This window comes from Panthera onca, chromosome C1 (genome assembly GCF_046562875.1).
Source record: "Panthera onca isolate mPanOnc1 chromosome C1, mPanOnc1 haplotype 2, whole genome shotgun sequence".
In the NCBI taxonomy this organism is placed as follows: domain Eukaryota; kingdom Metazoa; phylum Chordata; class Mammalia; order Carnivora; family Felidae; genus Panthera; species Panthera onca.
In genome coordinates, this window is record NC_138346.1 from 176,694,604 (window position 1) to 176,749,584 (window position 54,981).

General features: G+C 45.6%; 1 long non-coding RNA gene across 1 annotated transcript; it reads right to left on the reverse strand.

Moving 5' to 3' along the window:
• Positions 1–20,842: 20,842 nt before the first annotated feature.
• LOC132673226 (uncharacterized) lies at positions 20,843–24,910 on the reverse strand. The gene is made up of 2 exons (XR_009607921.2): positions 24,561–24,910; positions 20,843–21,755 (listed from the first exon to the last, which is right to left on the reverse strand). It is a non-coding gene; the product is annotated as an uncharacterized LOC132673226 (long non-coding RNA).
• Between the last annotated feature and the right edge of the window lie 30,071 nt (positions 24,911–54,981).

Below are 54,981 nucleotides of genomic sequence, written 5' to 3' on the forward strand. Positions count from 1 at the left end.
CCACCCTCTGTGAAATGGACATTTGGGTAAGATAGACTTCAAAATGAGAATGAACAGATTCGTGCATGTAAAGCTCACCCCAGTGGCTGGTGCGTGTTCCCTGAGGGTTTACTCGGGCCACGCCAGCCTGGGAGAAAGCCAAGAAAAGGGTCTCGGGAACAACTCCAGCCCCATGTGGAAGTCCCATTCCAGTCCTTGCTCTGCAGATAGGGTCCACGTGGTGGTGACCCTCGTGGTCCCAAAAGACCGTGACAGCCTTCCTTTTCATCTACTCTGGGCAGCTGCTCTCTGCCAAACCGCCCCTCCCCAGACTTACCCTGTGCATCTCAAATGACCATCAAACTTGAGTTCTGATGCCCCAGACCCCCCAGCGGATAGCCTTCCATCCCATCCCACAACCTCAGCGAGAGACCTCCTAATCAGAGCTCTCTGGTTGCAAGAACAATAGGCCAACTGTATGCACCCATTCGCTCCCCTTAAAGTGAGCTCCTTTTCTGTCCAGGATTTACACTTCCCTGCAGAATATGAGGTTGTCCATATTCCATGACTTCTCACTAAAAGGGATCCTGGTCCTGGGATCAGCCAGCAGACAGAATAGCTCCGGTCATGGTGTCTCCTAAAAAGCACCCTGGTTGACCCTGGTTAGTGTACCTTCCCATTTGTCCAACACGTACACCTGGCCTCTCCCTGGCCCCATTTTCTGCATCTTTTTTTTTTTCTCAATATATAATAAGTATATTCATTTCTTTTTAATTCAAGTGTAATAAATACATAGTGTCTTCTACATTTCTGCATCTTACGCAGTATCTGGGCTCCCTTCAACTCCTCTTTGACCGATTAGTTTATTATACGAATATTTACCCAGGACCTGCTCTGTGCCAGGTACTCGGACACATTGACAGCATTCTTTCTTTAGTTTCTGACATCTTATACTCTCCTGGGAAGATAAGACCTCTAAGTCAGAAATTACAATAAAATGTGATCCAAGTGCTTAGGCGATGGGACAAAAGGACACGGGAAGAATAAAGAAGAGTGGAACTGATCCCAGGCCGGGGGTCATGGAAGGCTTCCAGGAGGAGGAGACACAGAATTCTGAAGAGTCCTATTGAACTGACTACCTGAATACTATGGAAGGAGTGGAGGCAGGGAGAAAGCATTCCAGAAGAACAGTATGCTCGAAATAGGGGACTGGAAATGGGGTGCTGTGTTTGAACAAATGCATGGCACTGCCCACAAAGGCATAATCTTGAGAGGTGAGGTTAGAGAAAACAAGCAGGATTGGGGCCCTGAGGGGAAATGATAATAACTGGAGAGTTTTATGGAGTTATGTTTTGATTTTCAGTGGGAGAATGAGGAGATCATTTACACGTTGAGGAAGCTTTAACAGAGGACAGAGGTGTGGTCCTGGCTCTGGAATGCCACACTGGGAGACCACCCCTTTCACCCACCCTCCTCTTCGGTGGGGCCTCCAGAGAGATGTGCCAAAGGAGGGTGGGGTGGGTAGTCAAGGACATGCCTGGGGGCTGGGAAAGGAGTAGCCTGACTTCGCAATGACTTTGCAGGCTCTGCTTTCCTGAGCACAGCAAAGAAAAATAAATCACCCCTCAAATGGCAGGGGCCAGGACTTGCTGCCTGATTGTCTAATTAGGTGTAAGATTACACCACAGGTCTGGTTACTGGACCCACGGGGATCAGATCCAACAGCATCAGACCAGACAAGAACAAGTGAGACCTTGCCCAGAATGAAACCCGGGAGAGATTTAAAAGCCTGCCACTCCCCCCTCCCGAGTCCCCAGCTACCAAACTGAAGAGCCAGATAATGAGGGATTTAAAAGAAGAAAGATAAATGGTCTGCTAAGATTTTACACTCTGTTTCATTGCTGACGTGCATCTCTGATTACATCCAGATAAGCTAAGAAAGAATCAGGGAAGTGGGAGATGACCACAAACACAGCTTATTCTTCTAATAAACAGCCCTGGAAAATAATTGCCTGCTCTGTGTAGGACATGGGCCTATCGACGACTGGGACGTGGCCCCTTCGTAAGGCGCTCGTGGCCTAGTCGGGAAGAGTGGCTCAAAAGCACAGCAGAAACTTCTGTTAGGATTTATTTTTGTCCTTACCGATAGCCTGGGTTTTACGTATACAGAGCATTCAGAAAGTTGTCACAGGAGACGTTTGGTTTGAACGGTCTTAAAAACAGGAAAAGGAGAGTTTACCAGGCAATCAAGGAAGAGCAGAAACTGCTCCTCAGAAGTATGCTTATGAGAAGTGAGACGTTGTCATAGATAACAAGGACCCCGTTTCCTTGATTCCAAAAACTCATTGGTTTTCAGGCACACCACTAACTATAGTTTCTTGAGGGGCAATGAAAACAAAAGACATAGGACGTTAAAGAAATACATATACAATCTATCCATCCACAATAGCCTATATGCGTCCCCACCTCTCTAAGCCATTTTCTGATTTCGTATCACAGTAGGTTTCCCTATGTCTTCTATACATTCCTCATTCATTCTTCTGAATTACTTTTAGACATTTGGGGCTATATACAGCACAGTGACTCACAACTTTTTGTGACATGTGTTCTACATCCTGACCTCAGTTGTACCTTTATGATTGACAGTATAATGTTTAGAAACAGAATAGAATTTTATTTGCATTACCTACTTGATAATACTCCGAGAGCTCCTCCCCTTAATTGAACGATACAATACTAAATGAACCTTCCCTTAGTTTCATTATATTATTAGGTTTCTTAGGGATTCATTTTGTCTGACTCTAAATGGAATAAAAAGCCTAAATACTACCATAGCCATTAGAGAAATTGATGACTGGTTTTAAATCTTCCCACAAAGAAAATTTCAGGCTCAGGTGGATGGTTTTACAAGTGAATTCTACCAACCTCTCAAAAAACAGATAATTCCAGTGTTATACAGATGCTGTCAGAGAGGAGAAAAAGGAATACTCCCCAACTAGTATTATGAGGTCAGTATAATCTTGATGCCAAATCCAGACAAAGGTGGTTTAAAAAAATTAAAATTACAGGCTGTTGTCACTCAGGCACAGGGATTCAAATATTCTCAACTCCCTATTTTCAAACTGGTTTCATCAATGAATAAAAAATATAATGCAATTGGACACTGTTTTATTAATCCCAGGAATGCAAGTTTGGTCTAGCATTTTAAAAAATTGATGGCATAAATCACTCTGTTAATAATAAAGAAAAAACTCATCTCCTTCTTGTTAGATTTTTTAAATGTACAATAAACTTTGAAATTCTATAATTTACAATTTTTATAAAACCAGGAGTAGAATGGAACGTTTTACTGCTCAAGGGCCTCTATCAAAAATCTACAGTAAAAATCTGGGGCGCCTGGGTGGATCAATCGGTAAAGCCTCCAACTTCAGCTCAGGTCATGATCTCATGGTCCGTGGGTTCGAGCCCTGCGTCAGGCTCTGTGCTGACAGCTCAGAGCCTGGAGCCTGCTTCGGATTCTGTGTCTCCCTCTCTCTCTGCCCCTCCCCTGCTCATACTCTGTCTCTCTGTCTCAAAAAAATAATAATAAATAAATAAAAACACTAAAAAAAAACTTTGCTTCAAAAATCTACAGTAAAATAGACTTAAGGGTAAACTGTTGGAAACATTTCCCTTGACAGAGGAACAAGAAACAAGATCTCTTCTTCAATATTAGTCTTAGCCAACATAATAAGTCAGGATAAAGAAATAAAAAGGATAAGAATGGGAAAGGCTCATAGATGTTGTATTGTCTATACCAAAACCTGAAAAAATGCAAATTATTATCATTAATTATCAAGCAAGATGACTGGATAAAACATAAATATGCGAAAGCCAATTGCCTGTTTAGATTGAAGAAACACTTAGAATAAAAAACTTTCTAAAAGATAGTGTTTATCCAGTCACAAAATGCATACACAAACATTTTGGATGTCCTGTCTATGATAGCTATGACTATATACTTGAGAAATACAGTATAACAAAAGCTGTACCAAACCTCCACGGAGAACATTTTAAAACCATTCAAAAGGATATCAAAAAAAGAAACGACAAAATTTTATTGTGTCCGTGGATGAGAAGACTCACTATCATAATGATGTCATTTTCCCAAAAGTAGTCTATAGAGTTAAATTATTTCAATCCACACCCCAACAAGAACTTTCTTGAAAATTTTGAAAAGATCTGCACCTATCTTGAATGAACTCTTGCTCTACCAGAATGCTTATAAAACTGTTAGACATTAACATAATGGCCCAAGGATAGACCAATTGATCAATAGGACAGAACTGAGAGCCAAGCAGCTTTCCTGAAGGTATGGAAATTTGGCTCATGGCAGAAGCAACATTGCAGATATGGGGGGAAGATGAGCTATTTAGAAAATGGTGCCGGGAATATGGGGGATACAGTCTGGGGGAAAATAGGAAATTTGTACTACCTCATACCATACATAACAATCGATTCAGGTGGATTCACCACTTCAGTATAAAAAGTATAACTTGGGGCACCTGGGTGGCTCAGTCGGTTAAGTGTCCGACTCTTGGTTTCAGCTCAGGGCATGGTCTCATGGTTTCGTGAGTTTGAGCCCCACATTGGGCTCTGTGCTGACAGTGCAGAGCCTGCCTGGGATTCTTTCTGTCTCCCTCTCTCTCTGCCCTTCCCTTGCTCACACTGTCTCTGTCGCTCTCAGAAATAAATAAATAAAGCTTCGATAAATAAATAAAATAAAAACTTTAGAAATTTAAAGGAGACCATAGAAGAAGGTCTTTATAAACTTGATATAGGGAAAGATTCCATAAAAAGCCAGGAAGCAGTAATCACACACACACACACACAATTGATAATGTGACTACATTAAAATTAAAAGCCTCTATCAAAAGTGCTTGTAAAAAAGTGGAAGACCAAAGCATGAACTACCAGAAATATTTGCCATATAAATAACTTATAGAGCATTATTATCCAAATACATTAAGGAATTCTCTCTTAATAAATAAGTAATCTAATAAATAAAAAGCAAAAGGCATGAACAGACATTTCACATAAATCAGAGAAACACAAATGGCCTATCAACATATAAAAATGTTCATCCCCATTAGCAAACAGAAAAATACTAACTAAAGCCACAGTAATTATTTTCGACTCACAGATGGGCAAAACTTGCAAGTAGGACAACTGAAAGCTGGCTAGTGGGGAGTGATGGGAATTTTCATATGCTGGTGATAGCTCCCTGTACGTTAGCATAAGCACACAGGGCAACAATCCAGCATGATCTTTGTATGGTGAAGATACATGTACACAGGGACCTGGCAATTTCTTTCCCAAGGCACAGCATAGAGCTCTTGAATTTTTGCAGCAGGAGACGCTCTCAAGTCTCATGACGACATTGTTGGGAAGAGAAAAGCAACTTGAAACAGCCCCCGTGTTTGTTAGTAGAAAACACAGAAAACTGAGTAGGCATTCCTCCTATAGAACACTGTAGGGCAGCTTTATGTATACATTTCAAAAATGTAACACTGAAAAAAGCAAGTTGAGGAATAATATACGTAGTATGACACCTTTATTATAAAGTCCCAAATACATAAGTGTTCACAGTATATCGTTTGGGGGTGCGTACATATAATAAGCTACCATGAAAAACAAAGTTACGAGGAATGCAAATTCTGGCTGGAAAGAGGGCCACAACTGAAAAGGAGCACCCTGGCGGGGGGGAGGGGGGGCTTCAAAAGCATCGAGAGCCTTTTATTTCTTCACCTGAGGCTTGGGCACACAAACATTTGTTTTGTTATTCCTTACACTGATATGCACATGATGTGTTCTTCTATGGGAATGAAACGTGTCATAATCAAAAGTGCTATCTGAGCGTTACACAAATTCTGAATGTAGGAATGTATAAAGAAAACCTCACTTCCAATTCTATCTATAGATGACTATTGTTGATTATTTTATATCCCACCGCATTAAGAAGGTTTTTAAATCGTACAAAAAGTGGCTGGAAGCCTTTGACAGATAGGAATTGGTTCTTGGATGATAGCTTTTTCAAAAAAAGGAGAGATTGGTATAATAGATTTGGAGACTGCGCTCTCTCTCTCTCATGCACACACACACACACACACACACACACAGGGGCAGGGACCACTTTATAACAATTTGCTTCCCTAACTGGCCGCTGGCAAATTTATTTTAACTATAAAATACATCTCAGAAATGTTAGAATGTGAAAAAAAACTACATCTTCAAATCTAGAAAATATGCTAGCTTCGTATAGCTGGAGCAGAGAGTTCCAGTGGAGGGAGAAAGGAGTGGAGAACAACCAGACACGAATCTGGAAAGTGAAGCTGGTTCTAGATGGCATATAGGACTTTGCCTGGAAAGCCAAGGAGCACGCAAATCCTGGTCCATGTTATGTGGCCAAACATTTTGATTGTACCCCCTTCTTTGTAAAGAAAAGAGAAATGAGCCTATGTCTATAACATGTTATAAACTATATATGTTTATTCCTCTACTAATAAACTATACACGAGAAGTAATACTTTCTTCCTACACTCCAAAGCATTGTCTTGAGTGCTTTCTGAGAAACTCACACCCACCTACTGCAGAGCCTCTGCTCTACACAAAGTCTATGGAAGGGTTTTATTTTATTACTTTTTAAAATTTTTTAATGTTTGTTTATTTTTGAGAGAGAGAGAGAGAGAGGAGGAGGAGCAGAAAGACAGGGAGACATAGAATCTGAAGCAGGCTCTGGGCTCTGAGCTGTCAGCACAGAGCCAGATGAGGGGCTCGAACCCACGAACCGTGAGATCATGACCTGAGCTGAAGTCAGACGCTTAACCAACTGAGCCACTCAGGCACCCTTATGGATGGATTTTAAACAGGGGGGTAATATGCTCAGACGTGCTGTCTGTTCAATCCATGTTAAATAAGAACACAAATGAATTCTTCAATAATTAAGTGAAAAATCCAAGGGATAAGCTCTGGAAACACTGCAAAAGACAGAATGGAAAGGGAAAGACAGAGGAGGGGTAGCAGGTATCTAAGTTGCCCAGGGTATGGGTTTGGATTAAACTGCACACTTACCTCCCAAGTCAACACCAGAGGAGGATGGAGTGAAAGGGAGTGTTTTGAGGTTTAGTTCACAAGTAAATCTGATATAACTAAAGATCGCATTAGATGTGACAGTTAAGAAAGTGACAGTTGTTGAGGGTCACCATGACGGGAATGGATCATGATACCCTACCTGGGACAAAGAACCCCAGAAAGAAGAGCAGGGCTGCAAAGGAATGGGGAGGGTCCATCTTGAACCTGAGAACCTGAGAAGTCTATAAGACAGCGTCTGGACCAGAGCACAAGGGGCTGCAGTTTGGGGCGGCTGGGGGTGGGGGGGTGCGGATAGAGAACTCTTGACTGTAGCCATGATAAAAATACCATTATCAGGCCAATTACCAGGCCAGCCAGGCCACACCTTATTAGGCACAATACGTGTACGTATGTAGAACAGAAACGAAAGTTTTGCAAGACAATGCTTGTCCTTACTGTGTGGAATGCACTGTCCTATTTTTATTCTATTGTTTATCTAATGCCAATAGCAGTTCATAAAATCGATTTCATGCCTCCAGAGTTTGGAAAACGATAAACTACAGAAAATGGTTTAAATGGAATAATCTATTCTAATCATGCAAGCAGCAAGTTGTGAGAAGACATTGGACTATGGAATTGGACAGGCTTCAGTTTGAATTCCAGAATTACATCTATGAACTGGGTGACCTTTGTCAAGTCTGAGTCTCAGACTCCTCAGCTGTAACAATTGAAAATAATAGTATTTTACTCCCAGGTTTGTGGGGATCATAAAATAAAGGAGCATAAACATGGCAGCAGACATAGGGCTGAGCCCCTCCTTATCCCTTTCCAACTGTGATGGAGAACACAAACTATTGAGGCATTTTTTTCCCTAGGAAGCCCACCAATTTCCTGACAGTGGATATCAAAGCTTAACTACTCAACCCAAAAATTAGAGACAAAATTAAGACTGAGTTGACCTTGTTTTACCCAGAGATTTCAGGAGATTTATGCAGATATATGGATGCCTTGAAATCCTGCATAATCTGGGTGTCCTGTGACCCAGTAAGGTAATTCTGGGCCAGAGGAAATTGCCCCATACCAAGAAACACTTGAGACGTGCTGTAGTATTGAAGTCATGGCTCAAAGAAAGGTCAGCATGGCCCCGGAGGGCAGAACTGAAAAAGAATACTTGTTGTTGATGGATGTTTTGAAAACATGATGATTAAACATATAATCCCCAAAATAATAGTTTGATATCTCCAAAACCTGAACAAGGTTTAAAACTATATACTCTGGAAATGAAAACTAAAGAGAAGCAAAGAAGGACTGCTGTTGTTAATAAAGTGAGCTTTGGAGTCAAACAGACCTCGTCAAATTTCTATGGAACTTAGTGATCACACAGCCTCGAACAAGTATTCAACCTCTGTGCCTCAGTTTCCTCATCCGGAAAACAAGGATACATAACACTCGGCTTGCCAGTGTCAGAAACTCTTATCGTTGTGCTGGACACACAGTTCAGGGACCGAGGGCAAGGATTTGTGGCTTCAAACCAAAAGGAAATGGGCAGACAGTGTTAAACACGTAATGCGCAGTCTCTAATAGGTACTGATACAATTTATACCATCGGACAGCTAGAGATGGGTCCCATTCCTTTGTGTCTATGTAATCCTTGTAGCCATTCTTAATTGTATTTTTGCGACTATAGGCATCTATTTTTTAGAAACCATCTCCACTGTGATTAACTTCAGGTTTCAGAGAAGTGGACCTATAGGGAACCTACTGTCTAAGCCCCACAACTGAGAACACTCAGACATTTTGAAGAGAAAAAAAAAAAAGTTTTGTTTTTACAACCTTGGGAAGGCTATCTTTGCAACCTTTGGAAATGTTAATAAAAGTTATGTTTAGGGACGCCTGGGTGGCTCAGTCGGTTAAGCGTCCGACTTTGGCTCAGGTCATGATCTCACGGTCCGTGAGTTCGAGCCCCGTGTCGGGCTCTGTGCTGACAGCTCAGGGCCCGGAGCCTGTTTCTGATTCTGTGTCTCCCTCTCTCTCTGACCCTCCCCCATTCATGCTCTGTCTCTCTCTGTCTCAAAAATAAATAAACATTAAAAAAGATTTTAAAAAAAGTTATGTTTACCTTTCAAACATATACATTGCTTTTTTACCACATCGTGTTTCCCACATATAAAAATGTAAACTCAAATTGAAATAACTAAACAACAGTTTAGGACTATGCCATTTGCTTTCATTTCTTCATGATTATAGGGACTTAGCATACACACACACACACACACACACACACACACACCCCACAAAATAGGCGCTTTCATACCCCTGGGCTTTTATTCAAGTTGTGGCTTCAAATCCTGTTGGCCTTTCTCCTTTTCTTCCCCAGAGTGAATCCTTGATCCTTGTCCATTCCCCTTCAGCTCCAGTATCTTCTCCTTCGTCCTACCTTTCCCAACTTGACCCACCCCCTGTTGAAAGCATGGAACATTCCTCTTCTCTGCTCCCGGAGCTTTTTCCCACGTGGTTAAAACCCAGCTGGGGCGCCTGGGTGGCTCAGTCAGTTGAGCATCCAACTCCTGATCTCAGCTCAGGTCTTGATCCTAGGCTGTGAGCTCAAGACCCGTGTGGGGCTCCCTGCTGGGCGTGAAGCCTGCTTAAAAATCAAAACAAACAAACAAAAAAACCCCACATAGCAATCAGTAGCATAAATGAATAGAAGAATGTTATTTAGTTTTTAAGAAACGCTACCTCAGTACTCCATAAATGAGCGTTAAACTGCTATAGCAAAACAAGATAGACCCAAAATAGAAGGGCACTTGCAAGATGGAAGTTTCTTTCTTCCGGGGCACCTGGGTAGCTCTGTCGGTTCAGCGCCAGACTCTGGCTCAGGTCGAGACCTCACGGTTCGTGAGTTCGAGCCCCACATCGGGACCTCCGCTGCTAGCACGGAGCCCACTTTGGATACTCTGTCTCCCCTTCTCTCTTTCTTTCTTTCTCACTCACCAGTCCTGAGTGGGGATTCCAGGTCAGTGGGCAGCTCGCCTCAAGGACTCAGGCTGACCTTGGCTCTGGCAACTGCAACACCTGCCTGCACTCCAAGGTGGCTCTGGTATTTGTCATTCTAGTGCAGGGGAAGGCACGGAGGAAGAGCACCCACAGGGGGCACTACCGGGTGTGACTCTTGCCACCTCTCCTCAGGCTCCCCGGGGTACATCTGGGTGGGAGTCCACAGCGCCTGCCGCATTCCCATGAGAGCAGTGGTTGTGCCTTGTTCATTCATCTGTGTTTCTACAATGCCCAGCAGAGTGCTGGGGACAGCTCAACCCTCTCACCGACGCCAAGGCCATCCCCAAGTGCCCACAATGCCAATCCCCACAATTTACAGCCTTCACTTTTCCCTTAATACTTGCTACTACTCAACACATGCATTTCACGTATTTATTTTGTCTCTTTTCCACCTGCTCCCCCACTCTAGGATGCCCTCCGTGAGGGCAAGAATTTCTGTCTGTTCCCCCTTTTCTCTTTAGCACCTATAACAATGCCTGGCATGTAATAGTTGCTCAATAAATATTTGCCAAATGAAAGACTACAGGGAGAAAAGCTTCTCCTCTGAGGGCTCCAGGTCCAGGGCTCTGAGAGCTTCTTGTGCTAAGCTCTCTGGTTGCCTGTGAAAACAAGACGGGAAAAGGCTGTAGAGCATTCAGCGTTCCAGCTGACTTCAATTAACTCCTCAATCCGAATCTGGTGAGTGAATTTGCAAGCTCCCTTTTTTGAAGACCAGATCTTTTAACACAAAACTGTACTCCAGGACTAAGTACGCATTTAGCAACTGCAGACCAATAAATCTGCTTAGAAAGGGGACGAACGATGGGAAGGGACTTTTAAAAACATGAAGCCATACACAAAACGAAGAGTGGTGCTTAAAACCAGTCCTTGCTTTTGTACGGAAAATGGGCTTTACTCTCAAAGCCTCGTGACAGGCTGAACTGTGGGTGGTGGAAGAGAGCTCTGGCAGAGAATCTACAACAGAGTGGGTTCTGTCTCAACCGTCCTGAGATGGGTCAGGGAAATGGTCGGGAGGGGGGGTGTCCCGCTGAGATCACAAGGGCCTGGGCCCACAAGAAAGTGCAGCTGCTAATGTGTAAGTCACTGAGAGGCAGTGCCACTGGTAAGTCAGTGGGAACCTCCAAGGGGTTCCCTAAAGGGTCATCGGGGGCACCGGAGAACTGAGGAGAAATGCAAATTCACACTTGGTTGTAGGACTGTGAGCCAGGGATGGGATGTGCAGACGTCGACTGCTGTGGCAACGGAGACTCCAGAGAAAAGACAAGGGGTCCTATGAGAGGGGAGGATAGACAGATGCAAGCCAATATTAAGCACCTACTATATACCAAATACCATGCTGGGTGAATGTATATACCTCATGCCTTTTACTCCTTTCTCCTATAACCATCATCATCATCATTGTATTAATATCGACTTCAAAACACTCCGTTTACTGAAGGCCTACTAAGAGCCCTAACTAGTACTGAGGTTTGGTATAGCATGATCTCAAAAATTAATTAGTTTTCAAAAATCCTATGGAGTAGATACATTTTCCTTATTTTATGGACTCCCTTAAAGCTCAGAGAGGTCAAGAACTTACCAAGGGTCACTGAAGCCAGGACACAAAAAAGAATCTGAAAGTCTAAACCTGGGTTCGTTCAACCACGCCAAGCTACTAAATAATGTAAACAAACAGCAGGCTTCCTTCTATTTTCCAGTCCCTAAGGCACCAGACCATTGTCGTTTGATATCAATATCCTCTGGGACTGAGGCCAGGCAGGCAATGCCAGGAACTTCTTTTTCATCTCTCTGTTGATCCTTAGGAGGACGTGGTCAGTAGTTGGCTGTACCTGGGATGATGGATCTTGTCAGTCAGAGCCTCACGCCTCGGTGTCCCCTGCAGCCCCCTGCTCTCGGTTCTGGGGCCCCTGAGCACGGGCATAGCAGGCTGGCAGCTGATCATCCGAAAGCATCCTCTGACCACATCACTCCCTGGCTGAGCACACCGCTTCCATCACTCTGGGCACGTCCTAAACCTAGACTTCCAGAAGCCATACCATCTGCCCACACCCCGCCGTGGAGCGAACACCCTCGAAGCATTTCCCATGTGTCTACGCACTTTTCACGCATAAAACCAAGTCAACCGTATGGTGAAGTGACTGTTCCTCTTCTCCCATTTTCCAGCAAGAGAAGCAGGCACAGAGAAGTTAAACAGCTTTCTCCAGGTCACATAGACAGCAGTGCCAGAATTCTGACCCAGGTGCTCTGGCTGTAGGATCAGCCCCTGGCCATTTTTCTCACTTCTGGTCCCATGAGCTTCTCTGCTGCCTTGTCACGGGGAGCCTGTGGAAAGCCATGGACACTGTCATATGTGCAACAAAGAAAGCAGGGGTTGGAGGCTGGAGCCCACAGGGCTGCCATTGATCCAGTGTTTAAATGTGTTAGACGTGCAATCTAGAAGGCCCCTCAGATGTTTTGTGGGGTCACGTGCTAGTGGTCCAAAGCAGTGGTGAACTCCGTGGAGCACCCTTGCGTTGGCGTCCCTCCTCGGTCACTCCAAGTGCTCCCTAGGATCACTTCCCAAAGAACTACCGGCGCTCAAGTCTATCTTAAGTTCTGCTTCACTGGATATGAGAGTGAAGGGCCCGTACTATAGGAAGGACACTGAGCAAAGAACCCAGAAAATACCGTCCCCAAACCAGCGCTGGTACCTACCAGGCCGTCAACTCACTTCAAGTCTCTGAACCTCAGGCTCCCCCTTCATGAAGTGGGTTAAATGAGAGCTGCCCTGTGCACACTCTCCCCCAACAGAGTTGCTGAGAAGATGAGAGCTTGCTGAGACTCTCAAGTACAGAAAATGTAAAAATGCAAGGTATCATTTAGGAACGCACCCAAGCTTCGCAGTGGTCTCAGAATCTGGCCCAAATACTTCTTTCAGCTTCAGCCGGACCTTGGGTTTTGACCCTTTTGGTCTCATTTCTGGCAGGCGCTGGTGTGTGACCGGTGATCGCATGCCTGCACAGGTCAACATGGTATCTGATAACATCAATAATTCCAACAGGGCAAGTCTTCCAGATGAATTTTTAATATCTGGTTAACTATTTTCAGACACGTATAATCATTCTAGAAGTAACTCAGTACAAAAGAAATCTCCTGTGCTTTGTATGATAGTCAATCTGTAGTTCAGTAATGTCTGTTATCAAAAGACTAACATGCTGCCATATTCAATGTTTTTTTGTTTTGTTTTAATTTTTTTTTAACGTTTTTTATTTATTTTTTTTTGAGACAGAGAGAGACAGAGCATGAACAGGGGAGGGTCAGAGAGAGGGAGACACAGAATCCAAAACAGGCTCGAGGCTCTGAGCTGTCAGCACAGAGCCCGACGCGGGGCTCGAACTCACGGACCGCGAGATCGTGACCTGAGCCGAAGTCGGCCGCTTAACCGACTGAGCCACCCAGGCGCCCCTCAATGTTTTTTTTTAAAGGCGGTTAATATTTTTTTCAAAATTTTCAATAGTTATAAAGGGAAATAGATTGATGTTTCTATAAGAGTATTTCTTAAGAGAGCGATCTTTAGCTAAATGGCTTTAGGAAAGCAGGTTATATTTTTTGAACCTAAAACTTTTTTAGAAGCTTAAGCAAAAATAGGACACCTACCAGTGCTGAGACATTATCGTTTCTACCCTTTCTTATCAAACTTTTGAAGTTTGATGCTAGAAATTTTGATAATAAGTGGATAATAATTTATAATCATATTCAAAATTTTCTCTCAGAAATTCTCCTTCTGTGATGGTAATACCATGCTTTAAGCAGATTTTAACGCTTAGCCATTTGATGTTTGGTCAAAATATATTTTGTGAACCTCTAGTATCTTCTTTTTCTTATGTCCTTTCCTCCAACATCTGCGGAGAGTGTGGGCTCCTTTAGGTAAAAGCTATTTAGCTGCTCATTCACCCATTCATTCATTTGTATTAATATAGCAAATATTTATTAAGCACCTGCTATGTGTTGGTAGGCACCGTTTATATGCCTAATTCCTGAAACAGAGTCCAATAGAGCTATTTTAAATTTCTTGAGCACCAGAACTTTTTTTCTGATAAAACCTTATTTAGCAGAAGATGAAAAGTAAGGGACTCATTCATTCATACGAAATATTGCACCTACAAATGCCAGGCACCGTGCTAGGCACTGAGGATACAGTATACTAGGCCAAGTCTCTGCCCTAATGGAGATTACACTGTAGTCTGGGAGAAAGAGATGACAACGAAACTCACAAATCACATGTCGTATCGCAGATGACCACAGAGAAATGTAAGGCACAGTTAAGAGGGTAAAGAGTCCTGGAGCCAGAGGGGTTACTAATTTTATACAAAGGTAAGGCAACCTTTGAGCAGAGATATAGCCATCTGGGTTCATCAGAGCCACTGCGACTATTACTGGAATAAGAAAATTATCATAGGAATTAGACCTTACACAGATAAGGGAGGAGCCGGGGAAGGTCTGACTTATAGTTGGGCGAGAGTCATTCATTGGTCCTCCTGAAGCATCAGCATGTGGTGACAAATTGCAGCTTACAGGGACTCTGGGAAGCCAAGGTGTGCAGCCATGGAAGGGGACCATGAAGAAAGCTCAGGAGAAGGTCGATGGAGAACTGTTGCTTCTATAGCTACCACCCGTACAGGCCATAGCCAAAGAGTTGGTGCAGGTGGGACTTGCCAGGCACTTCTGGATCCATCCATTACCGCATCTGCCCATAACAACTGTCCTAAAGGCAGGGCCGCTACTCTACTTCGTTTGTCCAAATCTCATGCATATTCTTCTTCTGTCAACTCTAACCTAGAAGGGTATAGGAGCAGGGATTCTGGAAAAGGCGGGTTCCATCTTAGCCGAGTTGGCATAGCTTAATTCAGCAGAAAAGGGAAGGAAGTGAGGAGTTAGCCATGAACCCTCTGGGAGAAGAGACCTTTCCAATAGAGGGAGCAGCAGATGCGAAGGCCCAGAGGTGGCACTACACTTGCCATGATAAAAGTAACGATGAACTACACATTTGAACGGCTCGTTGTTTATAGAACTCTTTGAAGCACCTGTGCATAATACTCTGTTCACCCATATTAGTAGACTAAAAACCACAGCCTGGCATAGAACAGAGAGAATACTCAACCAATGATTATTTAATGAGTGAAAAACGTCACAGTGGTCCTACTCTTGGCTTGGTTTTGTTTACCCTGCCCAGCGTTCAAGCCCTCTTCCTATTTGTGAGTAGTCCTCCACAGTGTGGTGTATTGGTAAGATCCAGCATCTTGCCCTCCCCAGAGGCTGAATAGCAGAAACCCTTCCCCCCAACCCGCACTCCCTGGAAAGGCAAATGAAATGGACACATCCAGGCAGATGATTGCACCTGACCTGGAACCTCAAAGAAATAACCCAAAGACATGAGATGGTGTTAATTGTCCTCAGTCCAGATGACGGCAGCAAGAGTCCAGCACCAGCACATGCCAAGTGGCCATCATGGGGGAGTGGTGAGAACAGTGGTGGTGCCATTGAAGTATCTTAACCAGTCTGTGCCCAGGACATGAGCGTGGCTGTGTTCCCTACTCCCCTGCCTCCTTTATTCATACCGAATTTCCCCCGAATTCTGTTACCTAATACCCTTCCGGTGCATTATTTTTCCATAGTCGACCAGAGTGAGTTGTTACTTGCAACTGAGTGTCCAGGAATGAGCTGCAATCCAGAAAGCTTGAGAGGATGAGGGATGGACATCTAGAGGGACAGGAATTTTGGATCATCTATCTAATCTAAGGGAGCTAAAGGCAGAGAAATTGCCATTCATCGCTAGGAATAGACACTGAGAAATTTATGGCATGCGGTAACAAACGATAATCACAACAATGACTAAACTATTGGCTGAGGGCACACTAAGAGCAAAGTTTGGAGGACCATCATACTAGCCCATGACCCATAACACTAGGACCATAAAACATGCATGTGGGATTCAAGGACCACATTGGAAAGCCACCAATAGCTCAAAGAAAGATAATTACAAACTCAAATCCCTAAATTCTCTGCTCAAGGTACAGACTAAGATCTGGGAAGCTTTCATGCCTTGGGCAAGAAAAGAGTTCTTTATAATGTACATCTACAAAGCTGAGGCAGAGAGAGAGCAAATTCAGCCCAAGCCTTGGGCTAACAAAGCGGCATATAAAATGAATTCCCAGCCTCACCATACCCGTTGTCTCTTGTGTAAAAGTGAGGGTACAGATGAAAAAAGAAGGCTTCCCTAGAGATTGCAAAGGAATGCAAGGAATGCTTTCAAGGGTACCTTGGAAGTCCAGAAGCACCAATCAAGGTAACTACCTTTCTCCCACCATTGTCTTCAGATTCATAATTAGAATCAAATAAATACATGAGTGCTTTAGAGAATGAAAAAGAGGGAGTTTCAAAGTCAAACCTGAGGTGAGAAGCACAAAAAGCTGGAGAACAAGTGTAGAGATGAACTTTGAGAGTGCCTCAGCCAAAGGGAGAAAAACGTTAACATATCTTGCTGACGTTATCGGTAGCCTATCCTTCCAGGGACTCTGGATTCAAAGTCTTTGGGGGCCGGGAATGCTAGAGTGGATTCATCAGGGGTGACTGCCCACTCCCTACCAGCGATTGCGTTGTTGATCTGAACACACTCTCTTAGCAAGACCTAAGATCTGCGTTGATGAAGAGAGTGCCAGCATCACTGAAGAGTGGTTTCATGGTGTTTTTCTCTAGGCCGGGGATACTGATGGGTCAAGTTCCGGGTAAAATGGAGTCACGAATTTCACTGGGAAGAGGAAACACCAGTGGGGACGATTAGAAGCATTTCACCTGCATTAGTAAAGTAGGCATGGTTACCATAATAAGCAGCAAGTGGCTGACTTGCAGGGACAAGAGTGGAAGGTGCCATGACCTTGGGATTCCTTAAGCCCCAAAGAGACTGGTATCTCAATAAGGACCTACTTGATTCGCATAATTCTAGGTTTTATGACACCGAGGTATTATGCTACTAACATTGTTGCCATCCCCAATGCAATTTGGGTATCTGAACAAACCCAGGGCTCCTTGCATGGACGTATGGCCAAGTAGCCTTCAAAAGGGAAGCATGAATCATGTAAAAATATTGAAAGTAGGCCCTGTAACTCTTTCTCCTAGCCTTCCCCAAAGAGACCTGTGTCTTTTCAACAGGGTGTATGTACCTCTGAGGAATGACTAGGCAGTGGCCTTAATTAAACACTAAGTCCTAGGACCGAGAACCTCCTGCAGCCTAGCAGGTAGAATGAGAACTATTAAATCTATTTAGAGGCCAAGTGATAAATGGAATGTTGACTCAATTTTGTTTCATGGTAAGTTCAGTGGAAACTCCGAATCTGTCCTGGAATTTCTAAATACAGTGTTCGAAACATAGTCTCAGGAACTCACAGATCCACATGTTGGCCTCCTAATCCATGGAGAAGGAGCCAAAAAGGAAAGGCCAAGGGGAAGCCCCTAAAGGTCCCCTGTCCCTAGCAAAGGGGGCAGCAGTCACTGAGATTAGTGTCTTGATCAAAGAACTGGGAGATACCATAATGATGATTATGATCCCCACCACATCCTCAGTCCCTGCCAATTTGCACAACTCTGGGGTACCATTTAGATAAATAATATACTGTGATCGACTCTCCAAGAATTATTTGATGAGGCGGAGGCCCTTGAATTATTCAGTTAGGCTCATATAGAAGATACAGGACTGGGGCGCCTGAGTGGCTCAGTCAAGTTAAGCAACTGACTTCAGCTCGGGTCATGATCTCACAGTTTGTGGGTTTGAGCCCCACGTCGGGCTCTGTGCTGACAGCTTTGGATTCTGTGTCTCCCTCTATCTCTGCCCCTCCCTCACTCCCTCTCTCTCTCTCTCTGAAAAATAAACATTAAAAAAAATTTTTTTTTAAAAAGATACAGGACTTTTGGAACCATACTCTGCTGCTAAAATTGCCCGTGTCATCTAGAATATAGATGATGAGAATCACTGGTCTCTGGAAGAAAGCAGTCTCCTTCCCATCAGAATGTGGAGAGTTCATGATTTGGAATTTCCACCTTCACTGTGTATTTGGAGAAAATGCAAACAGAGAGCAAAGTGACCCATCCAGGTTCACACAGCCCTCAAGAAACAGCACCAAGTCTAACCCCCTCCCCGTCTCCTACCCTGTGTGAAAGCGCCTGGAGTTCCCCAAGTTCATGCGTAGGTGCAAAGTGCAGGCTTTGAGCCCCGGCAAGAAGAGAATATGTTTTCTGGGAAAGGCAAGAGAGAGACAAAAATAAAAATCAAGATTTGACTGCCAGCCATGAGTGATGCTCAGGATGCAATTTCTTCCCAAATCTGACATCATTTGGGAGCTTACTTTCAATCGAATGTTGTTTAGAGTCAGTAGGGCTAATACCAAGGGAGCCCAGCCCGACAGATGCCTTTTCCTCTTTAGTTTCCAAGAAAGAAGATGGCGGCAGCCAACTCCCCAGGTGCCCGAGTGTGCAGTCGAAACTTCTCTGGGCTTGGGAACGGGCCCAATCCCACAGACTCATCATCGGGGTAGGGAGATGATTCAATCCAATGACACTGGCCATAACCATTTGAGAGTCTTTTATGATGTGGTCCAACTGTACATCAGGGACTTGGCCAAGATGTAAAGGGATTTTTTGAAGACTAGCCCCCCTCACTTCTAAATAAGTAGAACATTGGAAACATTCTTTAAACCACCTGGGCCCTGGGATCGAATTTCATCATGAACTTTATAACATAAAAGTCTTAGAAATAACATACCACATTAGCAGCTAAGGATGTGTTCAGGTCCTGTGACAAATGCACTCTCAGAGTAGAAAGGGGGGCCAGTGAGAAGGAAGGGAGTACAGAGGGTTCTCTGAGGTTACACCTGGATGAAGAGAGGAAGTTAGCAAGGGTCTCCATGGAGCTTTGAGAAGACTAAAAAGATCCCCAGAGTGTGCTCTGAAGCCAGGGGGCTCTGGCTGTTTCATACTTCTGGCGGGGCCAAGAGAGGGGGACACCAATATTGGGACCAGTAGTCACAACGCCCCAGAGAGATGATGGCCCTCTCTACAATAAGTTGCTCCCTGGGGAGGTGCTTGCGTCAGGTCGTGGGGACCATAGGGTGACAAAGAGTAGCTCCCAAATAGATTGTCTTCACCTTCGCTAGTCTTGACTGGTACTTTGCTGCTCCTCTCCTGGCCAGCTCATGTCCCACCTTCCATTACAAAATATTTGTATCCGTGGGTAACCCACATAAAGCCAAAAGGTCTCATGGTCCTGTGTATATAAGATGCCACATCAAAGAAACCTTGGTCTCGCTCTGAAAACTTTGAATAGTTATGGACAGTTGCATTGCTAATTTTGTCAAAGACACACACTGGAAAATTTGCACAGCATCCCAAGCAGAAATCCTTCTGAAAAATCACCTTTAGATGTATCCCCTTCTCTTCAAAATTTCCTCCTCAAAGAAAATACTGAAATTCCACCTCCTTCTCTCTCTCTGTCTCTCTCTCTCCCTCTCTCTCTGCACCCAAGTGCTTCTCTGGTTTGCTGTTGGCCCAGTTCCATACCACTCCTGCCCCCTTAACCTGTCATCTTGCCACCACAGGAAGTCCCCTGGGAGACGTGGTCTGGATCCCTGCTCTGCTCTGTCTCTCCTGGAAGCAGCCATCTTTTTATTCATGACGTGTATCTCTCTGCTTGCTTGGAAACTCCATGGGGTCAGGGCTGCCTCTAACTGTTCTCTCTGTCCCCTCTTGTTGCCTGATGGCAATTAGTACATAGTAAAGCACCATGAATGTCTGTTTCTGCAGCAAAGTCATGGAGTGATAGAGGACGGGGGCCTTTTCTGCTTACCTCTCTTGAAACTCTGACCTTTAGCACCTGCCACCCCTCACCCACAGTATACCAGTGGGTATTAATTTCCTAGGCCTGTTGTAACAAATTACCACAAATGTGGCTGCGGTTTAAAACAACAGGAATACATTCTTTCACAGTGCTGGAGGCAAGAAGTATACAATCAGGGCATTCGGCAGAGCCATGCTCCCTCCCCAGGCTCTAGGGGAGAATCCCTCTTCCCTCTTTGAGCTTCCAGCATACCTGGAAGGTAGGCTTGTTCCAGCATACCTCCAATCTCTGCCTCAGTCCCCACCGGCCCCTTCCCTCTGTGTCTCTCTTCTGTTCACGTAGCCATCGTCTTATGAAATCACCAGATTTAGGACCCACCCTCATCCAGCATAACCTCATTTTAACCTAACCGATTATGTCTACAGAGACTCTATTTCTAAATGGGGTCACCTTCAGAGATTCCACGTGGACATGAATTTAAGCGGGACAACCCAGCTGACCAGGAAAAAATGAAAACAATGTTTTGAGGCAGACAGATAAAAGGATGCTTTTTTTTTTTTTTTTTTCATGAGCTATTCTGCCCTATAGTGAACCTTGCTTCCGTTGCAAGGTGTAACTAAGTGTTTCAACAAGTAAAAACTTTGTGTAGTACATTACACAGGACATTCCTACCCCTTCAGTCTCCTGGTCCTGCTACAAGAGGCTTGCGTCCCATGCGTTTCCATCTGAGGGCCACAGATTAACTCACGTTTGGTGTGGCCTAAAGCTCCCATGGTTTGCCTTTGTGAAGGCCCAGTTAGGAAAAAAGAACACAAAATTTTGAACACAAAATTAGTCTCGAGAGTGGATATTTATTTAGCATGAGAAAATAAATCACAAGCGACACATTTTTAAAAGCTGGCAAAGACCCTAATATCCTCAATTTTTGTTTTTCTTAATCAGCTTTTTACCTATACTTTTGGCTACATCATCTTTTATGACCTCTCCGTAGAGTAGTAATTTTGTAATATCTTCTGCAGAGGGAACAGGAAGATAGTTAAGTCTGTCTTCCTCCGGCATGGACTCTTCAAATTTGTTTTTATTATGGATAAGTTAGAGAAAGTCTCCGCTTCACACCTCGTTATTGAGCGTGTCCTATAAATTATCAGGGTTATCATCAAATTTGGGTAAGTCTCTACAAAGTTTCTTTCATATATGAGCTGTGGGATTTCAGAACATTTCAAGTTTTATGCTGTATGACTCATCTTCAACATTTTTTGAATTGATGACATTAATTAACCAGTTTGACGTTGATGTCCTTGTACGTCATATAAAGAGTTTTGTGTTACTAAAAACGGGCCTTTCACCAAATCAAGCTGAATGAAATTACTGCTCATGTCAACAGAGCCCAATGAAAGGGCACAGTGAATCCATAAATATGAAGCCACACTTGACCTTTGACCTTTGCGCATTCCCTTGAGAGTACAAATTATCTTATTCTCCACCATTTTTATCTTTTCTCCTCCAATTTCTGTTCAAGGGTATCCTGAACCTCGTGATCTTCTCTTTGGCTATGTTGTCAACTTCACTCTCTATATTTCCCCAGCTATCAATGATTCTTTACCCATCGCCCAGTATGACCAGAAGAGATTTTAATTAGCCCTCGACTTAAAGTTTCAGCCGGTATCCTTTTCAGTTCATATTTCTGGCTTCCACCGAGATAGCTCCTTCTCGTAAGATTTGAATTCAGGTATACTCAGTAATTCTGAAAAAAAAAAAAAAAAAACATGTACAAAATCAATCCCAAATCAGGGCATGCCAAGAGAAATTCCAGTGCACTTTAAAAATTGCCTCTGTGTTTCATTGAGCTACATAATTACATCATCAACTTATTCTCAAACTACATACAGCGACTTGTTGATACGTGCAGGGGTGGTGTCCCCGAGATACTTGTCCATACAGCCTATTTTGTGGCCTGGGTGATAATTTTAAGTACAATTTCTTCCGGAACTGACACACACTTTGTGCGAACCAGATGGGTCAGACCCCATTTAGATCAGATACACTAAGATGGGATCCGAGACCCTGGGATGCCAAAGATAGGAGACGTGGCACTGACATACCCACTTTCAGTACCGGTACATAGAGGTCGTGCCCTGTGACTGCAGGAATGCCCATAAATTCTACTGATGCAGTTCGTGCAAGGGGCATTTATCATTGCACGTGCGGCCTCGTTGAGTATATGCCTAACAGGGAAGAACTTCCATGTTGACTAGGTGCCGAGGAGAACCAAATCCACTACTTAACAATTTTGAACATCTGATGTCTTCAATATTTTCCACGGACTAGCTTCTGGCCCCACAGATTGCAAATAGCGTTTCTCCTCCACTGTCCGTACGTTTCTGCTGCTGCAGAATAGCACCTGTGTTCACGTCGGGATCCCACCCCTGGCCCCGCCAGAGCAGAGTGAGTGGCAGAACTAGTCCCAGAAGTCTTTCCTACACCAGGATGGCGATCATAACTTCGCTACACGTGGAGGGGACAGTGGCTCACAGCAGTTATTCTCACTAACCCCAAGCCAAAGGCGCTGCCAACCCAATGTCCCCTCAGCCAACTCCCAGCGATGCCCGAGGCCTTCTCACACCAGGGGATGTGTGACATATTGGAAGGTGTAGCGCAGAGGCAGGGGCATGAACTGATTTAAGTGAAATGGCTTCCTTTAGAACATTGTGCAGATTTATATGATGATGCACATTGCTGGAGCCCTTCTCAGAGCCTTGGAAGGCACTTGGACGAACGAGGAGCCCTAAAGCTTAAGGGTAATCTCAAGGTAAATTCGTATCTGCTTGGCAGTTATAAATCCTCTTAACTCAAATTCCAGGAGAAAATGAAATACCCGGGACCACTCCTTTCCCAGACTTGTGTCAGTCTACAAAGATACCTTCTATGTTAGACCCCTGGGACTCAGGAGGCAGGAAATCTCCTCTTCATATGCTGGTAGATAAATGTCCTGGCCCCTTGATGTGTGACTGAGCCCTGTGATCACACCCAGTCCATTTGGTCTACATTGCTCAATTACTACTACCCCAACCATCTTCTCCAAGAAAAGGTGGCACTAAGGACCTTTTGGAATCAAGACTACCTCCCAGGGTGCAGAGACGAAGGCTTTTGTAAGCTTTTAAAAAATTGAATTCAAAACACTTATTCATTGTCTGCTAGGTGCCGGATGCCATTTCACATACTGGAAACAGAAAAGCAAGCAAGAGTGAGTTTCTGCTCTCACGAAGTTTACATTTTAGTGTGTGGAGATGGGTGGACACTAAGAAAGGACAGACAGTAACCAAGTAGGTAAACAGATATCGCACAAGTATATGAGAAAAAATAGTTTTAGGTAGTAAGAGCAATGGAGGAAAATAGAACATGGAAATCAGTGGAAGGGAGGTTGCTATGTTATATAGCACGATTGGGGAAGGTCTCATTGAAGAGATGACATTTGAGATTAAAAAAAAGAAGTCAGCCATAAATCATAAAATACAAGGGTATTGATGAGAGAGAAAGCAAGTGAAAAGGACCTGAGGCAGGAATAAGCTTAGTAGAGCCAAAGAACAGAACGGGAGACAGTGGGGCTAGAGGAGGTGAGAAGGGTAGAAGACATGGTCTGAAAGGTGGCAAGCGACTGAGCCTGGAGAGTGGCGTCAGCCACAGTATGGAATCAGGTTTATTCTAGGTGTGCTGAGGGGCCGTTGGGAGGGAGGGCTTTGAACGGGAGAGTGGCACGGTCTGGTTTATGTTTTCAAAGCTCGCTTCGGTTCACGGTGCGAACACTTCATTAACAGAGCAGCAAGAAGAAAAGCAGGGAGATCACTTGGGTGGTTGTTTCACGAGTCCAGTAAGAGATCATGTTCTTTTCTTTGTCTGTTCTTTGTTTTAAGGAGGAAGGAAACCAAACATTTTAAATGGGACAACTTGATTCCATGAGGGAATCTGATTCATTCCTGAAAGTTTTCAAACTCTATTCACTTTTTTTTTCCATCTTTCCAAGTATTATTCTATTCTATTCTATTCTATTTTTTTAATTTTTGAGCAGGGAGAGATGTGATTAGCGGCTCAGCCCTGAAGAAGATGTATCTTGCAGTACGTACACATTAATTAGTGAGGGGAGAGCCAGAGGCAAGGAGATTTAGTTAGAAGGCTAATGCACAGTACAGACAAGTAGCCTGCTGTAGGTCAACGGGCTGTCACCACCAAACACTGTTGCAAATCTTTTGTAACTTATCCTAAGGAAAACCCCTGGATGACCTCCAGCCAGTGACCTGGCTTGCAGTCCTGTGTGGCTTTGGCGAGCCACTACCCCTCTCTGCGTCCCCCCCCCCCCCCACTTTCCTTATCTATATAATGAGGAGCTTGGATCAAACGATCCCTTTCAGCTCTACATTTCCATGGGCTCTTCACAAATTCATTTCTACATTTGTAAACACTCAGGAGAGACTGATAAGGCACTTTGATTGAAACCAGAAAGCCAAGGTGTCCAAGGAGATCGCACCAGGCTTCTCCAGATGTGGGCCATTACCATCCAGCACGAAGGACCGCCAGGCAGCTCCAACAACATTCAGGAAAATGACTCCGTAACTGGCCATTTTTCCTTGTAAGGTTAAATCAAAGCACGACGGGAACAAACTGTTCTCACAAGGAGATAATATTGTTTCTCCTGGCCTGGCGGTGCAGTGGACACAGTGCTTCTGCGGCTCCTGTTCCAGTTTGCCGATCTCCGAGGCAGCCAGCCAGCTGTCTGCTAAGGAGAGAGAAGTGGAAGAGAAAAATAATATGGGAGCCCGATACTTCCCTCCAGCTGAGTGTCTCCTTGCCTCCCTGATGGAACCAGCAGCCGGGAAGACAAAAGCAGAAAGAAAACAAACAAACCAAAATGAATCAAAAATGGGGGGGGGGGGGGGGCGCGGATAAGGAAATAGGAAAGATGTTAAAAGCAGAAGGCAGGGGCACCTGGGTGGCTCAGTCAGTTGAGCCACAGACTGTGATTGGCACAGGTTGTGATCTTGCGGTCGATGGGTTCCAGCCCCGCATCAAGGCTCATCAGGCTCACGGCTGTCGGCGCGGCTTCTGATCCCCTGCCCACTCTTTCTCTGCCCCTCCCCCGCTTGCACGCTGCCCCTTCTCTCACAACAACAAATACACCTTTCGAGAAAACAAAAAGCAGGTCTTGAGGAAGGGGTAGCCTCGTGCCTGGCACAGGGTGGGGTGGAGAACCCAGGTAAGATCCGCCCCGCCCCCCACCCCGCTCCCATGCCCACGACCAGCTTCTACCAGCTTGTCTCCTGGGAGCTTTGTCCGCTGCACATTCTGGGGTTGGACCTCCTCCGGGTGGGTCAGATGATTTCCAGGGGAAAAAATGAACACGTTTTGGTATCCGTAACCAGCAGATGCCATGGTGATCACCAACCACGGTGATGTACCTGCACCTGCGTAGGATCTCAGGCAGCTTGTTTGGTCTCCTGGACCCTCAGTTTTCTCATCCGGAAAACGTGGAGAGTGGCATCTACTGTATCCTATCAAATCGAACACACACCGTAAATTGTCAGAGCCACCATTTTTTATGTGCATTTAAGAAAACCCATGGGCCATCAAACCACAAGATAAAGCTCTCTTATCACAGAGATTGTAAGATACAGGTTCATCCTAGAGAATCTATGAAATATGAATCTATTGAAAAATGACACTTAGAAGGCCGGCGTGAGCTCTAAAAGTGAGACCGTCTGTGGGACAATGTCCACCCAGTGTGGTGCTAGACACATTTAATGATTATCATTATCATTCTCATCATTAAAAAATCGAGCCCTCGGGGCGCCTGGGTGGCTCACTCGGTTGAGCGTCTGACTTCAGCCCAGGTCACGATCTCACGGTTCATGAGTTCGAGCCCCCGTGTCAGGGTCTGTGCTGACAGCACAGAGGCTGCTTGGGATTCTCTCTCTGCCTTTCTCTCAGACCCTCCCCCCACTTGTTCTCTCTCTCTCTGTCTCAAAATAAATAAATAAACCTTAAAAAAAATACAGTTTCCTGGGAAGTGGAGTTTGACAATGTCGCTGTGCCCCATCCCCTTTGGCTTCCCTCCACCGGCCTCCCGACCCTCTAGAGCACTTAGCAAATACCCACTAGGGCATCAGGATGCTAAGGGCGTCTCGAGCGTGGACTTCATCAGTAGACTTGGTGAGTCACCCTACGCGCCTGGGAAGGAAGCAGAGACCAGGATGCTCCGGTTTTCCCACCAACTGCCTCTGGGCTGCTGGAAGTCTGGCAGGGTTGAGTCCATCATCTGAACTCTGGACCATCAGAGTTTCTGCTGCTCAAACACCAGACCAGGAGATGCCCAGCCTCTCCAATGATTTTGGTTTAAGATTCGTATGCTTTGCTTTCATTCCTCTCTCTTCTCGCTCATATTTTTTTTATTTTCTTTTAAAGATATTTTCTTAATCATTTAACAACGCATACATATGTGTGTGTGTTTATGTATTTACTTTTTACCTTCCTGTTTTTAGCTTTTTCATTCTTATTTTTACTTTAAAAAATCCTCTTTTTAACATTTTATTTTGAGAGAGAGAGAGACAGAGCACATGCAGGTGTGTGAAGGAGAGAAGAAGGGGAGAGGGGTAGAGAACGAGAGAGAGGGAGAATCTGAATCAGGCTTCACGCTCAGCTTGGAGCCCCACACGGGGCTTGATCCCAGCCACAACCCTGGGATCATGACCTAAGCTGATATCAAGAGTCAAATGCTCAACTGACTGAGCCACCCAGGTGCCCCCTCTTTTTAACTTTTTAACTCATAGGTATGGCCTATAATCATCATCCTTTATGTCTTTTATTTTCATGTTTTTATTCATTGGGGATTTTTTTGGCCTTTTACCTTATCTTAACTCCTGTCCACACTAGCTCATTATTATATTTCAGCTCTTATCCTTTCATTTTACTGGATTTTTGTTATTTTTTTTAGTTCTCACGGGTGTGCTTTTACTTAAAAATAAGATCATTGAAATGTAAAATTACCTTCTTTCCTACTTCATTTTTTTTTTTCTTCATCTATCTCTCCCTTAACATTTTTCTTTATCTTGTTAGTGTGTTCTTATGATGACATTCAAGAAACATAATCCCTGGGTCACATCAGACATAAAAGATGTACATATGTACACACCCATAGGTATAAATATAAACATATTTATATATATCCACACTACATAATTCCAACGAAACAGGCAAAACAATATATGGTGTTAGAAGTCAAGATGATAATTACTCTGATTGGGGGAGAGGGACAATCCACATCATAGATGGGTCACTGGATGCCTTTGAGATGCAGCTATAGGAGAAACTGTGGGACAGGTGGAGGGAGAAGGCCTTAACTCTTCCTGTGCTAATAAGGATGATTTACTCCCCTTGCCCTGAAACCTTTGAATACTCTAGAATCTATAGGTTAACCTGGGGGTTAACCCAGGGCCCCTGTTCTGTCTGAACAAACACTACACCTGACTTACTTGCAATCTCACCCATTCGTCCATCCCACCATATAATTGGCTGTGTGCAGTACCATGAACAACATCTGGCGGGAATTAAATAGCAAATGTGAACAAGATGTCATGCGTGCTTTCATGGCCTGTTTTCTTTTCTCTCTCCCTGCCGGACCCTAAGCTCTGTAAGGAAAGGGGAGTTAGATGGAAGCGGGAGTGCAATGGAAGCACGTGACAGGGGTGGGACCCAACAAGGTGAGGTGTGTGAGGGTGGGGAGAGCATGAGGAAAGCTGTCCAGGGGGGAGTTTGTTCTTAAGTTCCGATCTCTAGGATCTGGGCAGATGGAATGGGCAAGCACAGGGGGAATGATCCGAACTAAGATGCCCGCATGGGAAAGGCCCATAAGTGAGAAGCCTGGAAGTCTTGAGGAACTGAACAAGACTCAATTTGGAAGGTTTGCAACATTTTGCACACCAGCACTTTAAACTCTGTTGAGTTTTGTCAAATTGTGTCAACACAGGCCACATACTAGGTTGGGCAGATGGCCGGAGGCCTCACCTGAGATGCAAATCCCCTTTTAAGCAACGAGGTAGCTGTGAACATCCACATGGGAGGAGTCCAGGAACAGGTCTGAGCCAGGCTTCTGGCACCCTGTCTGCTGTTATCCTTGTATTTCCAGGTTGCTCCTTCGACCCTCCTGGTTGCCTCTTGGTGTGGTTTTCCCCACAACCTCCCCTTGCGTGGTGGTCAAAGAGAAATGGGGTTAAACTGCCCCCCTGAGTACAAAACTTAGGCTGAGTATCCCATACCCACCCACAGTATTGGAACCCAAGGTACCCCTGGGCTTTGGACCCACTGGAAAAGGGCATGGGGAAGGGCACCTGGGGGGCTCAGTCAGTTGGGCGTCTGACTCTTGATTTTGGCTCAGGTCATGGTCCCAGGGTCATAGAACTGAGCCTTGCATTGCATTGGGCTCCACATTGACTATGGAGTCTGCTTGAGAGTCAGTCTGTCTCTCTCTCTCTCTCTCTCTCTCTCTCTCTTTTTCCCTGTGCCCCTCCCCCACTCACACACTAGCACTCTACCTCTCTCTCTCTCTCTTAAAAAAAATCAAAAAAAAAAAAAAAAGATCTGGGTGTCTAGGGAAGAAATTAAGACTGTTCTTCACTCCTTTTCCAAGCTCCCCAAGGGAGCTGTTCTGTATACTATAAACTCTAAAGCAACCGTTAAAATGACAAAACAAAGAACAAAAAGATATAACTAATAAGCCAAAAAGGAGATAAAATAGAATCATAAAAAAATATTCAATCCAAAAAAAAAAAAGGCAGAAAATAAGGGAAGAGGGAATGAGGAACAGATGGGACACATATAAAACACAAAGCAAGATGACAGACTTAAACTTAAGTGTATTAATAATCACATTAAATGTGCATGTCTGCATAAACATACCGGCACACTTATGAACAGAATTTTAGCAGCTTAAATTTAAAAACATATTTAAAAAGTCAATGTATCATGACCAAATGGGTTAATCCCAGAAATGCAAGGTTGTTTCAGCATTCAAAAAAATCAATCAATGTAATTCACTGTATGAATAAACTAAAATAGGGGCGCCTGGGTGGCGCAGTCGGTTAAGCGTCCGACTTCAGCCAGGTCACGATCTCGCGGTCCGTGAGTTCGAGCCCCGCGTCGGGCTCTGGGCTGATGGCTCGGAGCCTGGAGCCTGTTTCCGATTCTGTGTCTCCCTCTCTCTCTGCCCCTCCCCCATTCATGCTCTGTCTCTCTCTGTCCTAAAAATAAATAAAAAACGTTGAAAAAAAAAAAATTAAAAAAAAAAAAAAAACTAAAATATACATACCTATCTCAATAGATACAAAAAAATCGTCTGACCAAATCCAGCATCCATTTCTGATGTAAACTCTTAGCAAACCACAAAAATGATGGAACTTCTTCAGTCTTATTAAAGGGCATCTATGATAAATCTGCAGCCAAAATCACCCTTAATGGTAAAAGACCAAACACTTTCCCCCCTAAGTTCAGGCACAAGGCAGTGATGTCTACTCTTACGTTACTCTTAACATTGAACTGGAGCTTCATGGAAGTATAATTAAACAAGAAAATCAAATAGAAGGCATCCAGCCTGGAAAAGATTAAGTAAAACTGCCTTTATTCACAGATAACATAACCATCTCTGTAGGAAATTGTAAATACCCTACAGAAACACTATTAAAACTACTGCATTTAGCAAGCTGGAAGAATTATCTGTATTCAAAAATCAATGAACAGTTAGAAAAAAGTTGTAATGTAATTTATCATAGCATCAAAATGTATATTTATGAAATACTTAAGGATAAGTATAACAAAAGCTGTGAAGAACCTCTACACTTAAAACTACAAAATACTGTGGAAGTTAAACAAGACCTAAATCAGTGGTGAGATACACCCTGTTCATAGTTCAAAAGACTCGATATTGTTTAGATGTCGATTCTCCCCATTTGTCTTATTGACTCAACACATCCCAACCAAAATTCCAGCAGGTTTTAGTTTGTTTTATTGTTGTTGTTTTTTGCAGAAATTGACAGGCTGTTTCTAAAATTCATAGAGAAATGTAAAGGACCTAGAATAGCCAAAACAACTTTGATGAAGGACAAAGATTCAGGGTTATCACCATCTAATTTCAAGAGTTATTATAAAGGTACAGTAATCAAAGCAGTGTGATATTGGCATAAATAAACAAATAGATCAATGGAATCAACCAGAGTCCAGAAATAGACCTGCATATACACAGACAACTGATTTTCTTACAAAGAAGCAATGGCAAATCACTGGAGAAAGGATAGCCTTTTCAAAAAATGGTGCTGCAGCATTCACATGCAAAAAAGTGAACTTTTATCTATACCTCGTACCATATAGAAAGATGAACTCGGATATGAAAACCTAATGTAAAGCCTAAACCGTCTACTCACAAAAATTAACTTGAAATGAATTTAAGACTTAAATATAAAGACTAACTCCTAGAGGAAAACGTTGGCAATAAGCTCCTTGACATTGGTCTTGGCAATAATTTTTTGGATATGATACCAAAGCGGGAGCAACAAAACCGAAAATAAGTAAGTGGGACTTCGTCACACTATAAAGCTTCCGCACAACAAAAGAGTCAACAAAATGAAATGGTTACCTCTAGCATGGGAGAAAATGTTTACAAACCATATACTGATAAGCAGCTAATATATAAAATGTATAAGAAATTTATGCAACTCAATAGAAAAATACAAATAATCTGATTTTAAAATGGGCAATGAGACTAGACAGACATTTTTCCAAAGGGAAAAAAAGTAGTTATATGGAAAGGTACTCCACATCACTAATCATCAGGGAGATGCAAATCACTATGAGATATTCCCTCATACCTGTTAGAATGGCCATTATCAAAAAGATAAGAAATAACAAGTATTAGGGCAAGGATATGGGGCAAAGGGCACACTTGTACACTGTTGATGGGAGTGTAAATTCATACAACCACCGTGCAAAACAATATGGAGTTTCCTCCAAAAAATAAAAATAGAACTATATGATCCAGCAATCCCACTTCAGAAATCCCACATAAAGAAAATGTGAATCAATAGTTGTGAAATTAAAAAAAAAAAAAAAAACTAAACTATAAAACTTTTAGAAGATAATATAGGGGAAAGTCTTCGTAGTGTTGGGTCAGGCAAAGATTTCCTAGATATAACAGCACAACCATGACCCATAAAAGAACAAATGATAAGTTGATAGACCCGATTTTTAAAAAAATGAGAAGTCACAGAGAGAAAACATTCTCAAAGACAAATCTGATAAAGAACTTGTATCTGAAATACAAAAAGAACTCTCAAAACTCAATAGTAATAAAACAAAAGCTCTATTAAAAAATCAGCAGGGACACCTGGGTGACTCAGTCAGTTGAGCATCTGACTTCAGCTCAGGTCATGATCTTGTGTTCTGTGAGTTCGTGCCCTGCTTTTGGCTCTGTGATGGCAGCTCAGAGCCTGGAAGCTGCTTGGGATTCTGTGTCTCCCTCTCTCTGCCCCCACCCCCACTCATGCTCTGTCTGTCTCTCTCTCCCAAAAATAAATAAATATTAAAAAAAATTTTTTTTAATCGAGAGAAGGTTTAAACATGCACTGCACATAAGAAAATGGATGTATGTCAAATAAGCACATGAAGAGATTCTCGACATCACAGCCATGGGGAAATGCAAATGAAAAAAAAAAAAAAAACCAGTAAGATACGACTACACATTGATTAGAACGGGTAAAATTAAAAAGACTGGCTGTACCAAATGTTGACCAAGATTTGAAAAACTGAAACTTTAACACACTGATGGTGGAAATGTAAATGCTATAACCACTTTGGAAAACAATTTGGTAGCTTCTTAAAATGCTGAGCGTACAGCTACCATATGATTCAGCCAAGCTACTCCTAGGTATTTACACAAGAGAGAGAAAAACAAAACTTAATCCATACAAAGACTTGTACATGAATGTTCCTAGCAGTTTTCTTTGCAATAACCGAGAATTGGAAAAATCCCAAATGTTTATCAGCAAAGATGTCATTGAATATAAAAGCTGTGGTCTATCCAGACAACGGAATACTACTCAGTGATAAAAGGGAACAAAAAGTGATAAAACATGGATGAATCCCAGAACAATAATGCCGGGTAAAATGAGCTAGATTTTTAAAAAGAGTACACTATACAATTGCCCTTATGTAGAATTCCTATAAAAGTAAACAAATTTACAGTGACAGAAAGCAGATCAGTGGAAGTCTAGGATTGTAGAGATTTAAGGAAAGGTGAGCCAAAAGGAAGGGATTACAAAAGAGGATGAGGAAACTTTTGGTGGTAATGGATGCATCTGCTATCTTGATTGTGAAAAGGTCCTATAGATACACACATATGTCGAAACTTACAAAAGTGTACTCTTTACATACATGCAGTTTATTGTTATGGCAGTTATATCTCAATTTTTTTTTTTAAAAAAAGGAAAGAAAAGTCCCCCAGTGGTTTCATCTCCTCACACTGCCATTTGAATTTTATTCAAACGCCTAATTGTGGTCCACAGACTCTACCTATCCTGGCCCATGGGTAACCTTTCTCACCTTATCTCATACATTCTCTCAGTCACAATGGCCTCCCTCTTCCTCCCGTCAAGCCCTTTCACACTCCAAAGACTTTCACTTGTTTTTCACTTTTCCCCAAGACATTCCCTTGACTGGCTCTCATCTTCAGTGCTCAGCACACCCATCACTCCTGAGTGAGGTCTTCTGCAAGACTCAGATCAAATAGGTCCCATAGCACCATTCCCCTCTGCCATGAAGGTCTCCCTTCCTTCAAAACATTTATCACTATCTGAAAGTAGCTTATTTATTACTACACATTTACTATCTAGCTCTCCTTCCCCACCCCCCCAAAAAAAAATCCATTCTTGAAGCGTTCTTTTCTACTTTGTTCAATGCTTTATCCCCAGTGCCTAAATTATTCCTGGGCACATGGTAGAGGCTTAGAAAATATTTTTGAACAAATGACTAATTTCAGAACACCACTGAAGTCTTGAAAATAAAAGCCAACAAAGTGTTCACTTTTCATTAAATATTAACACTTTAGACATGTAAGAGAGCTTGGTTTTAGAGCATTTATCTTCCTAATTCATATTCTTAATCCATCCATCTTTCTGACTTTCAGGAATGCTTACTTTTCTCTGTTGACAAGCCAAGATCAGCTTCCTTGACATATATAAACTCCAGGCTGCTTTCTGACTGGGTCCCCATGATGCCCCCTATGATATTGTAATTTATCAAAAACTCAAGTTTAAAATAAAGAATTCAGGAGAGATTTCTTGTCTAAAAATGGAGGGCCCATGGAGGCAAACGCAAGTATTCCGACATGGATGAAGTGTTGGGTTGGAGGGAAGAAATGATATAATATTTTATGTTGATCTATGAGCGAAGCAGAACCACTGTGTATGATGAATGGTGTTTGTCTCCTCTCTCTAAACGTGAAAGCTGAGGAAATCTTCTAATGTCAAAATCCATGTTCTTTCCAGTGAGGGGGGAGTAGCTACAGGTAAAGCTAGAACAGGAGAAAGACTTCTGTTATCAGCCACAATAAATTAAGTTATGCTACCATATTCAGCCCCAAATCTCAGTGATCAAGCACAAAGTTTAGTTCACGTCAAGTTCCCTTGTCAACCCAAGCACCTACGTAGGACAGCTTTCTTCTGGGTCCGTTCACATTCAAGGATTCTTCAATTTTACGGCACCTCCATTTTGATGCATTCTTTCGTAAGACGAACCACGGAGAACGGATCTCTAGTTCTGAAACATTTTCACCTAGAAATCACTTAGGTCAGTTCTACTCATGTTTTATCGGCCAAATCAAACTTCATGGCCTTGGCTAATGTCAAGGGGCTGAAAGGACAACAGTCACTCCACGTACCTGAAAGGAGGAGAACAGAAATACTAGTGAAGGTTTTCTCAGGTTTCAATCGTGGAAGACCTTTCACTTCACCTGAAGTGAGGGGACCTTAAACAGCCAGTGTACAACCATGGAAGGTTTGGAGCATTGAGTGGCATTGTCAAGAATTAAGGCTCCATGAAGCCCTGAAACAGTGATCTCTAATCCCACGAGGCCGGATATCAACCTAGGAACACCTAGAAATATTGATGGCGTTGATGCCTGTGAACTCATACGCCTCTGTATCTAAGCATTTGAATGTAAGGCAAAGATCCATCTCATCTTGATGTAAGTAAAGGTTGGCACAGGTCTATCTGCCCAACTCTGCAGGTGGGAACCCTCTAGTCACATCCCCACCTCCAGCCAGTTATTACTGCCCATACCCCCAGCACTGCCAAAACATCTTCCAAACAGCTGGGGGTTCTCCTTGCTGACTTTGCAAAAGCCCCTCTTAAATTCCTCTTCTCTCAGAAAGTGACTCTGGCCAAGTGCTGAGAAGTTCACACCAGATGGGATGCATTTACACAGAACCAGGGCCAAAGAACACCCATCTCTTTGTGCGTGGCCACAGGCTGGGCAGAAAACATCGTCTGAGGCTTTGCTTTTCACACCTGTCAGATGTACAGCCCCGTGTGTGCATGCACTTTGGTGAAAGAGACTTCCCTGATTAAGAAAATATTTCCAAACAAATATGCAGTTAGATATTTTTTCTACTACAATACCATCCCCTTCATCTTCATGATCTTGAATCAAAGCCAAAAAGATGTTCTCTAGGCATGTGGCTTTGAAAGTTAGAGCTTGGATCTGTCCATTCTGTGTTTAATTTATGAGAGAAACATGTCCTGACTACAATCACGTGCTAGTTACAGTCATTTCTTTTTTCCAGGGCCTTTCTCTGTGGGGTTGGAATATTTGGCTTCAAGTTCAGGTCTCTCCTATTTGGAAGATACAATGCTGCAGGTGGGGTTTCCTGGGAGGCGGGCTCTGAGATGGAAAGATGCACGCAGGAGGTTTACTAGGGCACTCTCCATCTATAGCTGTCGAAGGGAGGAAACGATGCAGGATGGGACAAAGGGGTGAAGGAAAAGCCAGGCCGCAGAAAAGGCTCCAGCTGACCCCAAAGTCATTCATTGCTGAAGGGGGATCTAGGTGGCACATGACAGCATCCACTACATATTTTATATCCACAGCTAGAGTTCAAGTTAGGCAATGTGATGTCATGGGGTGGCCCTGGACCAAATGAGCACTAGACAAAAAGATGGGTGATCCGTGGTCAAGCAGAACTGAGTAACTCAGGCAATCATAAGGACGCTGTACCCCAATAAAGATTAGGACTCCAGTGACGCCCTCAATGTTTGTGATCCTTCCCTAAACTCCATAACACACAGTCCCTCCCTGGCCAGTGCCCAGCTTGCACCGGCCTGTAAGTGCAAGCTGGGAATAGGTTTGTCTTGGCCTGACACTTGTGATCCCTTTCCTGGAAAGCTGATGTCAGCTAATAAAAAGCCTGCTGCTGTAGACCACCCTGTGCCTTTAAATCAGACTAACTCACCCAGTCAACTCACTAACACCAACATGGACAATCGTAAGTACTCCAACCCCTTTCACTTTGCTCAGGATCTTACTCTGGCTCCCAGATCCAAGCATTCGCCTGGCTTGGAGATTTCCTTCACCCTGCTGGCCTCTGGGAAGATCTAGAGGAATGTGAATTTCCCAGTCGGGGTCCTCATTTTCTATGCTTCCTGCTCAACATCACTCTCTTAGTCCTTCATCCCCTAGACATGTCAGGGAACCTCTGCGTGCAAGCTCAGACGTACCTGGTACTGTGGCTTGAATTATGTCCCCCACAAATGATATGTTGACGTCCTAACCTCCAGTAACTAAAATGTGATCTTATTTGGAAGTAGGGTCTTTACGGAAGTAATTAGGTTAAAATGGGGTCATCTGGGCAGGCCTAATCCAATATGACTGGTGTCTTTATAAAAAGGGGCAATTTGGACACAGTCCCCCACGTAGGGAAAATGCCATGTGAACATGAAAGTAGAGAGCAGGATAATGTGTCTATAAGCCAAGGAATGCCAAAGATTGCCAGCAAACCTTCAAAAAGTAGGGGAGAGGCATGGAAGAGATTCTCCGTCACACAAACCCTACCAACACTCTGATCTTAGACTTCCAGCCTCCAAAACCATGAGACAATACATGCCTGTTGTTTAAGCCACCCAGTTTGTGGTACTTTGTTATGACAGCCCAAGCTGACACACTTGGGAACCTTGCCCACTCACAGCCTGCATCCTGGCCATCGTTCCAGAAGGTCCTACCACAAGCCCCCCGGGGACAGGGAAACTAGACATTACACCAGGGTCACTGGGCCATCAAGTCACAGAGCTGGCAAGAGCACTGCAGAAGCTAAGTCATCTGCAGATCAAAACTGCAATGAGCCTATCACCTGACACCCATCGGAATGGCCACTACCGAACCCCAGAAAATAACAAAGTGTTGACAAGGATGCGGAGAAATCGGAATCCTTGGGAACTGCTGGTGGGAATGTAAAAATGGCATGCTGCGGAAGACAGTATGAAGTATATGAAGTATAACGAACTGAACCAGAATTACTATATGATCCAACAATTCCACTTCTGGCTATAGATCCAAAGGAACTGAGAGCAGGATCTTGAAGAGATACCGGCATACCCACATTCACTGCAGTATTATTCACAATAGCCACGAGGTAGACGTAGCACAAGTACCCATCCGCAGACGAATGGATACACTGTGGTAGATACACAGTCACCCAGAAAATTAAGGAGATCCTGTCACGTGCTCCAACATGGTTGACCCTTGAGGACCCTAGGCTGGGCGAAATGAGCCGGTCGCTAAAAGACAAATACTGTATGATCCTACTTACATGGGGAATCTGCAGTAGTCAAAATCATGGAAACAGAAGGCAGAGGAATGTTTGCCAGGGGCCGGGGGGAGGGGAGCACGGGGAGCTATTCAACGGGTATTGAGTTTCAGTTTCACAAGGTGAAAAGTTCTGGAGATCTGTTACACAATAATGTGGATACAGTTAACACTACTAAACTGCACACCTAAAAATTAAGAGAATAAACTTTACGTTATGTGGTTTTTTAACCACAATTAAAAAGAAAAAGAAAGAGAGGCTGGAGGCCAGGTCATCTGGCTCCTGGCCCAGCACTCTTTTGCATGGTACTCCACCTCTCCATGCCTGCAGCAGCCACTCAGGGAAAATGCCGTGGGGACATGAGAGCAGAGATCTGGGTGGTGGTGGATCTAGAAGCCAAGGAATGCCCAAGACTGTCAACAAAGGCCTTCCATGTCCATACTTTGCAAAAGGACAAGGGACCAATTGGTCCCTCAACAAAAGCACTGCCCATCCATTGAAGCCAGTAAAGTAGGAAAGGGGGCATTCATTGAACCCCAACCGGGGGGCTCAAAGTAGACTTCATCTGACCTCAGCAACACTGTTGACAGTCCTCATTTCCCCATCTTGTGGATGTGTGAAGGAGGAGGTGAAGGGACCTGTTCCAAGCCCTCCCCCCCGACCAGCCGACGGGATGCTGACCTGGAACCTCCTCCCACCACCCCGGTTGCCCATTTGATGACTACTTAGCAAAATCACTTGGCTTACGGAGCTTTTAGGAGTCTTTCAAAGGGGTAACTGGAACTCTCTCTCCGCCACACACGCTCATCTGTGTGCTCATCTGGTTGATTTTTTTTTCTTCTTCTTTTTTTTCTGGAAGAGAAAACTGATCAGCTAGCGAAAAATATTTTCCTTAGAGATCATTCAAGGTATTTGGCAATTGGGATTGCCAAACATCGCAAGAGAGAAAGAAGTACGATGTGGGGCTGAGGGTAAAAGTAAACATTCAGCTGGTCCTGAGAGGCTTGGGAAAAGCTTCAGGGACGGCTCCCTTGCCACCGCCCCAGACGTTCACACAGCCTTTCGAGTTGGCAGACCCTGGGGAGGCTGCACCAGGGTGGCCAAGGCCGCCTCTTGCCAATCTCGGTTACCCTCTCAGATCCTGCCCACTGAAAACAAACCCACTGCTCCCACCCCCAAACCTTGGTGTGTTAAGATTTCTTTCCCTCTTGCCAAAACCTGATTTCCTGTTTCTAAGAAAAAAAACTTTTAAAATGCCCCTTTAAAAAAATCTCCTTAAGGCAGCTTACACATCAAAGAGCTCTTAGAAAGTAGGGTTCTGTTTGGTTAAGTGCACATGAATCAGAAAACATTCCGATTAAATTTCCCCTTTTAAGTGCTAGGGATTTTTACTGGGCTCGGGCAAAAGGTTTCGGGACAAACCATAGACTCTTGGGTGGAGGGTGGCTAGGAACTTCTGCTCATGGCAGAGATGAGGAACCAGAGGCCCAGAGAGGGAAAGTGATTTTCTAAGGCCTCCTGGCAAGGAAGCATGAGAACCAAACCCTAGCCTGGGCTCTTCACTCCTGGCCTGGTGGTATTTCCACACTTCTGTCAATTTCTCTTTAAATTGGAAATTTTAAGATGTTTTTCAAGGTCAAAGGTGATTTAAAGTGTGACACATTCAGCAGAAAGCTAGTTACTGATCTCACTTAAAAAAAAGTTTTTTTTAATGTTTACTTATTTTGGGGAGAGAAACCGAGTGCAAGTGGGGGAGGGGCAGAGCAAGAGGGAGACACAGAATCCAAAGCAGGCTCCGGGCTCTGAGCTGTCAGCACAGAGCCCGACGCTCGAACTCATAAACTGTGAGATCATGACCTGAGCCGAAGTCGGACGGGCGCTTAACTTACTGAGCCACCCAGGTGCCCTGATTTTATTTTTTCAACAAAGTATCAGAGTCGAAAGAGAATGGCCATAACTACCTTTACTGAGCACTTATTATATACACACATTGTTCACTCAATCACCACAATTCTACATTATATTTACTGTATTCTATTTTATAAAATAGAAAGAAGGAAAAAAAAATTTTAAAGGCGGGGGGCGGGGGGGGAGGGAGAGGGAGAACAGGATTCAAATTCTGGTTTCAGCTTTTGCTCTATTTTTTGAGGGACTGAAATGTGCCAGGCTCTTTCTCACGCCAGAAATCAGTTAATCCTCCGTTAAGAGGTAGGTATCATCATCTCCATCGCACAAAGGAGAAAAATCAGATCTTAAAGACATTTGGCAGCTCTCCCAAGTTCTCACCACTGGCGAGTGGGAGCCCTGGATTTAGAACCTACCTGGACATTGAAGCCCCACCCCCCTTCCTGTTACTCGCTTCACCGGGTTGTTTTGAGCATCAAATCAAATCATGGACGCCAAAGCCTCCTGTAGAAACTGTAAAGGAGGTAACATAGTTGAGGGTGGATCGTTTCAATCCTAAACTGTTGTATTTTTCTAAATTTCCACTCTGGCTTTTAGCAACAGGATCCCAGAGCCAGCCAATGTCCAGGGGCCCAAGTCTGTCAGCTGAAAAACATTTTCCAAATAAAAGATTTGATTGAACGCACTCTTGTTTTCCTTGGGCGGGTCCCAACCACCCAAATGTTTAATTGGGTTGGAAAGTTTTGATCGCAATGGCCATTGTTGCAGGCAAACGAGAAACGTGGAGCCTTGCTCTCTGACCCTGAGAGGAGAAGGGGGCCCAAGAAAACCACCAAGCGCAGTCACCCTGCTAGCAGTGAAGCTATCCAAATAGCAGCATTGTTAGATCAAGTGCTAGTTCATTCGTTTTCCTGTTCATTTGTTTATTCTAGGCCGTCGTATGAGCCCCAGAATTCTGCAAATCGTACCCTGCTTTAGGCATACAGAATACAAAGGAATAGCTGCTCCTCGAGGAGCACACCTTCCTGAGGACTCGGATAACATTCCCCATGAATGTCCCCCCGTGCTTTCTAGTCAGAACTTCTTCTTCTCTCTTCTCTGTGCCGTGATTTATGCCAGAGTCAGGCGCTGAATGGAGGACCCCAAATTCATATGTTGAAGTCCTAACCCCTTCACCTCAGAATGGGACTGTATTCGGAGACAGGGCCTTTAAAGAGGTTATTAAGGTAAAATGAGGTTGTATGAGTGAGCTCTAATCTAATATGGCCGGTGTCAGAGTAAGAAGAGGAGATTAGGACACACACACACGCACACGCGCACACACACACACACAGGGGTGCCCGGGTGGCTCAGTTGGTTGAGCATCTGACTCTTGATTTCAGCTCATATCGTGATCCCAGGGTCGTGGGATTGTGGCCTGTGTCGGGCTCCACGCTGAGCATAGAGCCTGCTTAGGATTCTCTTCCTCTCCCTCTGCCTCTCTCCCCCATTTGCTCTCTCTCTATAAAATAAAATTAAATAAATCACAGAGACGAGAAGGTCATCTAGAGAGGCAGGGAGACAGGCCTCCGAAACACAATCCTACAACACTCTGACTTCATACTGCAAGCTTCCGGAACCGTGAGAAAATAAATTTGTTGTTTAAAACACCAGTCTGGGGCTTTTGTTATGGGAGCACCAGCAAACTAATACAACGGCTAAAGCCTGGACTCTGACCTGCAGATTGTAAGGATTATTTTTGTGTTTACTGAATTAAAAAATAACGATAAAAAAAAACAAGCGTGGGCCAACCCTTAAGAAGTCTGCGGTCTTAAGGGGAGACTGGCAACTTTTCCTCTGTGTTCGGTCCTAGGTGCTGTGAAAACGCAGCGGGTCTTCTTCAGAGGGCATTTTGGTGAGGAGCCAAGCCAATGTCTTACCCACGGTGGTTTAAGTGCTGTGGTAAGGGACGGCAATGCCCCAGGGCACGAAGGAACCCCCCCACACAGCGAGGGGAGGGGCAGGGGCAGGGGACTCCTCCTGGAGAAGAAACTCCCCAACTGTCATGAAGTACAAAGAGCTGTTACCCAGGAGAGGGTGGGGACAGACCATTCCAGGCATGCGCACAGGCGGTGGGCCCCCGAGTGGCCCAGCCGTGGCAAGTCAGTGCAGGTGAGGCAACAGGAAGAGAGAAGGCCCCAGGCCAAGGATGGAGCCAGGTCATGGGGGGCACGTGAGGGCCCAGGGAGCCAGCTGGCTCTTAGCTGAAGCTAACGTACACACGAAGGGTTGCAGCAGCATTCTGCTCAGGTGTTAATGCCACATTTCCCTCGAAACTCAGCCTTCCACAGAAGAGCCACTCGAGGGGTGTTTGCTGAGTTGAGTTGAAATGCATACCCCTACCCATGCTATACGACCCTCCTGCTTAGCAGGAACAATCCCTTCTCCCTTCTTCCTCTGCTCCATCCAACCAGGCCCCTCCTTTCCTCCTTCAGGCCTTCTCCTTTTGTGGCACCTGTCCAGAGCCTGGCCCTGTGGTCACTCACCTGTGCTACCCCTTCAGGGTAGCAGAGACTCTCCAAGTAAGCAGACCTAGGAGCCAATCCTGAAAAGTTCTGGAACCTCAGTTGAGTCTCCTCAGCGTTCGAAGCCTCTGTTTCCTTCTCTTTGAACTGAAGGCAACAATACCCGCCAGTATCCACCCTGCTTGTCTTCCTTTCGATGACGGAAGCCCATCCCACGTTAGCTGGGCACACGCGGCCACGAGCTGCCGGCTGCCCGTCCCAGCCTCCTTTGCCGCGGTGGCGGTCATACGACTCGGCTCAGAACCAAGGACAGGAGCAGAAGTGAAACGAACAGCTCCCCAGTCGCTCCTTAAAGAGAGCTAAGCCACTTGCCAGGGAACCGCTTCCATTCGTTCTGAGGGCTGGGAAATGGAAGCAAGCCGAGCAGTCCCAAAGCCACACCGCGCCAGGGATGGACGGACCTTACGGGCCGGGGTTCCTGGACGTCCTAGGAGAACAGAGAAGTCCCGCCCACCCTGGGCCGCTCACCTCTGGACTATTCATAAACACGTGCTTTGTTTATACCACTGAATACCTGGGTCTCTTTGTGCACCGCACCCTAAGTAACCCACAGCCTTATTTTGGAGATGGTAGATAATACATCCAAAGCTTCTTGATATGTAGTGGATCGGTGATTAGTTGATATTAATAGCTATTATTAGGATGCATTGGTAGGATGTTGTGACTCCCTAGGTATGGCTGGCCAGGAAAGGGGAAGCTCCTCAGACTCTGCGATTTCACACCCGAGAGCCTAGGACAACGCTGTGACTCCAGAGAGAAATGAGGGCAGAGTGGGTGCGCCTGGGTGGCTCAGTGGGCTAAGCGTCTGACTTCGGCTCAGGTCATGATCTCACAGTTCGTGAGCTCGAGCCCCACGTCGGGCTCTGTGCTGACAGCTCGGAGCCTGGAGCCTGCTTCGTATTCTGTGTCTCCCTCTCTCTCTCTGCCCCTCCCCCACTTGTGTGCGTGCTGCTCTCTCTCACAAAAATAAATAAATAAACATTTTTTAAAAATCTTTAAAAAAAAAAAAAGAAATGGGGGCAGAGTGAGGAGGAGCATATGGAGAGGGGAGATAAAGGCAGATTTTAGCTGTGTTGAATTTTAGTTGCTGGCAGGGCTCATGGAAAGAGATGCCAAGAAGCAATTTGAAATTCAAGCCGAAGTTAGGCCCAGAAACCAGGAATCGCCGTGGGGAGTCGGGGGCAGGGGGGCGGGGGGGAACAGTAGGACTGGATGAGATTTCTAAGGGTGAAAGCCGCAGACCCAAGTCTTGGAAGGATACTGAGGAGACCAGTCTGTCTGGAGCAAAGATTTTTAAGGTACAAGGGAGAGAAAAGAATAGAAAGGCAGGCTGGATAAGATCTTGTAGACCAGTGGGAGTCCCGCTGAGGAGTTCACATCTTACCTGACAGATAGTCAGGGGCCCTGCACGGTTCCGAATGGGAAGGAGGGTGATGAGGAATCTGCCTATCCTACCAGAGGACCTCTGGGTGACACAGGGGTGCCCACTTCGTCCAGAAGAAAAATCAGCCACCAGGTATAACCATTGCACTGGGATTTTAGCTGACACGTGCAGAGTACAGGGAACAACTTCAGTAAACATTTGGCCTCTAGGTGGTGGGTTGTGAGACTATCGAATTTTTTCTGTATAAAAAATTGGGTGAGCCTCAGTGTTTTAAATGAGACGTATGTGTTAGGGACCAGGTACATCAAAGCACTTGGCGGCTGAATATTTTGGGGAGATTCTATGGAGACAGTGAAAGCAAAGATTTGGCCAGAGTGGCCCCATGGATGGAAAAATAACATCTCGAAGAGGGAAGACAGGTGTCTCCCATTTATCCTTTTGGTGTTCCAGCCAACAGACAGGTGTTGAGGGTCTGCTCCATTCCTGCATGTGCTGGGTGCTGGAAGGAGGGTAGAGGAGACAAGAGACAAATCGGTTGGGAATTGAGAAGTCCCGAGGTAGAAAATAAAGCTGAGCGAAGGAGTGAAAGTGAAGGGCTTAGCGAACTTCCCTTTGAGTCCAGCCACCTTTGAGTCCAGAGGTCAGTGAGGGGAGCCATGCAGGTCTCAGGGGCAGAAGGCCTCAGAGGTGGGAGAAGCCATGACACAAATGGCCATGGGTCAAGGCCAGCACCGGGGTGAGTTAAGTCCTTAGGTGCAAATTGAAGGAGACATTCACAGAGCCACGCAATTGCCAACCCAGAGAGTAAATATCTCCTGGCATCCTGTGCCCAAGCCACTCTCCTCCCATTCCTGGGTCATCTGAGTCCAAACCCCGGTGGAAGGAGCTGAGTGCAGGATGTGGACAGTGGCAGCAGGCCCCAGAGTGGCCACTAGACTCAGAAGGTACCGGAATCAGAAAGCCCAAGGCCACAGACACTCACTTGCTCGCCCTTCCTAACAAAACTGATGTAGTTCCCAAGAAACCCTACATACCTGGTAGGGGGTGGTTTCACCTAAACGGGAAAAGAAGGATTTGGACCCACTTCTTGACATGGTATAGGATCTTCACTGAGAAGATCCTGTGGGCCTTGCAGCCCAGCATGACATGCCTGTGAAACCTCAAGTAAGCCCCTGCCCCGCTCTGGACTCAAATTTCCTTTTGTGTACCATCAAAGGATTGGATCCGATGAACTCAAAGTCCTCCACCACCCCACCCAGGTCCAACATTTTACGGTTCTATGAACTCAAAACAAACCTCTGTTTTCAAAAGGAAAGACATGTCACAAGGAGGCTTTCAAAAGCTGAAAGAAAGCAAACCCTTTGCTTCCTCAAGTATTTCTAAGACACACGGGAGCTAGTTTCAGAGCTGCAGTTGTGGGATAAAGCCTCCATGGGATGGAAGAGCCTATCTATGGGTGCGATGGCCCATTCATCGCCAATAGACTTCAAATCCATCATCCTGGAGAGTGTTCACAGGCTAGCACCTTCGCTGATTGGCACCGTAGTGGACACTCATGGGAGGGACCACTTCCGGAGTCTGCTAATAAGGAGGAATGTTCTGTTTTGAACAAAGAGGTCCGCTGGCAGCCAGTCTTTCCACCCATGATCCGGAGCCGACAGATATAACTGCCCCGTTACCCTTCTCTCTCAGGCTTTCCACAAGCCTGCAGACCCACATTTCTAACAAACTCCAAGGGGTTTGGGGTTTTTGAGCAATGTCCGTTTTGACATCTAAGGTCTGCAAAAACCGATCTGAGGCAAAAACTATCATCGTCGCCACTTTACAAACGGGGAAACCGAGGCTTCCAGAGAGAAGAGCTACAACCTCCCAAGTGGGTGTCATGCCTGAGAAGCTGGCAGCAAGACCCTATAAAATTGGTGCCGTGAAAGCTCATGATCACAGGGGATTAGGGACAAGAAATAACCCCCCCAACCCCCCCCAACCCCACCCCCCACCCCGCCTATTGCATCAGTGAATCAAATCTCAGTTTTACACTTTACAAATACCTACTGTCTACTTGTCTCGTCCCAGCTGAACAGACAGCAGGGACACAGCTGCCCTACTTGCCCCTTCCACCCTCCTCAATACCTTTGCCTTCAGGCTCTTGGACACACATAAACTCCCTTCTCCTTCCAGTCACCCTTAAAAAGCCCACGCATATCAGCCGCAGCAAACAGATCCCTGGAAGGATCACCGTGCCACTGGTTCTGCCATTGGCCCTACTCCAGTGCAGATCTGGGCTTCATCAGAGCACCCCTGCTCTATGCCGCCCTAAGGAAAATCTTTGCAAGGACGTAGAGTGGCCTCCACCCTCTCAGGGTAGGATAGAGACACAGAGATCCAGGACACCAGCTACTCTAAATTTCCACTTGTGACTCACAATACCCTGCCCAGAAAGGCCACTGGGCCCCAGACGGCACATAATTCAGAATGCCAGGATTTAGTGGACCTGTCTGCATGTGCAGGACGAGCCAAAGAATTGCAACTATGTCCCCATCTAGAGGGAACGCCCACGACAGACATGCATTCCCCGAAATAACCTGATAGCAAACGTTGGGAGAGGCAAGAGGCTTCTAGAAGAGGCGAAGACCGTGGTCTCTCGAGTCAAACAAAGCCCAGTTGTAGGCTTGCAGAGAAAGCCCTCCGTGGCTACCACCTCGAGGAGGGTAGACCTGTGACAAAGGAAAGCAGAAGGCCAGGAGTCACCTTAATAAGTCAGTTTGCTTTTGCAACCAAGGATTTTTCTTGCAGAAAATGGAAAAGCACAGGTTCAAAGACTTAGTCTCCTGCATCCTGCTTCAGGTCAGTCTTTTCAAGCACTAAATGAAAGAATTAACCTCGAGAAAAGCTAGGAGGTTCAGAATGGGTTCCAGTTCGACCTGGAAAAATCCTCCCCTTGCCTTGAACTTCATAAAGTGTTTTCACTTGCTACTCTTAGCTCTGAACCGTCCCAACGGTCTTTTAAGAGATGACGTTATTTTTTTATTTTTATTTTTATTTTTATTGTATTTTTATTTACTTAAGAGAGAGAGATAGAACATGAGCAGGGGAAGGGCAGAGAAAGAGAGAAAATCCCAAGCAGTCTCTGTACTGTCAGCACAGAGCCTGACACAGGGCCCAAAGTCACAAACCATGAGATTGTGACCTGAGCCAAAACCAAGAGCTGGATGCTTAACCGACTGAGCCACCCAGGCGTCCCAAGAGGCGACTTGTTATTTCTCTTCTGTAGGTGAGGAAACTGAGGCACAAAGAAGTAAAGCGACTCACCCAAGGCCACATGCTAGTCAATGGCCCAGCTGGAATTCTGTCTCGGGTCTGTCTGAAACTGGGATGCCTGGCCAGCATACCACATGCTTCAGAACCATCCGATGAAGTAGGGATTTATTACGCTTCAGATTCAAATGGGTTAGCCCAAGGTTGCACAGAAAGTAAATTCAATACCAGGAGGTGAACCTGGGTTTCATAGCTCCGGAACCCTGCCTCTTTCCACCACACCACCATGCTTTGGTGACCACTCTCTGCCTGCTCTATTCCTCTAAACTGCCAAAGCAGAACCTGTTATATAGTAGGTTCTAAATAGATATTTGAGGGCTAAATGAGTCCTTCTTTGAAGCGAAGCTTTATTAGGAGAGCAGATGATAGTTTTAACTGAGCAAGATAGTCAGTGATTCGTTTCGCTCGGGGCTTGAATCTGAATTTGGAGAAAAGGTCTTGACTTAGCTGTGAAATACGTCCCCAGGCTCCTCCCTGCTGAAGAACAGGGACAGCTGGAGAAAGAACCCACTGTTCCTCTCTGGAATGAGAATAAACCACAAATTAGGCTTTTCTGTTATTCTTTTTCAGGACAATCAGGGAATAAAGATAGGACTTGACTACATTGTGACATCCCAGAGCACAGGTCTAAGTATCTAAATTCTACTTCGCCCCCCGCCCACCAGTAACTGTCACTTTGTTAAGGTATGGTGATTTACCAATTGAAAATTAGAGAAGAAGCTGCGATGCTCATCTCCAGGGAAAATTCACTCATACATCCATCTCATCCATTCTCGTAAGTGCTGGGCAAAGCACCAACATCACGGGGTGAGAGCAGGTGGGGGGCAGTGAATGGAAAGGGCTTGCCATGTGCAGGCACTCTTCCACTCGGGATCCCTTTACTCCTCACAGTGAGTCTGCAAACAGCCACCCCCATTTCACACGGGAGGAAATGAGGGGTCAACAAAGCTCTGGAATTACTGATTTCCCCACAATTAATAAGTAGAAGAGCCAGGATTTGAGCCTAGGGTTCCTGCACTCAGAATTTATGTTCTTTCCCATATACCACGATTAGAGTCCAATAGGTATTATCACAGGGTAAACCACTCCACAAAGGGCCTTCCCTGACCTTATCTTACATTTTGTGAGGATCAAAGGATATGGAGAGTAGGGATAAAAAAAAAAACCTTCCATTTTATAGGTGAGGAGACGGAGGCTTAGTGTTAAAGGTGACACACGTGTGTAATATACACTACATAAAATTCCTATTTTATAGAAGAGGGAGCTGAAGCTCAGAGGTGATCAAGTTGCATAAACTTTTACATATATTAATATTGTGCTCCTATTATGTGCAGATTCTGTGCTGATATTGACATCTCTCCAAACCTCAGCTGCTGCTTTTGTAAAATGGGGATGAGTGGCTGCACCAGAAGTGCTCATCTAGAAAGGGTTACATTTGGAATTTGCATCGAGGCTTTTCTAAGTTTTTTGAAGTTTATTTATTTTCAGAGAGAGAGAGAGCACAAGCAAGGAGCAGGGGAGGGGCAGAGAGAGAGAGAGAGAAAATCACAAACATGTTCCACACTGCCCCCGCAAAGCCCAATGAGGGACTCAAACCCACAAACTGTGAGATCATGATCTGAAACGAAATCCCGAGTCAGACACTTAACTGACTGAGCCACCCGGTGCCCCTAGGCTTTTCTCATTTTTAAACTTATTAAACTTTTTTATGTTACAGAAATCTCAAAGCTTTTAACTATCTCCTTCTACCTTGTTATCATAAAATATGTAGCTCCGAAAAGCATCTAAATGTAGAACATTTTACCAGTTGCTAGCCAGGGCAGGTACTTAGACAAATACTTCCCTAAATCTGTATAGGTAATCTCCAACTCTGATGCTTCTGTGAATAATTCACTGGTGGAATCAGAACGATTCATTCTAGCGTAGGAAGGCTACGTCTGAATGTGCCCTGCCTGGCAGGTCGCCTATGAGATGGTAGGAGGGAAAATAATGTACTAACCTACCCCAAGAGAATGGTACTAACCTACCTCCCTTCAGTCAGGGCTCTATGCCAAGCACTTAAAATTAAAAGGGCCTTTGTCCTCTTGAGGTGCAAGGAAAGTTATATTGGACAAAACCAGGGGCGACACAGCCAGAAACCTTTGGCCAATCTCTGCAGAAAGATTCCTTTCCGGCCAAGGTGGTTGAGCACCAGTCATGAGCTCAAGCAAGCTCAGCAGGGTCCCTGGGGAGCACAGGTACCACCCTTGGATGCCAGGCACAAGAGAAGGCGGGGTGACTCGCTGGGCCTTGAAGAGTTGCTGTATTTCAAAAGTTCCAGGTCGGCCCAGGCACAAACACTGATGTGAGCAAAAACTTGCATTAAGAAACAAACTGCAGGGGCGCCTGGGTGGCTCAGTCGGTTAAGCGGCCGACTTCAGCTCAGGTCACGATCTCGCGGTCTGTGAGTTCGAGCCCCGCATCGGGCTCTGGGCTGATGGCTCAGAGCCTGGAGCCTGCTTCCGATTCTGTGTGTCCCTCTCTCTCTGCCCCTCCCCCGTTCATGCTCTGTCTCTCTCTGTCTCAAAAATAAATTTAAAAAAAAAATGTAAAAAAAAAAAAAAAAGAAAAAAAAAGAAACAAACTGCAGGCTGGGGACATTGTGAAAGATCACAGATGTCCGGACCAGAGAAATTGGGACTTAACATCCCAGACAACACTGAAGGTTTTAGTGGCAAAGGAACACAATCAGAGCAGTGTTAGGAAAACCCGTCTCTTATTTACTACCAACTGTCTGTTGGGCACATTGCCGGGCATTGGGTCTTTTCATTACTACCCTTACTGGGACCAGCATGCTCAGTCTCGTGCACAGCCATTTTGGAGGTTTTCAGCGTGGGATGTGTTGCTGTGGAGGTGAGTATAAGCTACAGCAGCCCAGAGTTGGGGACCTAGGGGCACGTGGTTCATTTAGGAGATAATCTCAAGAAGCATTCAGAGGGAATGGGGAGAGTGAGACAGGAAAAGGAAACTAATACTCCTGGGGTTAGCTGAGTCTTGATCCCACCGGATACTCCTGGGAGAGTGTGCGTGAGAACACATTTCAGAGTTGCCCCACCGAAGGTACGAGGGAGCCGGGGTATTTACCTACCAAATCCCATCCTTCATTGCCTTTGGACCGCTTCCTGGAGACAGGAATGGCCAGGCTGCTCAAAGGCTATGCCCTGCAGCCTAAGAAAGCCCTGAGGCAGACAGTCCCAGGGGCTGGAAATGTGTATGGGAAGGGGGACTCCAGAGGAGGATCCAAGCAGGGAGGAGATAAGTCCCCTCTGTGGTTCCCAGGAAGGACAGGGAGGGCCCCGTTGCACAGGTGGTGCTTGAGCTGAGGCCGGGCGGACCAGCACAGGCTCCCCAAAGGGGAGTACAATTAACGGTGCATTCTCCGGGAGGCAAAACGAGAGGGGAGAGAAGGAAGGGTGAATTATGTCACTGAGCAAGAAGGCAAGGGCTAGATCACAAGGACCTGGGGCTCCCTGCGAGGGTGTTAGATTTTCTTTTGTGCTCAACAGGGCACTACTGGAAAAAAAAAATTAACCAGGATGTGACATTGTCAGAATAGCATGCTTCTGTGCAGGTGGGACGGGGAGGTCAGACTTGGAGACGGAGACAATGAAGATGTGGGGCAGGAAAAAACCTAGGGGGGTGGAATTACAGGCTTCCATAAGACAGAGGCTGTGGGGTTAGAAGTGAAGGAGCTGATAGGAGAGATAGTTAGGGAGAAGATGCGACAGGTTGCCCTCACCGCATCTAGAAGGACACATAGAGTTTGCCTGCTAAGGGTGCAGCAGATAAGGAAAGGAGCTGAGGGACAGAACCCAGAGCCTCCATCTCAACCACGTTCAGGGCCAGGAGGAAGATGAGCCAGCCACAGAGCAGTGAACTTTGAGGACACCCAGGTGTGCTCCTCCGGAAGCCAAGGGAGGAGCCCAGCACAGCCAACACTGCTGATCGGCAGAGGTCAGGGAGGAGGAGGGCCACGCCAAGACCACAGCTGTCGCTCATTAGGAGGGAGGTGACTGCCGACTCTTTGACTTCTTCAGTGAGGGAGCAGTCAGGTGACAGGGAGATGATGGCAAAGATTGGTGATGATGTGGAGGCCAGCAGGGGCAGACACATGGCAAGAAGTCTGGCCACGACTTAGTGGAGAGATGCCCGTGGCATTGGTGGGTAAGAGTAGTGTGGAGCGGGCAGGGGAGGCAAGGTGCGGGAAGCACATGAAGCATCTTCAAGCCAAGGAGGCCTGCCATCCCATGGCCTGAGGAGACCAGAAGCAGAAGGGGCTGAAGATGATGAAAAAGGACGGACTTCTTGAAGCAGGAATCAGTGTTTAATGCAAAGAATGGAGACTCCCTTAGTAAGCCCATCACTGCTATTTATTACCTGGGTGACCATGGTGGCCAGCCTCCAAGGTGAATGATCCCTACCTCGTGGGGTTCACACACTTGTGTGGTCCCCTCCCACATAGTACCGGGGCTGGTCTGTGTGACCGCCAGAGTATGGCAGGAGTGATGATATGTCAGTTTCATGGTCAGGTTACCAAAAGATACTGTGGTTCCCCTTTTGTGCTCGTGCTCGCTCTCTCGCTCTCTCTCTCTCTCATCACTTGCTGTGAGGGAAGCCAGAAGTTATATCATGACCAGCCCTCTTCTGATGCCCACATGGGAGGCATCAAACCCTCGCCAACAGCCCTATGAGCAAGCTTGAGCTTGGATGACCAGCCCAGATGACCACAGTGCCAGCCAAGTGTTTGACTGCAGCCTCATGAGGAAGCCTGAGCCGGAGCCACCCAGCTAGGCCCCTCCCAGCTTCCTCGCCCTCAGAAACTGGGTGAAACAGTATTTGCTTATTCCGTTGTGCCACTACGTCTTAGGGTGCTTTGTTACACAGCCGCAGACAACTCATACGGGGATCTTTCTGGAAAGGTTGATGTGACATTAAATGACATAGAGAATGACAAGACATAGGGATTCATGAAAACATGGAGGAGGGAGAAAGAGACAGACTCAGAAGTTCAGGAAGGATGAAGGACCACCCTCCTCATGATGCAGGAGGCAAAGAACAAAAGCTCTAGGTCCCAGCCCGTACTGAGCGCTGCCCAGGCCCAGCACCAGTGAGCACCCGATGCAGATGTCTCACGTGAACCCCCAGGATCCGCCGGCAGGACTGTTGCATTATAAGGGTTTTCTCGTATAGAAACCAAAGCTGGCAGAGATTTATTTAATAACTCGATGTAGAGGCGTATCTGAGAGGGGAGAAAAAGGGGAAAATGGGGCCCTGTGCAAGGCAGGGGTGGCAGGGTCCTGAGGAGAGGTGCGGTGGGGCTGGCAGGAGGCATGGAAGGCGGGATGGCTGAGGCGGGAGGGGGAGGCCCCTCCAGGAGGGCAGCCAGCTCCCTGGGCGCGTGCTTCCCTCTTGTGTGATGGAAGGTCCAGCTCACTTTATGTCCTTTTAAAGTAAAAACTGAAGGGTGTTCCCAGGCCATCTGTGTTTACCAGAAAGGGCCATTTTTCCACCTTCTGATGTCCAGGAAAGACACTCTAAGAAGGAACAGAGCGTGCTTTCCCGCCCAGCGCCTCCTCCCTGCCAGCAGACCCAGCTTGGTTCCATGTACCTCCATCCATAGATGATCAATGCACTCTGTAAAGTGCTCTGAGGAAGAGATACAGAGACGCATTTCAGGTTCTCCTGGAAACAGCCAGAGATGGTGGCTGTGGTCTGAGCCATCTTCCTTTTGTCCCCAGGGCTAACTGGACATATCAGTGATTGTCTTCACCAGAAATCAGCCAACTGCCTAGGAAAATTTCCATGAACCCATTGTCAAGGGATTTTTTAAAAGTCAACTAGGGGGGCGCCTGGGTGGCTCAGTCGGTTAAGCGTCCGACTTCGGCTCAGGTCATGATCTCATGGTCCGTGAGTTCAAGCCCCGCGTCGGGCTCTGTGCTGACAGCTCAGAGCCTGGAGCCTGTTTCAGGTTCTGTGTCTCCCTCTCTCTCTGCCCCTCCCCTACTCATGCTCTGTCTCTCTCTGTCTCAAAAATAAATAAACGTTAAAAAAAAGAAATAAAAGTCAACTAGGTTATTATCTCATTTCCAAATTGTTTTTGGTTTTTGATGTTATAGGAATACAAAGAAATCTGCGGTGTAGACAGCCAAGTAAACAAAACAAATGAAACCTAGAGATTTTTTAAATAAAATACAAAGCCAGATTCATTTGTTGATAATGTTTTCCTATCTGGAATCACTCTTTTTCTTGATGAACATCACAGCTGACCAGTGTGTATTTGTATGTATTTTGCAGATTGCAAAACAATTCCCCACTTAACCTTCATCCCACCTCTGCACAGGGGCAAGGCAGCGTCCCCACCCCTTTCCAGGGGAGGGGCTGGCAGACTGGGAAGCACTAGGAACGGGTGTGGGCTTCCCTCTCCTTGCTCAGCCTCAGTTTCCTCGTCTGTGTAACAGGGATGAGAAGAGCACCTGCTTCAACTAGTTAAAATTCTCGTAGTGCTTAGTGCCTAAAACTGGTCAGTAAGCAAATGACACTTGTCGATTGCTGTTGTCACTTTATCCTGTGAATCTGGATTAGAAGCAGTGCTCACAAAAATGCAGAACATGGTGCCCAAAACACAGAAGGTGTGAATTTTGAAGAGGTAAAGCTGGGATTGTGAAGAGCCTCCGGTTCCTTAGTAATTATTCTTCCCTCTGTATCCCAGGCACCTGGGCATGGGATCAGTGGGACACATCCCTTAGCTTCGAGAATGAGTGAAATAAATGTTTACTGAATAGAGGAAGGGAAGGGGAGGGGAGGGGAGGGGAGGGGGGAGAAGGGAAAGGGAAAAACCTTTTTACTGCCTGCTTTAAGATGATGCCTGGCCATAGTTATGTCTTTGAAGATTCGCTGCATCTCTCTGCACCAGCCCTGGAGGAAGCAGGGATCACGAATCTGTAATATTTCAGCGTCTCTCCATCCTCTAAAGAAAAAAGTCATCTCCATGTCCTTATTCAAGCCATCCCTAAATGGCTCCTGCCTCCCTTTCCAGCCACCGTCCCTCTGGGGAAATCTCCTTGCCACCCACCTGTCCTTCCCACCTTCCCAAACCGCCACACCTCTGCCCATGCTGTGTGGCCTCTGCCTGAAATGCCTTCCTTCCCTTTCTTCGCCTGCTGAAAATCTACCCGCTCCTCAAACTCTGGCAGAAAGGTCTGCCTTTCCCGTCAGACCACCAGATGGGGACATCTTTGAGACCAAGGGCAACGTCTTGTCATCTCTGTCCCCTTAGCACCCAGCACGGGGCTGGCACCGAGGAGACGCTCCGTGTGTTTGTTGGGCACCCCAGGGGGAATGAAACAATGGACCTAAGTTCTTTCCTGGCAGAGGGGGCTGGAGTAGCGGCTTCCCAACCCCCCAGGCCTGCTGTGCTGCAGGGCACAGCTGCCGGGGAGAAGGTGGTGGAGACAAGCACACACGTTAACACCCTGTTCCTCTGCTTTGCTCCGCTCCTGGCTGTCAGGCTGAAGGAAAGAGTGGATCTTCTCCTGGTGATCACAGATCATCTGGGTGTTGCTCTGGTTTCTCCTTAAAAGAATTTTTAAAAGGGAGGGACCTTCCAATTAAGGCCACGTGGAGAAAGCATCCCACGTTGCAAGACAGGTCATTTTCAAGAGGAGAAAAAGTGCTCTTGTAACTGGTCTGGCCTCCAGTTCCACAGCCTGTCTCTCTCCAGCACCTAGAAACGCTGCCACATGGGGAAGAAGGCAACAGCAGTCACAAGTGGCAGGCGTTGGCTTTGATCACATGGCAGCTGCGTGGGCCTGGGCATTAAAACACCAACAAGGAAGCCACGCCCCAGGACACCTGCCTTGTACTCCTTGCGGATGGCCCTGGGTTTGGGTCTCCTCACTGGCAAATTTGATGGCCTTCCCCATTCAGAGTCTCCCTGTTTCCTATTCAGTAGGCACTGAGTTAATACAAGCAGACCCTTGGCACTGTGATGAGATTAAAGAGACAGGAAGTCTGTGACTGGCCGACAGACTGCTGCCTTCCCTCAGTGGGAACAAATGAATGCGTGAATGAACAAATCGCGTTAGCCCTAGGCCCACATTAAGTTATGTGATGCCAATTCACTGCTGGGGAACCTTAGTCCAATAAATGTTTATTAAGACTTTTCCCGGGGCGCCTGCGTGGCTCAGTCGGTTAAGCATCTGACTTCGGCTCGGGTCACGATCTCACGACTCCTGAGTTCGAGCCCCGCGTCGGGCTCTGTGCTGACAGCTCGGAGCCTGGAGACTGCTTCGGATGCTGTGGCTCTCTCTCTGTCTGCCCCTCCCCTGCTCACACACACATACTGTCTCTCTGAAAAAATGTAAACATTAACAAATTTTTTTTTTTTTTTAATTAAACAGTCCTTGAGGAGAGTACTTGAGCACAGGAGAGGAAAAGAGGCTGGTTCCCTTCCCTGGTTGGCCCCTGGCTTCCCTCCTGCTCCCAGCTCTATGAGGGCAAAGCTGAGAGCCACCCTTCTGTGCAGGACCTTTTCGTATACAGCAATCCCCCCAGTAGTGTTTGAGAGTTTAACTCATCGTCGCGGTATCTGACCAATCCATGAACAACTCAGCCACAAAGCTGGGGGAGGCGGGAAAGGAGGAGGGACGCCTCCCCTCTGAGGCTATGAGCGGGTGGGATACATCTCACCATTCTCTGGCTCCATGCCTTTCTTGGCGCCCACTGTGTCTTCTGCCTGGAACGTCTTCTCCCTCAGTTTTTCTAACATCTGCTCATCCTTCAAGACTCAGCCCAGGGTCACCTCCTCATGATGGCCTCTCCGGGTGTCCTGTCAGAGTCAGCTGCTCCCTCAGAGATACGCGCAGGGCACGGCCA